This window comes from Scaptodrosophila lebanonensis, unplaced genomic scaffold, assembly GCF_003285725.1.
Source record: "Scaptodrosophila lebanonensis strain 11010-0011.00,11010-0021.00 unplaced genomic scaffold, SlebRS2 tig00000053-arrow-pilon, whole genome shotgun sequence".
NCBI classification, from domain to species: Eukaryota; Metazoa; Arthropoda; class Insecta; order Diptera; family Drosophilidae; genus Scaptodrosophila; species Scaptodrosophila lebanonensis.
The window spans coordinates 4,825,988-4,898,076 of record NW_022060548.1 but is presented as its reverse complement, the minus strand read 5'-3'; the positions used below and the strand labels follow the sequence as shown (position 1 = coordinate 4,898,076).

Here is a 72,089-nt window from a genome sequence, read left to right as displayed (position 1 = left end):
ATCATCATCGTCATCATCGTCATCATCTGTGCATCATGTGGTGTATGGAGCATTATCGTCATTACTGTCGTCGGTGCCGCCGGTGTTGCTATTGTTGTTATTGTAGCGTTGATGACAACTGAGCCAGTATGTCCATGTTGCTGGTTTGCCAACCAGTCCCCACATGTGCTGTTAGTGAGCATCGTCGAGCACTCTGGAAGCTCCAACCAATGGTAGCAATCAACACATCCGTTTCCGCAGTGCACAGACGAGCACACACACTCGCATATGATACCCAAAACTAGGGCATGTTGTTCGCCAATTGCAGCACTTGAATTAACATGTCAGTAGCTAGGGGTTATGGAGCTCCAGTTCCTATTACCGCAGGAATTTCGAGGCTTTAAATCGCAAAGGGACGATAAAAAATAGTGCTAAAATGGTAAGCAAAAAATAATCATATAAATGCAGAGAAATAATGAAGAGAAAACTCATAGTCTTTGTTGAGAGCACTTTGATTTTTTGTTGCTCTGGATACAATTATACATAAAATATGCATATAGCAAATAGGTTGCGAGCAAAGTTCATGGCTGCTTGTATAAAAACCGAGATTAACAAGTCCTTGACCCACATATAAGGCAATGATTGGCTGTTAAAAAACTTAATTTATGTATTCTTGACGCAAATCTAATTAGAAGCTTAGAAATATGTCTTAAAATCGTGTTTTTCATCCTTTGAAAACACTTTCTATTTCAAATGTTTTCTTTTTCTTTCTTTTCAATCATGATAATAGTTTCTTAAAAAAATATATACAAGTATTTTTACAAAACTGTATATTTCACTATTTAAAATGTTTTTAAACTATTCTGAGATCTGGCTTGAAGGCTTGAAGCATTCTTTGTGAGTGTGTATTTTTTTTGTGAAGGTAGGGGTGAATTCTTTAGCAGTGCTTTGTCGTTCTTGGAATCGTGGACAGTCAACTATGTCTATGGCAACGATAAAGCTTAAATAAGAGGCAGGTCTAACAACAGGAGGAACAACGACAAGAAGAACAACAACATGTGCAACAACAAAGTATAGTCAAAAGAACAATCGGCCAACAGCCGCAGCAGCAGCAGCAATAACAACAACAACAACAACGGGAGCTGCCAAACCACAAGAATAACAATGAGCACGAACCTGGCGGTTCACTTCCGCTTCACTAACTATTCGCATTGCGCTTTTGGTAGTTGTTGTTGGCTTTGTTGTTACTGTTGTTTCTGCTGTTATTGGTAGCGTTGTGGCAAAACTTTCAATGCTTTGCAACGCCAACGTTTCCAATTGCTGCCCCGATTGTTGTTGCAGGCCCTCTTCTTGTTGTAATCCTGTTAAAACGCCAGCCAAGTTGGTATTTGTGCTACTGGCTTTGTATGTTTGTGTGCTTGTTTGTTGTTGCATTTCAATTCGTCGAAACAAAGGCTTAAAGTGCGCATTCACCTGATTTTCTGGTTTTAGTTGGCCGCACTATTCAGACGCCTACATGTAGGCAGCACTTTCTGCATTTTCTATGCCATTCGCCATTTGCTGTTTATTTAAAACGCCAAACAACACCGACAACAAAATGCTCCATCACAGCGTGTGAAGTGGCCATGCTGTTGGCAAAGGTGATGTCAGCGCCTGAAATCATTATATCATCATTGTACGAGTATGCCATTGTGCAACTCAAATAGCCGCCATTTGGGTTTTGATTAACGCGAGGGCCATCGAGACTGGCTTGACTTACATATTGGTGACCGACTGATTGACTGATTGATTGATTGATTGACTGAAGGCTGAGTAGAATTAAAGAGTATTTCAAACTGTGGTCAGACAGGCAATAAATTTGAAAGTAAAATAACCAATTAACCGAATAAAATTGAATGCCTCAATGAACCAATTGGAGTTTATTTTTCTTGGCCTACTTGTTAAATTTCTGCACTTCTGCGCATTGCTTTAGATACATTTAAATGTTGCACTAATATAGACCTAGAAATCTAAGAATATCCCCAATGACAAACACCCTGATCTTTTTCCCAATTCATAAATTTATTAAGATTGGAGGAATACCTAAAATTCAATTATGCAATTTATTCAAACAATTTGTCTTCTAAATTTAAGAATGTTTACTATTTTTAAGGTTTAAGGTTTGCTTTTTGATTTAATATATATCAACGTTTTTCTCTGTGTAGAAACAAGTGATTAATACTCACTTGACTCAGATGATCTGAGTCTTATTTTGTCAAGGAATGCTATATACGAAAAAATTAGAACGAGCTTGAGAAATATCTTACTGGAATTTATTTAAGATAATCAAAGCTTAAGAAAAGTAATAAGAAGAATGGATACGACTATTTTGAATTAAAGTACTTGCATTTAAAAAAGCCTTCATTCTTCATCCAACTTAAGGAAAATCTTTCTAATCTTTTCTAATTTTATAATAGTACGATTAATATGCATTTGTATTAGTTTCAACTTTATAAGCTTGGCAGTCTTATTTGAAAAAAAAAACCTACTGCTCCATTCAAAAACATTGATAAACGATATTGAAAAAGTTGCATTTAAGTCAAAGCACACGCTGTTGGCACACCGACATGACCAGCAGGGGTTCATATCCTGCTCATGCACAAACACAGAGACGCACAAACACAACAAGCGGCACATCCTGCGCTGACAGGTTGCACTTACTGCAATAAAGGAGAGAAACGAGGAGCAAAAACTCTTGTATACAAAAGCGAATATTAAGCAAAATGACAATTTCCTGCACACTGCACAAATTTCGGGCACTGCGGCCTATCAAGTGCCTGCCTCAAGGACCTGCCAAAAAAGGGAAAATATAAAATTAAGTGAAGTGAAATGCTATTCGAGCTGCCTTGGCACTCGTCGCTGACTGACAGTTGAAAATCAAATCAAATTGCACACTTAAGTTGCAGTTTTATGGCCTAAACAGGCAAGTATTCGAGTAGTTGTTGCCACCAAAAATCAAAAACATGTCCAAAATGGTAGCGGGCAGGTAAGCGGCAGGACAAGGACACAACACTGCTCAGCTCTGCTCAGCTCAGTGGGAAATAAAATCAAGAAAATTGAATGCGACGAGTTGAACGTGGGAATACGTGCCAGCAGCAGTGGCAACAACAGCAACAATTTAACCACGGGGTGGTGGTTGTGATGGAGGTGGTGGGGTGGTGTTGCGGTAATAAAAAACACTTGAGATCGACGGTAATTGCTGCTGGCGAACTCACAAAATACACGAAAGTGAGTTCATAACAAACGCGAATTCGCAGCTGTTGTTGTCATTGTTGTTGACAACAACAATGTGTGTCACTCCCATGCGAAAATGCCAAGACCCCACCAGCTACACCTACAGCTGCGGCTACTGCCATAGATCCAGCTCCAGATACAGATGCCAATGGAGAGCTATGGGGAAGCACGCGCTGGCATGTCACCGCAATAAACACACTGAGCGCTCAAAGTGGACAAATGGCCGCCAAGCTTTGACGTTTGGCGCGTGCGTTCGTATCGTTGGGCACATCCATACACTAGTCCCTAAAAATATGCTGATATTTATTTCAAGTATATCTGTGAGGTGGGAACAGTCACACAATTTAAGCATTCAGTGCTTTAAAATGCTTTTTGATTTAAAAGGCCTTTCTTGAAATTTTTCAATTGGTGCTCATCCTTGACTTAAGAATTACGTTAAATCTTAGAACGCTTTTAGCAACACTTCTTTCAACTCTTTTTAATGAAAGTTGACTACGCATTGCATATTTCGTAAAGAGAAGTGAAAAGCATTGCAGTATTTCTGTGATGGGGCAAATCAAGTCAAGGTCATGCAGATTTACCGTATAATATATATTAATATCACTTTAAGCTAGCCAAAGACTGATCTAATGTCCATTTATTAAATACATTTTAATAGCAATAGAATTTTAATAGAAGCACTCAACTAACATACTTCAACACTATCGTAAGCCACTTTCCTGGCATACAGAACTGTATTATCACAATATAAGCATATATGTTTAACCAAGTTTGTTGAATAATACTTACTAAGAAAGCAAATAATTAAAATTAATTGAAGGTGCAAATGATAGACTCGCTGGTTAAATATTTTTTATAGTCATCGCATAGGTTGTTTCATTGAATTTATTCTAAAAAAATGTACATTAGGATATTAAAATTGTAATAATTTGATTTATAATACTGTTCATTGTTTCAATTAAAGCAATAAAGATTCTCTCTAACATTTTTGTAACTAATTAATGGATGATTTATAAAATTGTAGTATTTGCGACACATTTTTTGCGCTTATGGCAAGGTAAGTAGTGTGACATGATTGAATGAGTTTTAATTGAACTATTGCTGTTCATAACAATTACAATTTAACATTTGTTGAAACTCGATTCACTCCCTTAAAGGTCGTCCTCAAAGATGTGGAACATTCGCATACTCTTGATTAATCCATTTTTAAATTGTTTTTGTCCAACTACAAAGGCTACCTAATGTGCATTCGCATCACAAATGTTATCACAGCATTTTACGCGCAGCCGTTTGCATTCGCGCTCTTACACCAACAACAAGCATCATAACAACAACCACATCAACAGCATCTGCCCAATTGAAACCGAAATTAGAAATGTTTTGCGCTTACCTTGCAGCTTGCATAGTTTCAGGCGCTCCGCCTACACTCGATAATGCTTTTGCGGCAGCGTGCCGGCCGCACTTTGCCGATTTGTTTGCCGTTTCAATTGAATTCGTAGTAGGACTACCCCGGCCCCCTTCCCCGCCATCACTCTATCGCCAGCACAGCGAGCATTTCAATTATTTGAAACGACCGTAAATACAAAGGGGGGACGTGCGAGAGCTGCACATGTACATTGGCCGAGACTGATAGATAACTTTGGCAAGGCCATTAGCGCAAACTATTTCAAAGAAATTGTAGTGCCTGTTGGCGAAATTCGAGGGAACTGCCAATGTGAGATACAACTTTATGCTGGAGCGCTCTAATATTTGATATTTGGTGTGCTAGCAATTTATATTGAGGGGGTTGCGATGGAGGTTAACTTTAAATGTTCTGGTAGTTCATTAGCATATAACATTCCTAAATTTGAACATATTTGAGAAACATTTTCTTCTGAAATCAGATGGAATCCTGTAGAGTTTAGGTTTAAATAAAACATATTTTACCCCAGAACTAAGTGTTTCCAATGGTAAAATTTCTATCTTTGAAGCCACTAAAACATTGATTGTGAGCCCAACAGCCGTTTAAATAATTTAATATTACAATATCCCGAAGCAGTAAACTTGTAAATTATTTTCAAAATCACATCCACCCTCTTTCTATAGAAAACTGGTTTCTGTATTTCAAATGCAAATCAATTTTCTGCATATACTATATTTAAACTTAAGCTGTCGAATGGAAGCCAAAATTACGATGATTTCTATATTAGGCCAAGCAAAGCAATAATTTAGACAAAGGCAACCTTTTGGACCAAGGACCGCAATGAACGCGCTTTTTAGCTCCGCTTCCATTTTTCTTCTTCTCGCTTTTGCGTGTCTTGTGCGTTTTTATGTGCGTGGGCCTGCCTGGCCAATTGACTGAGATGAAGACTCTGATATGCTGCTGTTATTCACTCCCAAACATTTACGACAAATGTCTGAGTTAGCTGCAGTTCAATGGCTACATTAAATAGGGTCAAGGACATGGCCGTTTGGCCACATGGCTCCATCCAGCATTAAAGCTTAAGCCGTAAAAGTAAGTGGAATTTTGACTTGTGCGCAATTTAAGCGGCTTAAAAAGTTCCTAAACAGCAGCGAAAACTTTAAATAAATAAATTTCAGTTGATGCGTGCAGATTGTAAAGGATATTGGGGGCACCAGCCGTACTGCATGGAACGCAATCGGCCGATCAGCTCGCAATATTGAAACTGTTGCTGGAAACTGTTGCAATAAATAGCGGAAGCAACGACGACGGCAAAAGCCAACAGCAACGCTAACATAGTGTGTGCTCCGCTCAAATTTATTGCTTTTCACATAAAATCCTTGAAATTACTGCGCAGCGAGCAGGTAACGGTGGCATAAGCCGATGTCAGAGCTTGGCCGCATTAGGTGCAACATTGGAAGCTACAGCCATCTAAATGCTCAGGTGAGCATTCAAGAATTTTTACTTAAGGCTTCACGTAATTAGGTTTTGTAGGAAGATGGATGAAACTAAGTGAATTGCATTGGATTTTCAAAAAACCCTACCGATGTTTCAGTTCGAAATCACTGTATGAAGCAGTAGTAACAAATACAATCAATTAATTTTTTTTCAATTTTCCTGAATTATTTATACTTCATTCTTCGGAAAACCTATTATTCTTGTTCTCTTAATTATATGCCAGTTCTGAGCTATTTAAAAAATGTAGTATCAGCATCGTTCTAAGACTTCAATCTCCAGGTCCTTTAGTCAGCAAGGATTTTTCTCTGATAAATGGTGCATTCCTAGCAAAGAAGTTTTCTCCTCTTGAAGCGTGATGGTATTTTGCTTTTTATAACTTTTTTTTTCACCTTTTTACCGCACTTATATTTATTAGCATTCCCACATATTCTGATAATTTGAACCTGTGTGTTTTATTCGATTGCAGATAATATTAAATATATTGATTCTTTTTAAGTCACTTCAAAGAAGTTTCGTTAATTGGTCATTTATAATTTAAAGGAAACATACAAATTCGTTTTTTATAATCAGCAATATTTTGAATACTTATGTAATTCGAATAAATGTATTTTTCTAGCACCGACTTAATAGGTTTTGCTCTTACTGTTTTCATTTAAATTCTTTTTAATTAGACTTTTTATTGTTATATCTAAGAAACTTAATAGTGAAACTTTAATATATTTCATTCATTAATGTTAAAGGAATAACAAAATAAATTGTTTAATCACTTCAACTTGTTTTCTTTTTTTTAATATATCAATGAAATTCTGTTTATTGATAGGTTGTTCGCTAAAGCTAAATGCTGATCGCTGCTTCGAATAAATTATGATATCCTGAGGGCAGCCTTAAGCCATATTCATGCATTGACATATATTCATAGACGCAGCAGGTGTCAGGCGATTTGGTCGGATTGCGTAGCAACCCACATGGCGACTAGTTTAATGAGTCGCACACGCACTTCAGAAGGCACAACCAAATGGCTATGGCTATTTGTTTTGTTTAGTTATCTGCACGTTTATTGCTTACTTTCGCCTTCAGAAGGAGGTAAAGTTCTTGGCTGGTCACGCTTGATTTGGCAAGGTCCTCGAAAGTGACCGACGCTGCCGCCTCTGCTGTTGCCATCATCGAAGTTGTCGGGGCTGCGTTAAGCAGAGAAGCCGACAACAATGTCTAAGGACAATTTGGGCTGTGCGTCGTTGTCCTTGTTGTCGCCGTTGCCTTCACTTTCACTTGTCACCCAACAGTCTGCCGTTGCTCGACTGTTTTATTTGTTATTCATTGTATGGCAAACAGCATAAAAAATGTTGAGATGGGCGTCGCAACTGGCTGCTTAAATATGGCAACTGTGGCCGTTCTGGCGTCTTTGCCGTTTTGGCGGCTGCATTCCATTGTCAGCGTAAAATCCGCAACTATTTCATTTCATTTAATTTGATTTATTTGCTGGCTGCGCTCGCGACTTTTGTGTTTTTGGATTTTACGCAATTTTCGGGCCGCCCTTTGGTGTTGCTGTTCATATTGTTGTTGTTTTTGTGCCGATGTTGCTGCTGCTACTGCTGCCGCTGTTGCTCTGACAGCGCGTTAACGCCTTGATTTTCATCCGAAACACCCACTTGACCCACACAGAAGACGTCGTCGCCGAAGGCCTTCTGACTATGAGAAACAAATCCCGTCCAAATCCAAATACATGGCAAAGTATTCAGGCATAGGCAGTGTATCCTTGAAGTGTGCCACGTCCTTGAGCCATAAAATTGGCGCAGCAATGCTGGACTGCTTTATTTTGGCTCTGGCTTGGACCAGAGCCTCTGTTCGAGGCATTCTTGGCAGCAAAAAAAGTTTGGGCCAAAAGATTAAAACCATAAATTCAGCTGCAAAAGCTGAAGGACGAAATGCAGTGGCAAATGCTGCATACATTTGGCAGGATGTTGTGGGAATTGTGAAGTGGGGAAGTATGGAGAAAGGTGCTGAGCTCCAAGCCAAATTAAATGATAAAATAACCATAATATGAATGGGTTAACTAGAAACATATACCGCTATGTTTGGCTCAAAAGGACGAAATTCAATTAACGTAATGTTGCTTTAACGATTAATGCGTGGCATAAAGCTACAGCTGACTTGTTGAGGCACAAGACCAGTATTTGAACTGGAATCGGTATTTGAACTTGAACATATTTGTCAAAATGACTCACCAATTGTAGAATCTTACCCTTATTTGTTTGATACAATATAGAATTGTCGTCAAATATAAGGACATCATTTTCTGTATAACCATTTAGCTGAAATGAGTGTATTTTAAATATATTTTTAATTTTTCTTTTTAAATTCACCTGCGTTTCCTTGTAATTCATGCAACCATAGGCACTTGAATGCTGCTTTCAAATTTCCAGTTAATAACAGCTTCCCAGCCTACTATATATACATACATATGTATATGTATGCAAAATATGAGCAACTTTTTGTCAACTATCAAACTTTTAAGTTGTTCTTCTTCGGGATACATTTTTATGGCTTCATTGTTGTACCGCAGCATCGAATTACTTTCAAGGAAAAGTCGATGATATTAATGTGCACCCGCAACCACACATCCGTACACGCGCATACTTTACGCTGATACAGAAAATTACGCATACGCCATGTGCACACCCCAGCACAAACGAGCATTGGGCGCCTCTCTGAAATCTTTTGAAAGGTTTTCGGTTAAAATATTTTGCATATTTTTAACGAATATTTTTACTGAGGCCACTTGGCCAGACTGCCTAATGGGGTCGGAAAATTTGTGTGTGTGTGCGTGTGTATGTGTGTGTCTGTGGCAGAATGCGTTCATGTAGGGGGAGTGGGGCTGCCTTAAGTTTATGCGCGTAAGCATGATAGTTGATAATTTCATTATGGTCTACTTTAGTTTATTGATTTTATACACTCACAGGCAAAAAAGACGCGGCAATGCTTTTATTAACATAAAAGAGATTTTATGTGCTTTTGTACGCTGCTGGCTGCTTGAGATTCATAAAATATTTAAAACTTTGCCTGCCATAAAAGACGGTCTCTCTGGAGTGAGCAAACAAACCAAATAAAAGCCATTTAACTATTTCGATTATTAAAATAAGATGCTTTTGTTCAAAACCTAGGCAACCTTTTCCTCACTACGCATCATAATAAAAGTATACTTTCCTTAGTTTCAGTTACACTTTCAAAGTGCTAGGAAGAATTATAAAAACAATAAAAAAAATAACATATAATCGTAATAGTTAAGTAATTGCAATCATGTCCACTTTACTCAGAAATCGCTCTACCAAGCGATCAATCAAATTTATGGATATTCCCAATGAGGAACATGTCACGTACTTTAAGGCCTGGCTACGCCGCAGCCAACTCGATTCATCCTTCATGCGAAACTCTTTCCAGTTCGATAGTATAGTGGACAAAAACTCCGTGTTTAAGCGTTATGAGCCAAAAGGAGATGACTGTGATGTATTGCAGATCGATCCCAGCTACAGCAGATTCAAGATACCATAGTGAGTGTGTGTTAGTTTTTAATAGATATATTGTAGTGTACGTTCTCCGTAGCGAAATGGTTTGCAAGATACGCTATAATGAGGATAAGAAGAGGTATGATGAGCAATTCCACAGCGAAATTCAACAGCTTGTTGACAGCCAAACATCGGCGATTGAGGCTTCCTATATGGTTCGGTTGGTGGCATATTCTCATATAAATTGTTTATTTTTTATAAGCTACTATGACCTTTCTCAGCGTCATGGCATACACGACCTTGTGGCCTCCTTATCACAACCGCCGGGAGCTGCAGCGCACTAGCGAAAAATTTTATCAGTTGAATAAAAAGGAGAGAAAACGCTTAAAGAAAATCATGGCTGAAAACATATAAATTATAAGTGCATTGTAATTAATTTGTAGGAAAATGTTTGAAGTGCATTTCAATAAATGGAAGCATTGCTCTATAATTTGGAATGCTTTTATATGATACGACAGTAATTAATGAAAATCAAAATGAATTTCAAGGATTCTGTTTGTCTGTGTTCCCTTCTCATGGCTGTCACATAGACAAACAAATATAGAAAACAAGTTCTTTCATAAATATGCAGACTGTGGGAATAAAAAGCGAACAAATTCCTTTACCCATGTTGTCCAAGCCAGAATGTCACCAAGGTTCGCTGCATATTTTTACAATTATAATTTATATAGAATACATATCTTCTTGCTAGTAGCTACAACAGCGACCTGACAACCAACAAGCACCCACGAACAGCCCATTTAGTCCTTCATCCTGCACCTCGAGTGCAACTCAAAAGAAACGCAGAGTGGAAGTAAAAGAAAAAGCGGTAACATAAATTCCACAAAGGCTGCCACGACAACGCCAACAGCAGCAGCAGCAGCAGCAGTCGCAACAACAACTGCAACTACAACTACAACTACAAAAATAATAGCAACAACAACAACAATAATAAGAAGAATGAGAAAATGTTCACTGCATATTCGATCTGCATAAACAGTTTCCATTTCCCGTTTGGTGGCCATTGCAAAAGAAAATGGTGAATGCAGCATGAAAATCATTTACATAGCGGTATTTAAACATTTTGTTGTTATTGTTGTTGCTGTTAGTGTTGCTGGGCACTCCCGCATTCCAAAATTTATACGCATTTTCAGCATTGCGAGCATTTCACTTTATGCAAAATACGCACAACTTTAACTTTACTGCTGACTGGACGACGACCAATGAGGACTCGAACCAGGACCAGGACCAGGACCTGAACCCGAACCAGCACCAGGACCAAGACGAGGAAGAGAAGGAAACTGACGGCATTATCAATGCGACCACAGCGACCGCAAAGTGTGCCCAACCACCAACTGCGTGCAGTCCGCCCTGCTGCCATTTACATTAAATATTAACCCAAAATGATGATAACCAGCACGCACACATTAAAAAACGTATCGAGCGGACCCAACGGAAGCTGCTGCAACAACAATAACAAACACAGCAATGGCAACCCCAGCAACAACACGTCACCACACACAACAGCAACAAAATAAAGAAATTCTTTTTATTTTTTGACAAAAATACCCAAAAAAAAAGAACGCAAATTTCTCACTTCACTGAATAATTCATAAATGCAATTTTTACCAACAAATAAAATATAAGCAGACTGCTAGCCATGCTGAAAGGCGACACAGCCCCCTAACGATTTGGTGTGGCGTGAGTGTGGGCGTGGCATTTGATGGTGGAGCGGGGGGCCTTGGGACTGCAGTCGTAGTTGCAACATTTAGCGTAAATTAAAAAGAAAGCAGGAAAACTGTGCACGAACTTTATGAATTATGAAGTCTGATGTCACATTTGTGAATACGCACACCAACACACACTCACATTTATACTGTGCACATGGCGTATACGTAATTTTAGCAACTAGAAAATTTTACATTCGCGCTGTGGTTAATTTTGCGTGAATAATATTTGATCTATTTGATAAGCAGAAATTGTGTTGCTTCTTATTTATAATTCATGACCCCGCAGCAACGTCGCAAATAAAGACAGTTGTTCAGGTTGATTTGAGTTCAAATCATATGCCATTGCATGGTTTTCAACTAAAGCAGAACATAAAGAGCTTATGCATGGATTCTGGAATGTGTGTTCAGCTTAAAGTTTCCGCTTAACATTGCCTTGTTGCTCTATGCTTAAAATAAATTGTTCACAAAGTCAACAGCAACACTTCTATGACATTGAAAAGGAATTATTAAGAAACAGTAATACAATAAGTGTGAAGCCATATACATATTTCAATACAATGTTATTCTGACTGCTTTTATTGGTGCATTACAACATTATATAAAAATAGCAAATAATGGTAAATAATGTAGAAATTTAATCAATTAGGTGTCTAAAGATGATTTTCAAATAAATGAATAAATATTCTTTCTGCTTTGTTTCAGTTTTCAGTCTTCGAAGTGCATAAAATGTTGACAAATTTATTGTTTAAAATCAAGAACTCTGATTATGATAAATATATGAGAGAACAAATCATTACTGTTTCCTAGACTTTCACATTATTTGTTATCTACTATTATCATTATTTTAAGATTTGTAAATTTAAGCACTGCAAAGTTTGTAAATGGTTTGACTCTACAGTAATAAAACAAAAAAAGGTATTTTTAATAAATTAATTTTTGATATCTTTTCTTAAATTAAACATTTCTCTGCATTTACAGCTATTATGTTTCTGCGAGTGCTTAAAGAGTCCTGTGGAAATAAGTAACAGCAAATATTTAATTTATGAACAACAAAAATTAGCCTATGTTAATGTTGAAATACATTACAACAAGGCTTGCGGCTGATTTGCTTATCCCTTAAATCTTCACTTTGCTATTCAAATTGATTTGACATTCGGCTATTTAATTTATCAAAAATGGTATGAAACGGGTGCTTAAGAATTCAACATCTGAACTTTTGCAGCGGTATTGCATTCGCTTGGTTTATAATGAATGGCATTTCAAAAACTTTCACATTAACGAAAACAAAACCTCTTAAATTTGCATAAACACTCCACACCACAGGCACTAAGCAAGAACTGTGTCAATATAATAATAATTTGCTTTGAATCTGCTTTGCTATAAACGCAAGAAACTTTTTGCCCAATCCATTGGAAATAACAAACTCTTCAGGTGCCAAATATGTCTGGCGTGCATCGAAAGGGAATTCGCAAAAACCAATAACCGAAGCAGCCAAAGACAGGCCAAAAGTATGTTAAGTTTAATGTGGCAACAAGAAGAGCCATTAAAATAATCGCTGCAATAACCGCATTTGATACAATTTTCAACTGCGTTCGCCCCGTTTTTTTCCTGGCGTTTTTGTCTTTCACCTTTTATCGAGTCAACAAGCAGGAGCAGCACCAGCACCAACAACAACAACAACAAAAGCACAAAAACAGTACCAAGCAAGGGAAATTTGCATGCATAAGTTATGCAGGTGGAAAAGCTGTGACTGCGACTGCGACCGAGACTGAGACTGGGACTGAGAAGCTGCTCCCGATGCCAACGCAACATATTGACACAGTAAACTGCTTAGATTGTCAAAGTTCGAGAGCAACAGCAAAAGTTAAGCGTTTAATGCCCAGTGCCAGGAGATATGGCAGAGCTGCCAGCAGCGTTTGTTTGCAGAGCTGCGCTAACGTTTAAAATTTGCACGGAGTTTTTATCTTCTTTATTGCTGAGTATTGTGGGCTTTCATTGAACTATTCCAGGAATACGTATATTAATAGTATAGGATGCTTATGTTCTTCCAATACTTAGTGTCTGAAATCTTATGTATAATACAAATTAGAACAAACTTAATAAAATTTTGTAAGTACAAGTATGCGTTTGTATTAATTTCAATTGTCAAAATTTATAGTTTTTTATTGGCTACTCGCATCAGTCTTGGAGTTATATATGGAAATTGTGTGATAATTTAAAATAAATTAAAAAACGTGTCGAGAAGTGTAAATTTGAGACATTTTATTCAATCCACTGCTGCCTTATCAAATGAATATATATATTCTTATTTCAAAGTAATTAGGAATATTATTATTTTGACTGATTGAATTGTGAGTAAAAAATAAATACCAAATACATTTTAAAATTGTTTTACTTCAGAATGTTAACACTTATTAGCAATACGAAATAGAAACTGTCTAAATAATAATAATGAAATTCGTTAATTTGTGCAATAACTTTATCATCCATTCCTTTTGATTTATTTTTAAATATCTTCAGTAATTATAAATCATATTCAAGTTAATGCTAAATGTGTAAAAATTAGTTTCAAAACTCCAATTAATGAGACTTGAAGCTAAAAATGTGTATAAATATTTATTATTTAGTGTGTTATTTAAATAAGTTACTTCTAATTCATTAAAAAAGCCTTGTGTTATCAAATTTAAAGCCGCTTCTACTCGATTATGAATTTATACTTAAATAAATCATACACTATGCATAAACAATGTAAAATAAAGCCCCCAATTTTCAGCCTATTAATAATTTGCATCTCTAAACACATAATAAAGTTGCTGAATTCAAACAAAAGTCAGGTGGAGTTATATTTCTGAATGTCTGGTGGGTGGTCCCGCTTTTCCAAAGAAAGAACATTTCCAAAAACAAATATGAATTACTTAGCATACTTTTCGGCGTGCCCGCGCCCAGCACACACATACACTCACACATACTTTATCGCACACACATACAAAGTATGTAAAGATAATGCAAATGTGCGGAAGCATATGTGGGATAGTCGAGCAGAAAGTCAGCGCTTGTGGCCGTTATAGTTGTTGTTCGGGCTGACTGGCTAGTTTGTATTATATTTACCAACTACTTGCTTCTTTAAACTTCGCGCGCACACACGCACACACGCACGCATACACACATGCACATATACTTAGGCACACATGGTGCAATGTATCATTGAAAAAATCCATGGCACTCGGCTTGTCTTACATTTGGGCTATTTTGCTCGGTGGCCGTTTGTTTTTACTTTCGTGAATGGGCGCCACGCCATTGCCCGAGTCTTCCCAGCATGTCTCGCCGTCTTCTGGCTCTCTCTCTCCCTCTCTTTCTCTCTCACTCTCTCGCTCTCTATCTTGAATGTGGCTCTCCTCTTTACGAATGAGAGCAATCGGCTGATTGCAGCGCCAATTTTTCCAGTGGTTCGTTTTTGCTCGTCGCTTACTGCGCTCTCATCACAGGTTTTGCCCTGACAGGACTTGGACTTCCACACTCGAAGTGTTGAGAATACGCAGACATGCGCACGAAGAACTGAGAGAGAGGCAGGTGGAAGTAATAAAATATTGGGTTATTTTGCCAGCCACTGAAGCTTGGTGATACCGGTTTTATGTTAGGGGAAGTATTTACCAGGACTTTCCTCAGGAACATTGAGATTCATTTGACGTTTTCCATAAATCAGCTGTTCATTATGCAATCCATTAGAAATGGAAGAGGCACACAAGTTTTACTATAGAAGTAGCTTCTGTCAATATTCCTTGTGGCAAACAATGGTTTCAATGTAATCTAAATAAAAACTATTTAAATTAATAAACTTTTTATAGTGTATTGAAAGAGGGTCAAGGATTATAATACAATTTTATTTTGATATGTTTTATAATATCTAGAATCACAAGAGTAGGCAGGGAAATTCATTACGAGCCAATACTTTTGTCTACAGCACATAACGAATTTGTTACAAATAATACAAACTACTTTATACATTCTCTACTTGTTGTTTATTTATGACTATAGTATTACCCAGAATTCAATGCATCCAATGCACAATTTTATAAGAAAACAAACATCTGCCTATGTTATACAAATTTAAAAAAATAATACTAATACCTACATATACATATATTATTAGCTATTTGGTATTATTTGAATATTTTTTATATGTGCATGAGTTTTATTTGAAGAGACTAAAGGCTATTATTTTCCAAAAAATAATAACTCGATGCTCCTTAACTTCAAACATAGATTTCTGATTTTTATTTTTATTTTATTGCCGGTTGAAGCAGCTGTGGATGTAACCTAGACTATCCATCTACCCACATTTATATTTATATTTATATACAAGATAGCTTGTCTGCCTATCTATATAGTATTTACTTCCCAATTGGGATAAAAGTTGTTGTGGACATTTCAGCTTAAATTCCATAAATTTTTTTTTAAGAATTCAATTAAACTGAATTGATAATGAATGGAGTATTATTTATTGAATATAAAATATTAAAATAAAATGGCAAAAACGTGTTATTTGGTTTTACTTTCCCCACAAATAAGACTCCTCCTTTTCGATTTTCGAAAATTATTTCCTCGTATTAACCCACATTATCAAAACGACATGAAATAGCCATAAAAACGGTACATTTTACTCAATCCTTTCGACGAGTCCTGACTGACGATGTGGCTTTGAAACAGCATAAAGTTCATCTCTCTTGGTGTAGGTCATAAACAGTATGGGCAGCTGATGTGGTCGCTGGTCGGCGGTCGCTTGCCAGCTTCTTGTTGGGGTCGGCCAGCAACAGTCAGCCAGAGCAACAACTTTAGTGTCCCGACTAGCTATGGTTGAACATTTTAACGAGCACACCAGAACAGCTGCAGCTTTATGTTACTTTATTGCACCTGCCTGCACACACACACACACACACAAACACACACACTCACTTACGTATTGACAGACAGATTTATATTTTGTCACACTTACTTGAAATGGCCTTTGCTAAGACTATCCGCCGACTATGATAGTCGCTACCGCAGCATGTTTCCCTTCATTGGTTCCATCGACATCATCGTCAATGTTCTTTCCCTCCCCCCTCCACTACCCTCCCCTATTCTGCTTCATTTTACGTTTGTGCTCGTCGCCAACAGCATCCTTCGTTCTTCATCCTCATCTTGGACTAGTCAGCAGAATTTACTTGCTCGCATTAATTTTGCTGCCATTACGTCCGATGTGGATGGCCAGGGTTGCCATCGTTCTCATCGTCGTAGTCGTTCTGGTGATGATGCTGCTGCTGTTGTTTTTATTGATGTGTTTGTTGTTTTTGTTTTTGTTGCCATTATATCGTGCATTTCAGTGCATTTTGCAGACTGCAACGTGCCGTTTTGCAGTTCGTCTCCGCTTCTTCTTCACTCACACACTCACCCAAACACACTCACACACATACACACACACACACATACTCATGTATAAAGATATACCTGAGTGACTTTAAGCTTCAGTTGGCGCGACGTATGGCGTTGGTAATGGCGATTTTCCTCAGTTTCAATGACGTTGACTTTAGCTTATTTACCGTCTATATGTCGCTTTTGGCAATATATACTCGTACCAGAGGGTGGGGGCTGAATGCGTATGGGGTTTGGGCTTCACTTTATATGTATCTTGAACATACATTTGCGGATGCGTGTGTTTATTTGTGGGTGTTGCCGCCATCATTTTATTTTTCGGTGTGTCTCATTCGATGCATGACTCAATTATGTTCGATTGACATTTTCCAAAGGTTTTTCATCAATCAAGAGTTGTTTTTCCTTTCTCTCTTCTCTTTTGATGCTGCAATTGCCTTTTGCTCGCATTCAGTGCAATCCGGCGCATACGTAATGGCTGCAAGTGCTGCAATATCAATGTTCAATGTGTTGCTTTTATAAATTTATCGCCTTTTGGGCAGATTCGTAATTTGTGTTGTACGTGTGTGTGTGTGTGTGTGTGTGTGTGTAATATACCAATGTGTGTGTGTTTGGATACCGAGCGCTTAAATAGCTTGAGGATATAATTCTGCAATGCCAATTCGAGGCACACAGTGACGTACTGATATATAGGTATGGGGAATATATTTGCTTAAAATTTTTGCCGGTGCACTGCCGCTCTGAATTCTGTTATTTGTGCGGTAAATAGCTGCGAAGCTGGAAAGGAATTTTTGAGAAATTCTCAAGAGAAAGTTTACCACTCCTTGCATTTTTTAGCAGCATTATTTTTTCAATTTAAATTGGCTGCTAAATAAATCATACGCTCTTAAAAATTGCACTCAAATTGAATTGAATTATTAATTTACATTTAAATATTCATATTAAATGTATATTTCTTTGGCTTAATGTTAAAACTATTTTGAAAACAATGAGTTTAAGGCGGACTAATTAATAATACAATAGATTATATTAGGTTTTTCATATATTTAAAAAGAAAAATCCTTTTACATTTATTTAACAAATAGTATTTTTCTTACTAATATATAGTATATGTAGTATGTTCGATTTATTTATACGATGTTCAATTGTTTTTAAGTCATTCTCATTTCCTTTTACATGGAAGCTGTATTTCTTCTTCATTCTGTTATTTCTTAGAGTCTTTTTTCTTATTTATTAAAAGAATATTTCCCAAAGGATTCGTTGGAGTAAGCAGCCAAGAGAGCTGCTATTCTTGAGACAGTTGTTATTGTTTCTATGCAGCAGCCTAAATATCTGCCTGGAAGTATACATATACTTGTATATGTACGAGTATATGTGAATGATGTCTGAATGTGAACGGGTGTGGCTCTACCTGGGCCCCAGTGTAACGTGATCCTGGGCCGCAATTTGGCAAACGTACAAAAGATGTTTCCAAATAAAAGTACGAAATAAATAACAATTTCTAAAGTAGAAATTTTAAATTTCTTTAAAATGTATTTAATTCATTTCATTTCATGGCATTATAAATAATAATAAAAATTAAACTATTTGCTACTATTTTTTATTTATTTTCAATTCATGGTATTCGTTTTATTATAATAAAAATGAAATTATTTACTATTATTTTTTATTTGTACACTATATTTCACAAATTGTTTTTATATTTTCTTATATTAGAACAAATAGTTCACATAAATTGAGTTCATGTTTTTAGTTTTGTCTGCATTTAATTTTATTTTCTGTATATGCTTTACTTAATATGAAAGAATATTTTTACATTAGAGTATTATTATCAGAGTTCACTTTTTATAGCCTGTACCCAAAGGGTGAAAGGCTATACTAGTTTTGTGCGCATGTATGTAACACACAGAAGGAGGCGTGGTAGACCCCACAAAGTATATATATTATTGATCAGGATGAGAAGCCGAGTCGATATAGCCTTGTCCGTCCGTCCGTCTGTCCGTCTGTCCGTCTGTCTGTCCGTCTGTCCGTCTGTCCGTATGAACGCAAGGATCTCAGAAAGTATAAGAGCTAGAATAACCAAACTTGGTTTCCATATTCTCCTAAGACCGAGAAAGTACGAGTTTGAGTTTTTTTTCGATGCACCCCCCCACTCCCCCGCAATTCGTGTTTTTTCTTATAACTTCCGTAATTCTCGGAATTTTGAAATCAATTTTGGTAGGTACATCCAGTTAGTACTAATGTGTCCGTGTGCCAAATTTCATCATGATAGGTAAATTCTGAAGAAAGTTATAGCCATAAGTAAAATCGCTGCTCATGCGCTGCCTCTGTCGGCAGCGTTGCCCGCAGCTGTTGTTGTTGTTGATGCTTTGGTTCAACTTTGTGCTGCATACATACACGCATATAAACACGCATAGGTACGTGATGTAAATGTATGCTGTTAAAACTAAACATAAACATATATTCTAATTTAATTTAATTAATTAATTCATTAATTTTTTTTAATAATTTAATTTTTTAAAAAATTTTTTTTTTTAATTTTTCTTTTTTTGTGGAGAGTACAGGCTATTTTACTGTCGGGCTTGCTCGACTGTAGCGTTCTATCTTGTTTTAATGTAATTCAGTTATATATTCAAGTATACATATATTTTCATACCGATTTACTTACATTAAAACACATTAAATTCACTTTATTACCATTTTTCATATAAATATTTGCATAAATCTACGTGCATCCAAAAACCATTTCCATTTCCAGCTAATCACCAAAGCCGAGCCCCGCATCCGGTCTATGCTTTACCCTTTCCCTTGCGCTTCACCCTTTTCCACATGCGCTTAGTTTGTGGCAAAACAAGAATGTTTTTGCCTAAACAAATAGCAAAACCAAAGAATGGAGAGGGGGGTGGGGGATGCAATCACCTGTAACCTGAAACTGAGTACACAAACAAAAATGAAATGAAACGAAAAGGCGCCAAAATGAAATGCAAAGAAAAGGAGGCCAAATATTTATGCCAGACTTTGATGTTGCCAATAAGCGTGCAATGCCAAGCAATAGAGACACAACCACAACAGCAACAATAACAGAGTAGAAAGGGCTGGAATAGAAAAAAATTAAAATAGCAATGGGGGTCGAGTTTTGTGGGAAAGGGCCGTGATTGTGCAGCGAGCCAGAAAGGGAAGGGGTGGAAGTTAAAGACAAATAAATGGGTGTAAGCGGTTATTTTAATGCCTCTATTATGCAACAACAACTGCAAAGCGACTTAACTTAAACAATAACTTAACCCATTGACCTCAAAAGGTATTCTGTTTTTCCTTTTCCCAAAGTCACTGTTTTATTGAAAAGGAAACAAAAGAAGAATGATCCCTTCAAAACTTTCAGGAAGAAAACAATGTAGGCATTAAATAAAATAATGTTTTTAATAAGTTTAAGTTCATTGTTATGGAAAAAATATAAGGTTAGACTTCTGAAGAATGGTGAAAATTCGTTAAAATACACTGTCCCACAGTTGCATACACTTTCCTAATAATATTTTATAATTTTATATAATTATTATTCCCAAGAAAAAAGGTGAGCAATTCTTATGGCATTGAATTCGATGGCTAGATGTTCTGATAACTAGAGCTGTGGATATTCAGATATATACATATATATCTAGGTATATAGAACACTAAACGGTGATTACCTGAATACAAATACCGTTCGCTATTCCTTCTTTGAATGCGTAATGCCACATGGGCCAAGTAACTAAAGATATTCCAATTTTGTGAGCATATACGAGTACATATATAAAGTCGTATGGTGTGGGGCATTAAGGGGTTAAGAAATTTCCATGTGCATTGGCTTGCTATCCTTTTTTCTTAACTTTATTGGCCGCAATCGTTCCTTTTTTAGACTCGCTTCAACTTTGTCTTATTGGCAAATTTTACCCTTTTTCCGAGCTTGTTGCTATTTATGCACATTTGGCTGTTTTGGCGTTTTTCTGTTTGACTAAACTTTAAAGGAAATCGCAGGACAAAGTTTATTGTAGGCGCCTTGCAATGTGAGTTGAAATACAAGCAAAGTGCACAAGGAATCGACCCCTACACACAGCCATACACCCCTACACACACACACACACACACACACCTACACACTCACATATATAGTCGCCTACACCCAGTCTCAGACGAATACAATAAAAGGAAATTTGTTTGCCAGTGAATATGCGATTCAGGATTTCGTCATAGCAGCCATTTCTTGTGTTTTTTTTTTCGTATTTCCATTTGCTTTTCAATTCCTTCTGCGCTTTCTTGCTGCTTTCTTCTATGACGGCTTTGCGCATTTTTTGGCTTGCAATGAATGAATGAAAGAAAGGAAGTAAATTTTACACAGAAAATGCAAATAATGCTGACAACAATGACTGCGGCGGCAGTTAAGCAGGATGATGGGGAGAAAGAGGATGAGCACGCAGGCAGGGGGTGGTTTTGAGGAGGAGGAAGGACGGCCGTGGGCGTAACAATTGCCAGTTGTTGCTGGGGGCCATTAGCATGAAGGCAGCGGCAAAATGTTGGCAAAATATTGGCCATTGTATTGGTGTGGGTGGTGTAGTTGGTGTGCCCAAAGGCTCGTGATGTCTAATGGAATGAGTGTGTGGGCTGCTTTTGGGAAATCAGATATGTGCACGAAAATAATGCAAATGTGTACAAATAAAGCAGTTAGCTTAAATGGCTACAATTATGTTATTGAATTCCATGAAAGGGAGTGGAATTTATTTTATTCTATATGACATACCTATGCAGTAACAAAATATATAGTTTGTAGCTAACTACAAATATCAGAGTAAAAAATATGCAACAACTTACATAAAATTTGATCTAAATTTACATAAAAGGAGAGGTTTGTCCCTTTAATGAAATATTTGTACATTTTTTAGTGAACAAATTCAATTAAGTTCCTGTTTATTTAAAGAAAATAAAATCAAATATTTGTTCATTGAAAGCTGAATTTTTTGGCAATTAAAATCAAAATAGATTTTGAAATAAAAAGCTGCCAACCCTACATATACAATCCTATCTATATACAAGTCTAAGCGTGATAATATGCATGTATGTGTGCAGTACAGGCAGAGTTTAGATTATTGTCTATAACTCTCTTCATAATTGATTATCATGATGAACGGGTTATAATTACCAATTTCCAAAATTTCAAGAAATACATGCTGATCAAAATGTATATACTTTGTTTGTTCTGCCACTCCTCCTTCAGTGTGCTACATACATTCGCACAAAACTAGTATAGCCATTTACCCTTTTGGTGCAGACTATAAAAAAGAACATGAACAATTTGCCAGTTTGCAGAAATATATAAAGTAATTGTTTCGAAACAGCAACTTGATTTATAAATTAACTTAGTTTTGTAGAGAATCTCAGAAAGGCAATTTGATTTTAATTCGCAGATGCGTTTCTTATAATACACGAATCCTACAAATTGGTTACTGAAGCTAATCCGTTTTCCTGCCAGTTGGCCCCCCACTAAGCTGTGCCCCGGTCCTAGCCAGCTCCCTGCTTTTTACACCTGTAATAACAGTCACTTAATCGCTTTTCAATTTACTTTAAGCACTTAATTTATTCATTGTATTACAAGTTTCCAAAACCCGGCAGCAACGAAAATCTTTGCCGTCCCCCAGCCCCCAGCCCCAGCCCCAGCCTCAGCCCGCAACAACCGCAACAACAAAGTAGTTGAGGAGTGCGACCCAAACTCAAATTGAAGCTTAAATTGAAGCTGTCCAAGTCGAGCGTGAGAGGTGGTGGCCATAAAAAGCGCTTTGACTGAATGCGCCACATGCGATGTGAGAGTCCTACCAGCTTCCCTGCCCCTCCCACCGCCCAACCGACTCACTCGCACTCGCACATCAACTTATACTGTCGCAGCGTCTCACATTCTTCTACATTAATCCGCATGAAATGAAAGGTGAACGATGTGTTTTTTCTCGCAAAACCAATTTGCTGTTACACCCCATAGCATCCAGCCATCCAGGTATCCAGCACCCTTCCCCGAATATTTTTTGTGTGTGCAGCGGGATGGCAAACATTTTAAAAGTTTATGTGTGACGTGGCTTTAATACTTTTAAGCAGCTTTCTCGCCATCAGCGGGCAGCGGGCAGCAGAAACAGAAGAGCAACATCGGCAGGATAACAAGGCTCTTAGTGCTACGACTGTGGAGGCTGTTGCCTGTCAAAGTTGTCGACAGTATGGTTGTTGTTGCTGTTGCTGTTGCTGTTGTTGTATTTGTAGTTGCCGTTAAGTGCAGCGCATCAGCCTCAACTTCATTGCATCGATTTGCGATGTTCGTTTTGCTTTAACGCCCATTATCTTGGCTAGAGCCTTTTGCGTTCGTGTTATCGCTTGTCAGCGTCAAATAATAATGCCCCTAATGTGCCACTCTATCAGTCTGTCAGTCCAACAGTCTGGCAGTGTGGCAGTCTGGCATTATGCTAGTCTTGGCATTAAGCGACCCATTAGTCGCTGCTGCCAATGCGCTCGCGATTTAAGCCACAGGCGTCTATCAACCCCAGGTCCTTAGTTGATACTTATCGATTTTGCATGTCAGTGTAGCTCCAAAAAGATGCGGCAATTATGCAAAACCTTTATTGGAAAATCAATAGACGGCAGCCGCCCATCAACAACGCTCGTTAGGTTTACAAACCATTACTGAAATGCAGAATAAACGAAGCACAGTGGTATGTGGGTGCATAAATATAATATAGTACACACCTATAGGTACTATCCATTTTTGAAGCTTTTGAGTTGTAAGCGAGTCGATTGGATACCTGTGGATATCCACATAGTAAGTAAGTAATTATTAAATGCAATTCCATTGATACTATAAGAATTCACTCCAAATATTTAATACATTCTATGACTATTTCTTAAGTTCTGGTATCTATTTTAATAAAGAGCTGCCCTGTGATTTTAATTTAATTTAACAAATATGCTCAGATTAAGAAAATCAAAAGACTGTCGATTTTAAAATAAAAATTTCCTCAAATAAAGATGTTGAACATAATATACTGATGCTCCACATATCCTTTCAAATTATTTTTAAATTCTTTTTGAATTCTTTTTAAGCACATGCATTGAAGCTAAACTTAAGAAGTTTATACTCCTTACACATGTTAACCGATGTTAGTTTTGCCGAAGCTGAACAAATTCTGTTACTTCATCATACCCACTGTGTGGCAGAAACCACACCATGGACTCGACTGTAAAGAAAGTTGCAAAAGTGTCTCGAGTGCTTTAAACTTCTCAAAAGTTGCTGACGCTGCCGCTGAAGTGTACGCCGTTCCCTCGTTCCCCTTTTTTTGGATCCCAGCACTACCCTAAGCTGGCCGGCTCACGCAGTCTGGCTTGATTTGAGAGCCACGCGACGCGCGGCGCCATTTCCGCGTTTCTTGGTCGGCTGACTCTCAAGTGGCGCAGTCGCCGACACCAAAGGGCTGCAAAGTCAGCAAGTGCCCAGCCACGGCCAACCGCCCCATTAGGTGCAGGTGCAAGTTATTTCAAGTGCCTGCCTACCTTGACGACCGTCCACCGTCCCCCGTACCCCGCCCCCTGCTGCCCTCTTGGCTGGTATCCCGACTTCGAGTGCGGTTTGTGCCTGCCCAAGAGCCAAAGTTGTTGGCCAACGTTGGCTGTGGATGGGGAAGGGTGTGATGGGTGTGGAGCGAGCGGGGAAGCGTGGGCGAGGTGTGTTTCGAGTGCGTCCTGATTCCCTCTTCGAACGTTCTTCGATGAACTTAATGGCTATTGAGAGTATGCCGAGCGAGGCGCGGTCTGCAGTTTGCGGTCTGTTCGCGGGCAATCGTTAAATGATTATGAAAATAGTTGGCATGACCTTAAGGAGTACCTTGGCATATGGCTGACCTGGCTGTGTGTTTTGTTGCGACTTGCCAGCAGCTGCCCGGCATCGTCTTTACTTCAACTTACTTTCCAGGCACGCCCAAGTCATTTTCTAAGTGCTGCTCTTACAGTGCACTTTTTGGCCAGTTGTTTTATGGCTGAAAATTAAATGACCAGACCCAAAGTGTTTGCTGAGTTCAGGGCATGTAACTTTCTAGAGAGCTTCTTGAAATATTACAACTGAAACATGAGAAGTGGGAAGAAGTCGAGAGTGTCTAACCGAGTTGGACTTTTTGTGGGGCCCTAAGGCAGCTTATTATGTAAGCTAGCATTTATATTTGCAATAAGTGGACATTTCGGGTTTTTATAAAATAAAATAATGAATATTCTAATTGCAAATATTTAGCTATAATTTAACTCAAAGTTCTAATTAATATTTTACTATGATTGATTTATAATTAGGTTTCAAAAGGCTTTCGGTCCTTTAGACTTATTAGTAATTATTCAGTCCACTTGTTTTAGCGATTTCATTCGCTGTCCTGACTTAACTTGAACAGCCCCTTTTTCGACATACAAAAAATATAATTTAACTCTTTAATGAGGTTAATATTCAGGCACGTTTTATTTAAATATAAATATTCTTCTTGTAAATATAAATATTCTTTCGCGTAATTTTCAGATTGACTGCAATCGCACATAAAAATGAGCGTCTTAAAGTTAAAAATTAATTTGTCGATTTTTTAGATTCCAGAAGTCTGTTGTCCGCTCGTCAAGAGACCTTGCAACTCAAAAATGTCATTTATATTGATTTTTAATTGCTCAGTCACTTTTCTATTGAAATGTTTGGTATGCAGTGCTTTAAGATGCTTTAAAGCAAAAGGAAACTGTGTTTTTCAGTCAATTTTAATTATAAAACGTTTAAATATAAAACGTCCTGTGCGCTTGAGAAACTCATTCAGCAAATACTTCATCACATACTCACATACATGCACTATTCAATGGCCCCATCAATTGTTCCAATTCCATGTCTTTGCAATTAAAGTCAGCTACTGATCCATTCAAGCAATTAAAAAACTTCAGCATCTTGCAACGCAGAGGAGGACGACCATTCCGATGCCATAACCTCCTGTTCATAGCATAACGGAGCTTAATTTAAAATTTAACCCTTGCCCGGGGCTGCCACCGCAATGCTTCCTGGCCCTGACCAACCGACCAGCCAACGAGCGCTGCTTTTATAGTACCATGATGATGATGATGACGATGATCATAATGATGGGGATGGGGATGATGAAAAAAACATTTTGTTTCCGGCTACCAAGGCAAATAATTTTTACAAATTATATTCGCTCACATGCTACCCAACTGCGATGGCTGGGATGACTGGGATGGAGGGGCGACGACGGTGACGATGGAAAGACAAACATAAAAGCGCAAAATTATATTGAGAAAAACAGAAGAAATCAAGCGATATCCTATGAGGAAAGGCAATAACAAGGCCAACGCAGTCGATGATTGTATTTGTGAGCAAATGGCCAGTTGACTGACTGACTGGCTAACTGACTGACTGACTGACTGACTGACTGACTGACTGACTGACTGACTGACTGACTGACTGAGGGACTGAGCGAGTGAGTGGCTCGTCCAATAATAACTTCAAACAATGGGCAGTCACGGCGTAGTCCTGCCATAGCCGGTTTGTTTAATTTTTGCCAGCGCCTGTGCCTTGATTTTCTGTCTTATTATTGTTGTTGTTGCTGTAATTGTTGCTGCTGCTTCATTGCCTCTGCTGCTGCAATTGTTCCTTTCGGCCACCAACTGCTCGTTTCCGCTTTTGTTTTTTGCCAGCTTTTCTTCTACTTCGGCAACAAACAAGCTTCAAATTGAACGGAAGCGCGGCGCACGAGTTATGCGCAATGCCTGCACCTGCCACGCCCCACATCCCACGCTCCATGCCCCAATGCCAGCCTCTATCGTCACCTCTCTGCACTGTCCGCCACTTTCAATCTCCGGCGCGTCCATTGTTCCATATCATGGGTCTTGCCGTGCCTTTGGCCTCGACCATTCGAGCATCTTTTGTTGCCGTTGCGTCTGCTCGCAACATGATGGAGGGTGTGAGGCTCTGTATTCAGGGCTGGTCCTTTTGTCGCTGCGTTTCCGCTTTACTTTTGCCTGGCCGCCAACTACCGGCAACGGACCACCGGTTCGGCGCCCCTCCGCCACATACTCGTACACTGTGAGAGTAAGTTCAGTTCAAGGTAGTATCGAATAATTTAAAATTGTGGTAAAAGATTATTTTATTCTTTTAAGTGTTGCCATTACCTGTTGTTTTCTTATTAGCATAAGGAATCCACGACGAAGAGACTTTTCGTTCTTGGTACGAGGAATAGGTATAGTTTTGCTGAGCCAGGACACGCCTTACAAATCAGAATATATGATTTTTTAAAATGAAATTTAAATCGTATTTTAAAAGATGCTTCCATAATTGAAGTAACTGTTCCCTCATTTCTTACATCAGAAACAAAAAAACTAATTTAAGATTCAATTTTGAAAAGTTCACATCTCTTAATCGACTCCAAAAATTTGGCGTGAAAGATATTGCGATTGAATAATAATATTCTGATTAATAATATTTATTTTGAGTGTAGTTGCGTCCAATTTTTGCTGCTGTTTGATATGCCTTGATTTTGCTACATTTTTTCTTACATGTATCTTTTTGTTGTTCTATATGTGTGTCCTTTAAAGGTTTCTGTTTTTTGCTTTCTTCTATCAATTTTATTTGTTAGTTTCCATTTCATTGAATTCTCACATATCCTTGTGGCACACATCCTTTGCCAGCGCCGATCAGCTAGCTAGTCCGTTAAATTGTGCCATTAGCTGCCGCTGTCCTTTTTATATTTTGCACTGCCGTTGTGTTTTCCTTGTTTAACAACAACCAGCCAGCTACCCGGCCAGCTAGCCAGACAACAAAAGGGTTTCGCTTCCGAGTGCGCCCATAAAATAACCAATTTGCATAGTTTAGTTAGTTGGAAGCTTCCGACTGTGCCACGACACTTGCCTCTATGCATTGAAGTGTGTGTGTGTGTGTGTGTGTGTGTGTGTGGGTGTGGGTGTGTGAGTGGCTGGACATTGATATTGGTAAAAAATGATGACGAAACGTTGCCTAGCTGGATGGTTGTTAGTGTTGTCCTAAGCCTATATATGCCCATAATTGATGGCTGACAGCGGCCGCAGCAACACCACCACTAACAACAACAACAATGGCAATAGAAATGGCAGCAACAACAGTAAACTTCGATTCCGTATTTAAATTATTTTTCGAATTTTCCTATCGTATCGTTTTATGTGTGTATAAGTATTTTCTGCATATCGCTAGTCCTTTCTGGGGGCAATTGATTTGAATTTGTATAGTTAAGGATTTGGGTTTTATGCTGTTGAAGCCGGTTTTGCATTTTCCAAAAATCCTGTCAAAGGATTTAATTGATTGGCTCGAGCAATTTTAGAACTTCCAGTTAAGCCGGCGAAACGATATCATTTGATTTGTTCGTTTCGTTCTATCGATAAATTATGAAGCTTGCAGATGTCGATCTAGATTTCTGCAATCTGTTCTATAACAGCAGCAGCCCACCACTGGTCCATAATCAATTAAGCAGCCATCGCTGCGACATTATTTAAATTTTGTTTATTTAAGTGAGGTTGTAATGTACAACAAATATCATAAAACAAATGGCAAATATTTAAATTAACCTCAAGAGATTAATACATATATGTATTTTCAGCTTGAAATAAAACATGTCAGATGCAGGAAAACGAATATTTTAAGTGTTTTTATGCGCAACTATTGTTCGTAAAATCACTTTTAACCTCATAGTCCGATTTACCTCATAGTCAATTAAATTTGAATGAAATGTTAACTATGCGTAACCCATTTATAGTTTTCTAGTAATGCAAATTATTATTAGTTAATTATTTCATTAAAATAATATCAATTACGTAGTAGTAAAGAAAACGAATAAATAGGTTAAGTTTTGGAGCATAAATACAGGGTGCGCCATCAATTAAAACAACATTTATATAAATCAAGCCGAAATGGCATAAAAACGGGGATTGAAAAAACAGAAATTTAAAGACAACTACCGTCTTTTGGGGCGCTGCGATGTCTCATAATTAGTGGGAACTTAGGGAGCTTGTATTTCTGCAAGAGCATTGCTAAACTATTGAGTAGAACTATTCATACCAAAGAGTAGACACTTTATCGAAATCTTTTCATCTGAAGCTCTTGTAATAAAGCAAAATCATCCAAAATTGTATTAATTGAGCACCACATTTTAAGCTGTTCAAGTCTTTTGAAATTGTCTGCTTGCTACTGCCAATTCATTATCGGCAGCCAAATTGTGGTAAAGGCCAGTGACAACATGCCTCACGCCATTACCTAAAACTTAATTTAACTGCAAACAACATCTACAACCATGAAGAAAATCAGGCGACGCGATTCTATTTTGTTATGGGCGGAAAGAAGATTTTAGATTTTAATGCAACCCCAAGAAGGACAGCCAAGCAAATGACATTTGGCTGCCTCAGTTCCAGTCTCAACCTCTTTTTCCGCGCCAGCAGCTATTTGCGGCAAAACGAGGGCAGCAACAACAACTATGTATATCATTGAGCAGCAGTTAAATGGCGAGCGACATGACGGGACACGCAACTTGACATTTTAGTTGGCAACGAGGTTGACCAAAAAACATTATTGAAAAAATTGTCCTCACGCTGACAACAGCAGGATGATGATAATGCTGGCGAATGTGTCCTCTAATTTAAAATGATGCTCCAGTCTCAAGTTGCGTGAAGCATGATGACTCGGACGGAGTGATGCCGAGTGCTCCTCGATTGTAGGAGCGCCGTGTGCGAGCTAGGGATGTAAATTATCATAAATTATAAATCCTGTACCCCGGAGTCGATGCTGACAGCTTGGACAGTGAACTGAGCACCTATCCAAAATTCACCATCCACCCAAAGCGCCGAGATCCAAACTCCTGGCACAAGCTTCTGCCACATGGCACGGATGTCGTCAGGGGAGAGAATGTGAACTCGGAATTATCATCTTATGTTTATAGATTTAAAATTCGATTACAAGATTTTAATATAGGCACTCCCTTCACTGCGCACCCTTCCAATCGTTCCAATGAACATCACTTTACATTTTTGCACATTAACACAGCATATGCGTGACAGAATGTGAAATGTTTTTAAGAAAATTTCAAATACAGAGTTCTGTTTTGAAGATCTGAACTATAGAACTTCAGACTTGAAAACAAAATTCCATCAATTTTGAAATAAATATTTAAAATATATTGAAATATATATAAAATAAAAATATATACAGTTTAAATGCATAAGTTATTCTATAATATATATTCTTAAAAGTTTTATTTAGCAAACATTAGCTTTGTGGTTTAATAAAGAAAAATAATAACACGAATAATACCAAATAATTCAAGTGTCAATTTAAGGTTTTTAGTTTTCATTTTAAGAGACGGTTTTACACTAAGCAGCTATCGATATTAACAATACGAACATTAAAAGATGCTATTAATGTACGAAAAGATGAAAATATAAAACTGCTTGACTTTACTATTTTATCAATATTTTAGACTATATTTTGAAAATAAAAAATGTAATTATATTTTTCAAAATAATTAAATATATATTTTTCAAAATATATAAATATATTAATGCACGAAAAGATGAAAATGAAAAACTGTCTCTTGTCTCTACTCTTTTTTTTGCGGCTTTTGCATATTTTATACTATTTTCAAAATATGTAAATCTATTTTCAAAATATGTAAATACCTTTCTCAAAATGTATGTGAATATATTTTTGACTTTTCCCTCCACTTTGATCAACTTAAGTGAAGGTGTTGGAGTATTGGACGTATTGTTCGCGAAGAATAGAAATGTTTCTATCTTGCATTTTCGTGTCCGATAATTATTTCATTGTTTACACGAACATCATTTGTAAAGAATATTTGTGGAAGATAAATATTGAAGATTATAAAAAGAAACACGTGTGCAATAAAGCATGGGAAAATTTTGTAATTTATTGCTCTACGCATATTTTTAGTGCCATCAAGGCCATGACAGCGGTTTGCTGCCAAACAAATTCGACGAACAAATTAGCGTGTGGGTTTAAATGAATCAAAATATCTACATTTTTAGAGGAATAAATGCATCGATGTTTCAACACAATAAACGAAATTGTGCCCACCTCTAGGCCAGCGTGACAGCTCGCAGTCTGCCGACACTGATGATGCGAGGCTGGACTCTGTGATAACGTTTGGCCTCTAAATGAATTGAATCTGATGCCTTTTAGTCTAGATTAAGTAGCACCAGAAACAGAGAGAGAGAGGTAGATAGAGAGAGAGAGAGAGGTAGAGAGAGAGAGGCGACAACGTTGGCATCTCATTACGCTTCGAAATGTGGCTGAGGGACAACTTTTGCATTATCGGTGCGCATCTGGATGCCAAGGGCTTTCGGCCAATGCAGTGTCGAGTTTTGACATTTGCAATACGATAGGGAGAATGATGAGCAGCCAAGGCAGCAGAGTACGGGTGCCCTTTCCCTCTCTCTCTCTCTCTCTCTGTGTGTGTGTGTGTGTGTGTGTAGCAACGTCTACGATTTAAGCCCTGACATGCCATTTCATCTTTTTAATTGAATTTTAATTTGTTTAGAATGCGCTTAGACCGACGGGCCAAGTGGCCGCTGCTTGCTACGTTGTGTTGTCATTGTAGTTGTAGTTGTTGTAGTTGTTGGCTGGCTTCGAAGCACTTCACTTAATTTACCAAGCCCAGCTGAGTTCTAGTTTCCTGCCACCACTGGCATTGTTGTTGGTGTTGTCGCTGTCTGGCAGTTCGTGCTGTGTTGGCAGCTTTTCACAAATCGATTAAATTTAATTTGTTTTCTTTTGCTAACTTCCGTGCCAGTCCATTCTCATCCTTCTCTTCTCCTCTCTTCCCGCTCCATCTTAGGCATTACACTATGCGCGTTTTTTTCCATTCTTTCCCCGCACCTTTTTTTCAGTTGCTGTTTTCCGTTTGGCACTAAGTTTTCACCAGTAATTTCATAATGAGTTGACTTTATGCTAGCATCCAACAACTGAGGAATGGAAGAATTTGTTTTCGTTCTTGACTTAAATAGTGAAGACGAAAAGAAACGCTAAAAATATGTAATGAAATGCCGGAAATAATCAAAGATGACGGCCTCCGGGGGCAGCGAAAAACAAAATATGTAAAGTAGTTTAGTCGTTTAACATTATAAATTATTTTGACTAAATAAGTAATTTTGGCTCACAAGCATAAAGATAATCAATGTATACCAATTGGAATATTCTTCAATGCAATTCAGTAATTTGATGCTAAATACTTAAGTCGAATTCGAGCTCGTGATTTCAAACTCAATTGCATATTTGTTTGTCTTCTTGTTATTTTAAATTTATTAAAAAATATATGTACAAAAAACGCTGAATTTAACACAACATGGAAAACTGCTTATAACTTCCTTGATAATTGAAGTATTGCATAGAATTGCAAATGTTAAATCGATGTTTGAAAAATTATTCATGGAATATGTCAATTGACTTTTCATAGTAATACTTGTAGATTGCATATTTGTTTGTCTTCTTGTTATTTTAAATTTATTAAAAAAATACATATATGTACAAAAAACGCTGAATTAAACCTTTAACACAACATGGAAAAATGCTTATAACTTCCTTGATAATTGAAGTATTGGAATAACATGGATAGAAATGCAAATGTTAAAGGAAAAAGTCAAACTAAAGCATATTCCACTTCTTCTTGCATCTATTAAATGAATAACATTATGAATTTTCTGTGTATTTCTAGCAGCTTTATTACATTTGCTGCGATGCTTTTCCATTTAGTTTTGGTTTTCAACATGGCAACACATTTGATGTTTCTTTTGTTTGCTCATTTAATAGAGAATTTTTAATGCTTCTGGTCTTTTTGTTTTATTCCGCTGAAGCGGCGGACGAAAAAAGCGAAAGTCGCACACGGAGCGTCGTTCAACGTCGCCGACTCTTGAAATCGTTTTGAGGGATTTGTTTCATACTCGTAGCACGACCATAGCTTTCGGCTATTTTTTCTGTTGTTTTGGGAACGCCATTTTTATTCTTCCGTAAGCTGTTGGGCACTTCTTGCGATGTTTTGTCGCTTGCTGGCATTTCTACCTACAATTAAAATGCTAGCCGTTGAAGTATACAAAAATAATTGTCGCAGGGAACACGACAAGAAATAAAAACAATAATAACGATCATTCAACAACATTCAACATAATCATTATTATAATGATTTCCGTTCCTGGGCGAAAATAAATTACAATTTTGTCATGACTCAAATGTGACCTCTGATTTGATGAAGGCGATGACAGCAAAAAAGGAACTGAAACACAATAACCATTTCAAAAATAATAAAAAAATATAATACTGGTTTTGTTGTTGTTAAAATATTGTTATTCATTAGAAAAGCTATTTGTTAAAAGGTTGCTTAAGTGCACTTTGTTTCAATATTAAGAACTTGAATATAGCGCAACTGAACTTAGAGGCGAGATCTCCTCTGAACTGCAGTCTAATAACTCAAAACAATTCAAAATGTTTTCATGTCAATATTTTACGCGTTCCAAATTAATAATTTTATCTCCTTCATAGCCGTCTATGTAAGAGTTAGCCCGCCATGTACAATATTCGAGCGGGTGTTCCAGAAGGTACTGTAGAAATGTAAATTATTAGTCATATAGTCCTGATGGTGGCCTCAAACGAGCATGAGCTGTGGCTGAGGCTCTGGGACATAGGCGTCAGCAGAGACAACACGTGCGATTCGGGTCGACCAATCACTATAACTTGGGGGTTATCCAGCGCTTTCTATGATAGTTCCGGCTGTGAAATGGCTCGATTTGTCTTCTTTTCTCTACGTAAAATTATTATCGTCCAACCTTGGCATAAGTGAGCCATAGATTCCTGAAGGTATTTTGAAACACAACACGAAAAAAATTCATATTTTGTATTCTATTCGTATTAACATGTAATGTTAAAAGAATATAAATTATTTCAATACATTACTGCCGTCCCTAATTTCGTTGACATTTTCAATTGAATTTACCGTTCAATTAAGTTAGTTTCTATGGCAATCCTATTTTTCTATTAATAACGATAGCTATTCGTGATGTATATTATATTTTGTCTACAATTCAGTACCAAGAAGCATATAGCATCAGATTATTGTAAATTTATAAACTGCCAACACATGCAGGACTCACAAAGTATTAACAAGACGGAGATCAAGTCACTCATTAGCTTTCAGGCGCCTCGTAGCTTAAACAGAAGGAGCAAAGAAAATGTCGCCAGCAGGAGTTTCGTGAAAATAGGGGTGGGCGGTTATTTTTTGCACAGCAAATTAAACGAAACTTTACTTTATATATGTACTTGTATATAGCTTTCCTTTTTTGTGTCACGATGTTTTTGCACGCCACACACGCGACACGCAAGAACGGTGTCTGACATGTGTGACAAAATGTCAAAAAAAGAATGCAAAAAAGTGGAAAACAAATGAAAATAAAATTCAAAAAGGTGGCGCAAAATTTTAACAGAAATATTTAAACGTTGCCTGCGCTTTCGGCGCGTGTGCGTTTATTTTGGCCGATATGTGTGCTGTCGTTTTAATGGCAAACATTCCAGCCCCGATGTGCAAAAACTGTGGCAAAAAGACGATGCACCTGCAACGTGTGGCAAGAGCATGGATCTCTGGTAAAGTGGCTGCTCGCTTTATATGCAACGCGCAGCTTCGATGGCGAAATCTGCGATAAAATGCTGAAATTTCCCTATTTTTGTCATTACAGCCAGCTACGACTACATTTAAAGCGAGTATCTGTAGTCTTTGTTGCAGTGCTTAGCGTTGTTGTTGTTTTGTTGCTGCTGCTGTGTTTTTGCTGCACTTTTGGATGTGGCCTTGCAGAAAATGTTGCCTTGTCGTGCCATTAACGCCAACAGCATAACAAACTTAATACGATCTTTAAAACAGGAAGAGAGATACGGTCGAAGAAATGAAGCGAAAGCGCTCTTATGTTCAAATAGATAGATAGATAGAAAGACCTATCTCATTGTTTTTCAACTACTTAGCATTAAATATATTTGACTCTACAGTCTCAACTGAAGGATCTACATTGCCAAAAAGTCAAAGGTATTTCGGCTTATTTGAAGATGTTTGAAGGCAATTAATGACTTCAGAAGACTAGCCACTACTCTAAGCTAAACCAAAATAATTGCGCTCGTTTCGAATAAATACAACATCAATATAAAAAATATATATAATATTATTCAAAAACAAATTATATGAAATCAAAAGTTATCATATCTGACAATTTATTTATAAAAAAATATTATAAAATATAAAGTAAAATTTAAATTATTTCTTTTTAACAATTTAATGAAAATATTTTATTTTTGGAAATTTAATGCTATGTTTTTATTAAAAAAAAAAATAGATTTCCCTCAACTTTGTTTGCATTCTCATATATTTTAAATTTGAAGCTCAAATACGCTTTCTTATAAACGCCAGGGATTATTTATTATGCGTGCGATGCGGGCATAACGCGGAAAGACAAAAGCTTTGCAGCAAATTGAATGGAAGTCCTTTTTAATTTCGACACGCTCTTAAAGTTCTGGTCCTGCACGTGAAGCCGCGCAGCAAATTGCCCGAAATGAAGTTGCCTTCAGGCGATGCCAACAACAAGAACGACGACGACGACGCCAATGTCGCGTGCTATGAAATTAAGTTGCAAGCTGCAGGATTTGCTTTCAAGTTGCCCCAAACACACAGGCGCGCACACACGCTCACACTCACACACACATACAAACATAGACAGACACACTGGAGAGGCGTGTGAGGGGGGGTGGTAGCTGGAAGGGGAAAAGCACGATGAGTCCGCTGTTTACACGCGTTGCTGTCGTTACTCGCAGCTCGACGCTTCCGTCCGCTGCACTTTTGGCCGGATAATGTCAACCTAATGCAGGCAGCTTTGCTTCTCTGTTCTCGGTCCTAATGTTTTGTCTCGCTATACGTATTGGATCTGTGTCATGTGTTTTTAAACCTGCCCACTGCAACTCCTTGAAACTCTTTAAGTAAAATGGCCAGTAAAGTGTATAGAAATATCCTGTACTTTAAGGTTTTTGCAAAATGTGCTGATTTTTCATTTCGGTAATAACTTAGGCATATATTAATTCATTTAATAGAACCGAGCAAGTATACCTATTATACATTATTTTATACAATTCTTAGGCCAGCTGGCTTATTACTATTATATAAATTCCAATTCTCTAATATAGATTTTTTACAGTACATGGATAAATTATTGGAATCGTTTGTAAGTCGTTGTCTCAGCTTAACAGTCTGATGTCTGATTGCTGTCTCTCAGTTATCTGTTATTTTGTATTGGGCTTAGAATTTTTGAAGAACCGTTAAACAACACATCATTCCCACTTACAAGTTCCCAGATCGCATTAGAAAACTTTGTTATTTAAAAAGATTATTCGCAAATAATTAGAAAAAACGGGTGTTTATAAACTGAATATTAGTCCGCCTCTAATCACCGTTTTTAACAAGCAGCTAGGCTGTTTTAAAAATAATTTTAACTTAAAAGGAACTCCATAAACTTAAAGTAATTTCATACAACCCGTTCATATATAACTTCAACTATTTTAATTCTTCATCATAAATTTTATAATTCAAGTTTTAAATCTAAAGCAAATCCATTCAGATATTGCACACATTTGTTATTCTAATAAAACAGCAATATAATTATTATTAGCTCATTAGCATTGGCATAAATTATGGCCCACAATTTTCTTCAATTTTCTTGTCACGATGATTCATGATTATAATGTTATAGTATCCATGAGTACGCTTATAAAAGCATTGCATGACTCGGAAAGCAAACAAACGGATTTGGACAGCAGCAATAATACATACAAGAAATAATATCGCGGAACAATAACAACAAGGAGGTCGTATAAAATGATTAGATTGCAAGTGAAAATTATTTTATGGCCTCTTATAATTTTGTGTGTGTTTTCATTTGGCGTGCAAATTGAAAACATAAATTCCAATGAGACTGCAGCTTTTGTGGATTTTTTGCGCTCGCAGCAACTGCGGCATGCGCTGGTGGTGCGCTCCGGTGGCGGCAACAGCGCTACTCTAGTTCGGAGCTATAGCGAATTATTGGCCAATTATCACGTGCAATTCTTCAATTTAAATGGCAGTGTGAAATTTGAGGAACTCTTCTACTATGGGGCGCCACGAACGGGTATATTTATGGGATACTTTCCAAGTGACGAGCATAAAAAGCGTGTTTACAATGCTGCCTCAACTGGTGGATTTTTTAACGACACGCAGGCTTGGTTTATTCTCAAGACAGGAATCGAAAGCTCAATTACAGACGACCAATTAATTGAGCAGGAATTGGGCGACTATAATATTAACATCAATGCAGATATTACAGTGGCTATGCAACGACAGGGCAAGTGAGTGGAAGAACATCATTAAAAGTTTACAACAAAATTCAATTGGTATATGATAGGTGTTGTTAGGTACAAATATTTAGATTCTTTAAATCATTTATTTATTATTTATATGTGAACTTTTAGCACCAGCTGGCTGCTCTATGATGTATACAAGATAAATCACAGACAGCAGACTCCACTGCGCGTCAACTACAAAGGAGAGTGGTCCTTGAAACACGGCTACAAGTTGCTGGACACTTTCAAGAGCAGCTGGATCCGGAGGCGTAGGAATATGGAAAATATAACACTACGCACCAGTACAGCGGTATATATTTGAATTCAGTTTAATCAATCTATTCAGTGGCTATCATTTATAGTTACTGGAGAAGCCAGTGGAATTAGAGAATATGGCATATCTGGCCAATGATAAGGACCTCATGCAACTGGATCCTATGCAACGGAAAACTTATCAGCTGCTGCGGAACATGGAGCGGCTCTACAATGTTAGGCATGTTTTTGATCTAATTTTATTTTTAACAAAATTACTAAAAACAAAATCGGGCAAAAAAATATAAGTTAGTTAAGGGTCTAAAGTAGAAATATTTATTTTCTTAAAAGTATAATTTCATGACAAAGATTTTTATTTAGCGCGCTTTTTTAAGGATTGTAAATTTCTCTTGAACTTACAGCTTGTTCATACGCTTCACCGATAATTGGGGGGAATTGCTTCCCAATGGCAGCTGGTATGGAGTTATGCACGATCTGATAGTCCATAAAGCCGACTTTGCTTTATGTCCTATGCGCTTTGTGCCAAATCGGCAGCGCTATATACAATACTCACCCGAGTTGCACACGCAGTTGTAAGTATTGAAGTAAATAAGATTTAAAATATTTAATGCAAAAGTTATAGTAGCAGAAGCTAACCAAATGCCTTTCTCATCCGCAATTAAGTACAATCTATAAAGAAAGCGCACCTATTCTATCCATTGAGAGCTCACAAAAAGCAGGATTCTAAAGTGTGGAGTTCAAGCAAATAATCTTTCATTAGTTATTAATATATTTTAATTATTTGACTAAGGCTACCTTAGCATGCACATACAATGAATACAATGCGAATGACGAACTATTAATTTTATTTTCCATCAGCATTCACTTTCTGTTTCGTCATCCACGCCGCAACAATATTCGCAACATCTTCTTCGAGCCACTGAGTGTGACGGTCTGGTATTGTGTGCTCGGCCTTATCCTTTGTAGCATGTTGTTGCTGCTCCTTCATGTGCATCAGGAGCGACGACTGCAGCCCGCAAAGTCGTCACAGAACCACCTCGAAGTGCGCATCGCTTTCGCCTGGTTCACAATTCTGGAGACCTATCTGCAGCAAGGACCAGCCACGGAGCTCTTTCAGCTGATATCCACTCGGCTGCTCATTTGTGCCAGCTGCATTTTTAGCTTCATGATCATGCAGTTCTATGGAGCCTTTATTGTAGGATCCATGCTCTCTGATAGTCCGCGTAGCATTGTTTCGCTGCAAACTCTTTACGCGAGTAGCTTGGACATTGGCATGGAGAATGTTTCGTACAATTTCGTGCTCTTCACTAATACCTCAAATCGGTTGGTGAGGGATGTCTATACTAAGAAAATTTGTCATGCGCCTGCCAAGAATATTCTGAACATAAGTGAGGGAGCGGATAGAATACATGCCGGTGGTTTCGCCTTTCATGCCTCCATAGATCGCATGTATCGATTGCTCATTGGATTGCTGGACGAACAGGAGTTTTGTCAGCTACAGGAGATCATGTTCAATGCGCCATATACCTCTGCCTCTGCACTGCAGAAGAGTTCGCCGTGGAGGGAACATTTGGCCCATGCTGTGCTGCTCTTGCGGGAGACAGGACTGATGCAATACAACGACAAGTTGTGGACTGTGCCCAAGCCCGACTGCTCTCTAATCAAAGCGACACAAGTTGAGGTGGATCTGGAGCACTTCGCGCCGGCACTTTTTGCCCTTTTGCTGGCCATGATGGGCAGTGGACTCGTATTTCTTGTAGAGCTGCTGTTCTCATGGGCGACATCATACCAGCGCCAGAGGCACGGACATTAGAGATGCGCGTGAAAGTTGTCGGCATCAGAGAGTTATATATTTCAATTCGTAGCTTCTAAATTCACGAGACTCAAATTAATTAGTAACTATTTAGTACAGAATTGTCTAGTCGTGGCACACATAACACTTGAGTAAACAATAATAATAATAAAAACAAGTTAAAATATATTATATAAATAAATACCTTGTGAGCTACTCTATTCTTGGTTTCAAATAATAAACTCTTCAACCCATTCGACCCCAACTTCTTCCCTGTAGAATTAAAATTTTTTGTATCATTCTATTCTTTTTGTATTGGTCTAAGAAATTTCAAATTAATTGTTTATTCAGTGTATTAATAGTTGTTTAATTTATGTTAGGAGTGTATCTTAAGAAACTATCTTAAGAATGAAAATAATTCAAACACCTTTGAGTTATTAGCGTGACTTGCTTAACCGAGAAAATTATCACGCACTCAGCACTACTACAAGTATAGTGGCCACTTAGTTCCCATACTTACAAAGCTGGGACAGATTGGTGGCCCATGTTTTAATAATCAGTTGGCGCATGTCGCTAATTTGCTTTGTCCTGCCAAGTTGGCGAAACTTGGACTTCCAGCTTGCATTTCCATCTCCCATAGCGTGTGCGAAAATGTGTCGCTTCAAATGTTGCTGCATATTTTATAAGAGTCAAACATTTTTAATAATCTCGAGTGTTGTAGGTTGGATGGACATGAAATGCTGCTGGCCATTGCAAAAATTAAAAATTCCATTAAACTGCAAACACTTGCATGTCCTTTTTGCTCCCCATTCCCCTAGTCGGAGTCCTGGGCAGCTGAACAGCTAAACAGCTGTTTGGATATCATCATAGTGTACAGAACTTTTAATTCACACTTAATTATGAAGTAACCATGATATGTGCTTATACTTTTTTCTTAAAAGTAAAGAAAAGCAATGAAGCAAAGGTAGAAAGTGACAATATAAATATTTTAAGATTTTAAATGAAATATAGTATATTCTAAATCTAAATCAAATGGCTGTATTTTTGCGATAGGAGATCATGAAAGGTCTTTACACAAAATACATAAATAAATTCAAATATTTAAATAATCCAAATTGAATATTTCACTTAAATAATAGAAAAAATGTGAACATCTTTCTATATACTATTCATTTTTCAAAGAACTATAAGCTTCAATTTGTATATCTGCTTATATTACAAGTATATACTATTCCTCTTCATGTAAAACTTGACTCATTTCTACTCATGGGGTAATGCTTATTTATTCCATATGCATATCGTCATTGTCTCCCATCTTCAGTGCATTGTCAATCAGCTGCATTGCCTTGAAACGTATACTCTCTTCTACTTAAGCATTACTGCACATTACTGCACAACTGTTGGCAATCACATGGCTGGAAATAATAAAAAACTGCAAATTGTTGCAATAATCAAGAATTTAATTGCAAAATAATCACATTAAAATGCAATTGAGCGCACAGCGTTCTGCGTACTCCGTGCACGCATAAAACTTTATGATTATGCCCAGTCCATGCATGCAATACCAGATGCACTCACACACACACACTCACACACACTCAATTGCACACACACACACACTTCGAGGAGACGTTTGTAATGTGCATGGCATAACCTTCAATTAAGTTGTCATAATATGTGCAGACATTTTGACATAGAGAACGAGCTGACAGGCAAACGTTGTGGCAATGCGTGGGATTGCGTTGGTTTCTCGAATCAGCTAAGCCAGAAGCGGCTGGAAGCAATTTGAACTCATTATAGGGAAAAAGTTGCAGCTTGAGACGCAACCAATTCCATTGCAATTAGATAGGAAACGAATGCACGTTCTCAACGACACACAATCAAATTAATTGAACATTTCTAGTCAAAGCTGAATACTAGAGTTTTGCAAAGCTCATAAAAGTCATCATTATTTCCAGCGTGTTTATCAAAGTCAATTTCTATTGAAGTATCATTCATATGCACCATTTATCCCAAATGGAATGATTGCATATTTAGGTTTCCACACAGAGCGAGCGAATACGAGTACCAGGGCGTATACTTAATAAGCGAGACATCAAAGCTGATATCTAATAGAACAATAATGTAAAGAATTATGAATGGTTTATATACACTTGTTTATACACCAACTATTTTACTAACAAATGTTGTAATTTTAGTTTCAATTTGTAGACAATTTCTGTAATAAATTTATATAAATATTAGTAGTAATGGGACATATACTTGTAGTAGTAGTACGCAGGCCCCTTTAATGTGACAAGAAAACTCGATCTTTCTGCACAAAATAACAAAGTTTCTATATTTTGATAAAGTTAACTGCCTCTTAGTAATAAGTAATGAAATCTAATCACAGAATCAGAAATATTTCAACAAGTAATGTGAGTCTATTGGTAATGTTTTTTAAATGTATATTAAACATGTTTTTTTGTTTTTTCATTTTTATTTAAAATTTGTTATTTATAATATCTCCTTCAGATCTTTTTCACTCTAATCGGGATCTTGAAAGACATTTGACTACGAGTTATAGAATAGATTGCACCAATTCAGATCATCTTGGAAATGTTATGTTACCTTTAATGCAATTAAATTATTTTGTAGCTTTAAATGGCTTATTATTATATTTTATTTATTTCAACAATTATATTTCAATTACCAACCTATAAATTTGCAAGAAAAAAGTATGTTCAAAGTGTATATTCTAACAAGATCCAAGGTATACCAATTACATGTGTACATTATTTATTTATTATTTATTTAGTGTCGTTAAAATGTACACTACAAACAAATATTTAAGTGAATAAACATATCTTGAAATAAGTGTACTAGTAATATTTTTTATCCGCTAAAAACAGTTATTTAATTTGACATTTCACCTCGAGCCGATTAGAACTAATTAACGAATAGTTAGGCATCTCCTAATTTTATAATTCTTTCTGGAAATAATGTGTTAATTATAATTCAATGTCAATTTATCTACGAAATAAAAACTAAACCAATTGTTCGTGCTATTCTATTTATGCTGCGAGCTATTTCTGCATTTATGCAATGTCGAGGACAAGCGAATCATTTTCAGTGCTGTTGCTCATTTTCCTTATTATTTTGGCAATTGCAAACACACACACACACACACACTCATATACAGCTAGAGCGAGAGAGAGACATTGTATATAAATATATATATATATTTACCATATTTAGTGGCGAGCAGGCTTGTTTCTGGACTTGAACCTCGCTTCCATGCTCATGTCAAATTATGCAAATTTACAACATGATTAGGCTCGTTTAGTTGAGCGGCGTGCTCGGACGGTTTTGTGTTTGTTTTGCAATTCAAATGAATCTGCTTCGGCTCTGCAATCGGGAGCTACGCACCAATTTCTCTACGCCCCGATCCGTCCACCCCTGTGTTGCATACGACGCCACTTGTTTCGGCATGTTTGTTGTGAAAAGTCGATGTGTGTGTATATATATACTTGTATATATATATTTATCTGTGTCCAACTCACTTTGCTTGTATAAGTTCGTGCAATTTGTTCGATGGCCTCTCTGGCTGTCGTTGCTTTAGCTATGGCTATGGCTATAACCAGAGTATCAATTGTTGGCCTTTATTTATGCGCTTCTCTTGACTTCGTTGTTCTTGTTGTTGGCTGTATTTGTATCTGTATCTGGGCTGCGTATTTTATTGCTTATGGTTATAGTTTGGCCACCGTTGTGCTGCTCAGAATGAATTTATATTGTTTTTGAAGTGTTTAAATGCCTGTCCCACGTCTGCAAACAGAAGTTGCTGAGACATTCCAATATGCCTCCAGCTGGCTTAAGGCACTTTATGGAAAAATGATTGTTTTGTGGTGAGAGAAAATGAACTAGCCGTAATGTAGTGGCATTTCAATTATTATAAACAATAGTACTAGTATTATGATAATTTATAGACACTTGAAAGCATTTCCAACCCTTTTTATGTTAATTTGATTTAACTATTTTCCTTTTTAATAGTCCACCTAACTTTAAATGTTCTTCGTATAATTCAATGCAGCTTCAATCTGCGCTCTTAACACTCTATATTTCTTAAACACTCTATATTTTAATGAAGCATGATACTTTGGTAGTTCTCTGAATAATTTCGATGGCTTGGTACATGGATTCCGCATCGCTGCTCAAACAATTTACAATATCTTGTAACATTTAAGGTAGATGCTAACATTTTGTATCGAATGTGTAGATCTTCAAAGTATGCCGTTCAAGTTCTAAAATACTTGTTCAAGAACTGCCTGTTAAAATAAAAGTTTGCCCAAAAATGTTAATTTAAAAGCATGCTTGGCGAATTTTTTAGTTTAATTATTGTTGAAGCATTTCTCCTGGCTCGCTCCCCTCGCTTCTGCACCTTTCCGAGCGCCTTTCTCTTCTATTTAAGCAAACAAGATATTAAATGCCTTTGCCTGTCGCTTAAGTAAAGAGTGGAATGGCAACACAGCAAAAGCACAGAAATCACAGTGCAAAGCGAAAGCGAAACATGACGCAAGTTACGGTAAAAACCGAAGAAAAAAAAAGTACAGCAAAGCAGAAAGTAACAGAATAGTAGAGGAAATAAAATAGCGCACAGATTGCGAACGAGGAAAGCAAAGTTGTGCAAGGGCGAAAAAAACTATAATTTCCTAAAGGACTTAATTATTTTATAATAAGTACATAACATAAACGGAGCACAAGCGCGAAGCCGTGCACAGCACTGGGCAATAGAAGAAGGGGAGGGAGGAGAAAGGACTAGCCCGTCAGCGATGTCGGCGCAGGAAGCCGCGTGAATGCAGTTCGCAAAAGTTGCAAAAGTTTTTAAGCAGCAAGCGAAATCGGACAGGCAGCCGGCATAAATTGTGAAAATATTACAGATTGTTGTTGTTGTTATTGTTGTTGCTTGTGCCCTGCATGCTGCCCATTTCCTCGTGCCACTTCCACAACTTACATGCGTCCTTGAGGGAGGCGCCTATAAGTTTAGCTGCGTGTTTCTCGCTTAAATGAATTTATGGTTGAATGAGTTTCTGCAATTAATATTGATTTGCAAATGATGGTGTTGTTGTTACTCCTATTGTTAACGAAACTTCCGTTTGATGGTAATTAGCAAAGACCACATACTATAAGCTGCCCTGATCGCATTACTTATTGAAAAATATGTGCAGTTCCGGTTTCGAAACAATTCTGCAAACTCAAGCGTTCACTGGAAACGAAACACATCAAGTTGATGGCTTGAAGAGAATTAAAGAGTTGTTATACATTTATTTCGGAAGAATAGTTACATTCTAAGTTTTTAAAATGAGAAGCAAGAAAAGCGCTTTTGAGCATGCATTTCGAATAGAAACAGGTCAGCTGCATAAACTTTTAGTGGTCAACAGTTGATCGGTGTTCTGGCCAAAGCTAGATAAATGAACATTTCGTTAGTAGTTGAGATTTTCTCCATCTAATCAATACAAACTATGTTCAGTCACGCTCCTTAAGTGACAGCATTTTCCGCAGTTTTTTATCGACATCATCCAGTTTTCCAATTAAATATGAGGGCACAAGTTTCCAAAAAAGACCTGTGAATGGCTTTAATTTTATATCAATTCTTAGGCCAATTGAGTAATCAGCTATCTATATATTTGAATAGAAACAAACCTCTTCTTTTTAAATCCTGTATCAAATTTTATTTAAAAGTCATAATATCAGGGATTTATTTTGTTTTAGTGAATGAATAAATAACTCGTGTTCAGTTCAACGATTTTTAAGTAATATTACTAAACAAAATGAAATTTGTAGAGCACAGAAATGTCCTCACTAGCATTTAACACACAAAGTTTGTAAGTAAGTTTGTAGCCTCGGGCGCTACACTTACAAGCACCGTTGCCACATAAATTTAAATAATTTTCGAGAAAATAAAGAAACATTGCGCATTCATCATGGCTGTGTCTGTTGCCGGGGCGCCAACTGATTTAGATTCGCATTCGCCTCTTAATAGAGCCATGACTGCTGTGGTTCAGCAATTAAGTCAATGCTCACTCACACACACAGACGCAGACGCAGACACTGATACAGGCAAATACACACACAATTTTTGTAGACAGCAATAATTAATTAGATACACAATAAATTACTCATGTGCCAACGGCACAACACACACACACACACAAACAAATATACGAACACACTCACACATAGAGTGCCAAAAAGTTGTTGAGTTTTGTGGTAAACTTTTATGGGGCACATGTGTGTGACGCTGACGACGAGTAAACAACAAAAGCAACAACAACAACTTTAGTAAGTTGAACGCTCCTGTGTGTTACTAATGGGATTCAGCCAGATTCCGGTTGACAAATTGCAATTCAAATGCATTGACCAATATTTGCAAATTAGTGCCGCCAGAAATTAGGGAAGCAACACATTGACATTAGTTTTAAAATTTGTAATTATAAATAAGCATATTTAACTGTATACATACATTCTACTTTCATGTCAGTATGTAGTTTTATTGTTATTTAATTAAGAATGAAAACACATAACTCTACAATTCGAGAAAATAACTTTAATTCGAATTCATAGTAATATATGGCCTTTTTTTAAGAAATCTCTGCCCTGCCAAGAGAACGCCATAAAGATGTTTCCTCAATTAACTTTTAACAATTTGTTTTTAGTAATCGAATAAAACAAAGTCCTCTAAAGTTTCTCTGCACTTGGAGAGAAATGTTTTGTGCTAAAAATAAATCAACAGAGAGAAAAATTGTATTTTAAAAAACTTTCAAAATTCTGCTCTGACCAAAACATAAAAGGATTAAAATATATACATCAAAAACTAAATTACATGAAATAAAACTAAAAATTACAAAATAAAGTGAAAATAATCGAACAAATATATTAAGTAGTGCCAAATTTTAACGAACGTTTATTAACGAGTAGTTTTTCAATGGTCCTAAAAAAAAGGGTAAATGAAGAAAACTATAAACCAACATAAGGAATTAGAAACCACTGCTTTGACAAAAATATACTAGTATTAAGAGTAAACAATAAATGGCTTGAAGTGGCAGATCGACAAGCAAACTAATTTAATTGTATCTATTCCTTACGCACTGGCTCTTCAATTACTTAACAGCACTGCAAGCTCCATTTCTTGATGGGCATTGTGTGTTTGTGTTTGCAATTACCTGCGAGCAGTTGCAATGGCACTCAAGAATATTGTTGCTAGCCTGCAACAACATGAACAAGAGCATTAAGCTCGTACTACGCACACACGCACGCACGCACGCACACACACACACACACACGCACACAGAAAGACAGCGAGTAAACAAAGGCCCTAACACTATTGCACGCTCCTGACGAGGATAATAAACGTTAATAAGGCACCGCGCACGTAATTTGATAGTTTTGTGTCCACTGCTGCGATTGGAAGTAAACATTCAATCTACTGCATAAATCTGCAAGTAAATAGACAGCTGGCTCCCCTTCCCCTCTGCCCAAGCAGGCAGCGAGCAAACAAATTAATGAAGCGCAACAAAACCCAATGTCGGCAAACGCATGAGATGAAAATTAATTGCCGACAAGTGAAAAACTTGCAACGTGCATTGGCGAAGGACGTGAAATGCAAACCAAACCAATCAATTTAGAGATGCGACAAATGGACGCCAAAAATGGCAAATCGTTAATCAAATTTAAATTTATTTGCTATCTGGCCAAGTGCAGCGCAGCCAACGAATTTATCATAGATGGAAGCCATGGGAGCGGGCACTGTAAAATGGACGCCAATGTTGCTTTGCTTATCCTGTCCAAACGACATGTTGAATCAACACTCGGTGGCGGAAGTATTTTGACAGATTTAATGAGACACTTATGCCACAAATGCAAGAAATCAAGCAATATAGTATAAATGTGTTGAAATGGCGCCGATTATTCTTTATTGTTGTTTTCTTTTTTTTTAAATCCTTGTTTTGAAGAAAATAATAATAATAATAATTAATAATATTGCGTTATTATATTTCCTAGTGGGATGTTTGTCAGTCATCCCATTGGAACACAAAATTATCTTTCACTTTAATTTGTTAACGTCTTAAATTTGTATTAAATGCGATGTATAAAATTGGTACTATGGAACAAACAATTTGTCGAATATTTAAAATTATCTTATTATTATATAAATTATCTTTTTTTTTTCAATCCTTGTTTTGAAGAAAATAAAAATAATAATATTGCCTTATTATATTTCCTAGTTGGATGTTTGTCAGTCATCCCATTGGAACATAAAAACGAAATTATTTGTGACTTTAATTTGTTAAATTCTTAAATTTGCACATATTAATTAAAAAGCGATGTATAAGATACATCGGTACTATCGAACAAACAATCGAATATGTCGGATTATCCTTTCGTCATCCGAGTATCTAAACGAGAGGTATTTTGGTTTGTCAGAACGCCTTTGGTAGCCATTGTGTAGTGCGTGTGTGCGTGTGCAAGCTTTGTATGCATGTTTGTTTGTATGTGTGTGCATGTGTGTACATGTGTGTGCATGGGCGTGTGTGCGTGAGGGGGTGTAAGCTGCTGCGTGTCTGCATGTGTTCTGCATAATTTTGACGCTTAGTTTTTGGTCTGCCCGCTGAATTCTTTGGGTATTTTTCGTTTGTTTTTGCCAGCGACGCATAAATTTGCATTTCAATCGCATGTTGTTTGACCGCTGTTGTCGTTGTTTTTGTTTTAGCTCTTCCCGCTGTTGTTGTTCTTGTTGTTGTCAGAACGTTGCTGGTGATTTGCTATTTTAATTAGGCAATGGCAATGACCACGTCCCGTCCGTATCGAGGAGTGTGTGTCATGTTTGGTTTGATTATGAGCATGTGGTTGGCATTTGGAGTGGCATCTGCATGGAAAGTGCAGCCGAATAACCTTTTCAAATGGCACATCAATGGTCCCCCAGATTTGTTACGTTACTGTGGTTACAATGTTTTGTGATTACAGCTGGAGAGTAGTTGATGCCAGGACCGGTTCTAGCTTAAATGTGCACGCCTTTACAGTTCACAGACGACAGATGTGGGAATACAGGAAGGATTTACTGGGTATGGATAAATACAAAGTAAAATAAACAAAGCTTACCCATGGCCCTGTTAGCAATGTGTTGAGTTAAAAAGGTGATGGACACCTTCTAATAGAAATTCACTATTGACTTGTATTTAAGTTTCAAGTATCTCTATAATACTTGTATGGATATATTGTAATTAGTGTCAGAGTAAAAATATTATAAATAATAATTATTGTATCTCGTAGTACACAGCCACAGTTGACTACCAATCGTAAGCTTTATGATGACCATAAGGGATATGAATAATCACTTTAATGATTACAATAAAATAATTTTTATTTATTATTTGAATGTGGATCTTAAACAGCATTGTTAATAATATTCAAATATAAAAATATTAAGTAGAGAACAATGGCAATTATTTTTCCTTAATTACTTAATATCTTTAATTTTGTGAGTTTATAACTTAATTTCTTTGCTGCTGCAACTATTTTATATGAATGGAAAATTCTGAACAAAAAACCAGCCTAAATAGTCTAACAAGAACCAGTAGGTATAAAAAGAGAAATACTGACCACCTAGGTAATGAAAGTCTGTCAATCGGTTTATCAATTATCATAGAAAATATGTAAATATTTTGGTAAAACAATCCAACACAGTTAATATAACTTGAGCCCCTTTTTAAATACCAGGTGCCGTTTTCGATTATAAGCTGGAAGTGCTGACCAGCATTATCGTTTTGATTAAGATCGTGTGCATTAGTACAAAAGTGTTTTGGGATTACGAACCTAACAAATACTGACAACTAATAACAAACTTAATAACAACAATACAAAATGCAATAAAATAAAACCAACACTCGTGCAAAGTATTTTATTTGTGACCTCAATGACCTTTTAATCTAACCCACAATAAGTAAACCACACTTTTGCTTAATTTAAATTTTATTCAAGTGCTGAGAGTTCGAAAAAGCTACAAAGCGGTCGGTCTCTGGGAAAACATTTTAATGCATGTTACATTAATTTGTTAGTTTAGTGTTGTTTGTGATGTTTCTGCTGTCAATAAAACCGCATAAATTAAAAATGATTCACACCGCAAGAGTCCGTTTCCGTTAATGTTGTGCATACGTGCATCCGCTTAAGCATACGTACACACATACACATACACACACACACACACGCTTGCATAAGTTGGCACACACACACTCACACTTGCCTATACTTGTATATACGTGCATATGGCTTATGTGCGTTTCTACACAAAATATTCAGCTTTTATTTCATTTTTGGAGTACAAACAAACTTTCATATCCGTTTGTATAAAATGAACACACTCACACATATATACACATACACATTCGCACATATATACATATGCAAACAAAATGTAACAAAATAATTGTCAAAGCTTGTAGAATTCACACAAACACACACACATGCACAGGGAGACAGCCAACCGCGCTGCCGTTTCCGCTTCCGTTTTTTGCAGTGCACGTGCGTGTCTGCGGTTCTTGGTTGTTGCTCTTGTTATTGTTATTTTTGTTGCTGCTGTTGTTGTTGTTGCTGCTGCTGCACATGCCACGCAGGGCAAGCTTGTTGACAATTTTGTGGCAGAGCGCAGTCACGGCTAGCGAGCCACCTCTCCAACACTAACAACAACAAAATTAACGTAAAACTAGCAAAATAGACGTTGCAACAGTTTTACTTGAGACTAAAATATGGACCTTAATAGGTGTTTTAGTTGGGCCGCAGTTGCAGTTTTGGTTCTTGGTTTTGGTCAGCGTAAATTTTATTTAAAGTACACGTATAAGCTGATATTAAGATGATTTTTCTCAGCAATGAAGAGCTAACAAAGATACGATAAATACAAGTATATTCAAAATACTTTATTATTGTGTTTACTTCACTTTATTTGTTGACTCAATTAATTAAAGTGTGTAAAATTAAGTATTGAATTACTACTCGTATTTTATAAATATTTATAACAAAATTAAAATGTGAGAAAACTATTTAATTTAATAAAATGGATTAAATATTGTGTGTGTATGGTGGTATCCTAATCATTCATATATTTATTATTGGCTTTGGAATATCTTCGACAGCATTGCACCAAACCACCACCTTCAATAAATCTGTGCATATCTCTTTCCGTGAATAGTTCTAGTTTTATTTCGGTTGACTTTAGCATAGCGTCCCAAGATAACTCCGGCTTTGTATAATAGTGCGCTAGGCCTAATGAATAAGTTTTCATGCATACAAGTATCGCACGAAAATATTTGAAGACGTCTGTCAACAATAACACCTTAGTCTTTGAATACAACGCAATATAATCACCCAGATTTTGCTCCACACATTCTGTGCATGCGAAAAATCTTCAATAGAGAACTCTCTGTCCGTAAGATGATTGAAAAAATGTTCCCTCACTGGTAGAGAAGTTTCTTGTAAACATTCAAGCGAACTTATGTAATCATAGGGAAAAACACCCTTTCTGTGTAAGAAATTAAGCTGCTTTTCATTGGGGAAAGAACGTTGAACACTTCGAAAATTTGCTGCTCCTAAATTTGCAGCCATAAAACAAAAAGAGTCTAGAAAACGATTCTCTAAATTTTTGTCGTGACTTGAAATATAAGTATAGTATATTTAGAAATAGATCTTTATTTAGCGGAAGAACTTTAATCACACTGTTGACTTTGTTTAGTTCCCTCACAAGCAAATGCGCATCAAACGCGAAAAATTATGAAAAGCACTGGAATGAAATAAGCAATTTTGTAATTAATATTACACTTCTAACAAGTATGTGGTGCACCCCTAAATTTCCCAGTTAAGTGACAATGATCTCTCACTCTATCTACGCCTAAAACTTTATGACAAATATGGCAATTAATTGCATTGTTGAATTGCCTTTCATCTTCAAAACTCTTGTTCAATGGAAGTATATAGCTCAAATAGGTTGCGTAAATTTCATTTGAACATCTGTGGGGGTTGTGAGCGGCCATCTTCAGCGCCGATATCACTGCTGACTTAAAACAAACCTCATCGTTGTTCTTCACATTGATGATTGCTCTCTTGGCCAGGAGTTCTCTAGGCAAAGATGTACCTGGAACCTCTGAGTGGAACGTATTTGTTTATATTCATGTCAAGACGAATAATTTTTGCGAGTGTCCATCCACTATCTCTATCCTGAAACTCATTCATCATTGAAATTATTATTGATGAATGGATTTTAAATTCCGCTGCAATATGAGAGGCAACTGTAACCACACACATTTCAGTTTAGTGAGACTTAATTCTTAGCCGCTGCTCCAGCTGCACTCAAAAACTCCTCACAAAACCACAATTTTTAAATAACATTCCACAATCTTCTTGTTGCCTTATCTCCGGTTTTATTTTATCTTTGGTTTGGTTTTAGTATTTTACAATCATGGAGCGCACGCATATATATTTATATATATACACAGATATTCTATGATATTTATTTATTTATATACATCTGTATGTAAGCAAATATAATATTCTAATGACGTCACTAACTCTGTCAAAATGTAAACAAATATTCTTCGAATGGAGTCAGTTCCTCTTGCTGTTCCACAACCTACATTACTACTGCTCTCTATATATAAATTGCTTAAACACATCTAGCTAAAAATATTTTACCTGAATGCCATGAAATATATTTTAATTCCAGTTGCGTAACTTTTATTAACTCAGCCAACGAAGCACTGCAATCATGCACGACTGATACTATATTCTCATACATACGAGTATATATAGGAGTGTGTGTCTGTGCAATTTGATTAGCACATTGCTCGCAGTATGCATGTCTCCCCCGCAATATCTCTGACCCTTCTATCTGTGGCTACCACTCTAGGTTGACAATTTCAGGCCCTCCTCTGCCCGTGTCCTCATTTCCGTCCTCGTCCATGTCCAACTAGCACATTCGCTTATTACACTGTTTTTGAAATTCCTAATTACTTAAGTGTAATTCTGTTAATTTTTGCTAAAAGTCCACATCCACACGTTTCTCCCACTGCCTCAGCATGTGCGCACGTTCTCTGCTATTGCCATTTCACACACACATACACACATTCTATACATGTGTATATATTTGCGAGCAGTTTTATCTTGGCCACGTGCTCCTGGACCTGCAGTTCTGTCTCTAATTTGGCATACGTTAATTTCATTTCTGGTACTCATTTTTTTTAGAGCTCTGCAAGAATTTTCCGTAATAGTGCCCTAGCATTGCAGCTGGAAACTTTCCTTTAATTCACTTTACGTAATTTTATTTGAGAGTTGGTTAGTTGCAGCCTTCTAGGAGGTAGTGGAAGATGGTGAAGCAATTTATAAATTACTAGTTGACTGTATTTCAATTTAGATATGCCTTATGATAGTAGTTTACGAAATAATATTATCCTACAATTTCTAGTATATAAATTATTCTTTTACACTTTCTATTAAGCCCATGAGTGGTATCTTTACCTTCACATGGATTGAAGAACTGCGAATATTTTTCTTTCTTCAATTTTATGCTGCTATCCAGCCTTAAGCTTTAAGCCACAGTCTTTAATGAAGTAACCCGCACATAGAGAGTGAAACCCACATTTTAATTAATCAGCAAACATCTTAATATGAAAGCGAGCTTCGTTTTTGCACTTTAAGACCACAGAAGCTTGACAAAGTATTACAATTTAGCCGCAACATACACGTAATTAAAAAATGTTGCCTACATTCAGGGTGCCTGGCAATTGCGTGGTTGTGTGTGTGTGTGCAAATGTGTGGGTATGCGCTACAAAAGCAGCAGTTCATGCTTGCGTGAGCCGCAAAAGAAGCTGCACAGACAATTCTGGGAAGCGCATGCAACAGTCTACAAGTAGAGACGGAAGTGGGAGACGAGGGGCAGAAATGTCGACTCCCGACTGTCGACTCAAAGAAGCAGAAACTAAGTCAACAAGTTTCTATTTTGTCAATGAGTTGGCAGACCCGCCTGCAAATGACAAACACTCTGCATATGAAACTAAAAATAATTTTTCAATTCACAAATGAAACTTTTTCGCACGCACATACTCACACACACACACACACACACACACACACACACACACACTGATACACATACACTTATGCACACTGACAGAGGGCGCAAACTTTAAACTTTGGAACTGTAAGAGCGACTCCCCAATGCGAAGAAGTGGTAAGCCAAAATAAAATCGGCAGCAGAGAGACGAAGAGTTGAGGACCCTGTCCCCAGAAAATGCAACTGCAATCGTAATTTGCTGGCTGCTGTGTATTTCTTGAGGTTTTCTTTTTTCATCCATCCATGCACGTTTTCCTCTTCTTGGTTTGTGTTTTTCTTCTGGCACAGCAAACTCAAGAAGGAAATTACAAACCAAAGTAAACGCCAAGAGCGACTGCCACCAAGGAAGTTGTTGACGCTGGCAGATAGGGGTTTTGGGGCTGAAGCTGGGGAGGGCCAGTAGAGGGCGAACACGCCGAGTGTCAGTGTCATATCCTGTACCGAAAGTGGTGCACCCCGAGCGGCCAAAGGACCGCCCAAAAGGACCAAGCGGACCAAGCCCAGCTACCAGCTGAGAGAGCAATGCTCGCACCAGACACGACCACTGTGCTCCACATTACAAATGAATAATTTATGCACGCTCTCAACTGCAGATGGATAGCAACTACCTAGTCCGCTGCCCCCTGACCTCGACACACTCCTGCTCCTTCTGCTGCTGCTGCCTTCTGGTCACGAAGGACTGCGGCCAAAACAAAGCCAAGCGTAACGGAGTCGGAACGAACCGCACTGCATCGCATCGAGTTGGTCCAACACTTGGCCCGGTCACAGCAAAACGAGTTGTGGCAGTGACATCGTTAGGGATGGGTGCGTGATACTCATTATGAAACTCCATTCCATTTAATATTATTATTGTTTGGATCAAGAGAGAACATTGTGCAAAACCTACTATGTTTAGGCTTTACTTTAAATCAATAAAATTACTTAAGAACGACAACCTTTTCACTTGATGATTCCGTTATGCTACCCTCAAGTGGCTCCCAAAAAAAAAAAAGAAACCAGTCTATTAAGATCAAAAGCATGCTTCCATCAAATCTTGTTTAAAGCAACGGCCGATTTCAGTTGTTGATTAAATAAATTCAATTTCCAAGCACTACAACCTAAATCTATTCACTAGTTGAATTACCAGCTGCTGTCGTTTTGAAAATATCAAGCCATTCATTCGATGTCTTAGCAGAAAATTAGCAGCATTTTTAAAATGAATTTTTTGTATATACAAATAATTAGTTTAGATTTTACGTAACAATATTAAGTAAAAACTGACAAAAATAGTAAAAACTGCATATTTAAACACCCCTAACTAAATATTTATTTATTTATTCTGTTGCAAAGTTTTAAAGAATCCGAACTAAGAAAGTTGAGTACATCGTTGACATCAGCACAAGTTTCCAGAACAACAGCAGAATCCACATCGTCATTTCCATGATATCACTATCTTCATTACCGAAAACAATTCCACAGTCACCCGCAATTTCGTCATCGGCGAATAAAATAATAACAAATAATAACATTCATCGAGAACAACACTAACAAGAACAACAATTAACATTAACCAATCGGTGTTTTAAGCACTTTATTGATAATATATTTTAGCTGTGGAGTGCACTCACGACTTCAGGTCCATCGCTAACTCTAACTACCATAAAGCGGAAGCTGTTGCTCGACACATAAACTAAAATTTCAGCAAAGACGGCGACGACTTTGGACCATGGACGTCTTCTTCTTATCCTTTGGCGCCTTCACTTGAGAATTTGCCTGCAAATTACATGGCTTCGCCGAATCGGAGGAGGGCCGTCAGTTTGGTGTGAAAATTATCTGTTTAGCCGCAGAGAAAACAGCAATGGAAGGGGAGTCGAGTTGGGCTGAGTAAAGAACTGGGCTGGACACAAAAAGCGAACTCAAAAGTTATTAGAGCAGGCTTCTGCCCAACCACTCGCCCTGCTTGGTCCTTTCCACTGCTCTTTCCCGGTCCAAGTAATGACCAAGTGCATCATATTTCTCAGCACATATTGAGTTATGACTTAATTGGATAAAAGCCAGCTTTGCAGCACTATCCAGGAGTGGTGGTCGTTGACGCCTTGCAGTGCAAAAAGTTTCCTAAAAGTTTGCATTTTTCGGTTTTTCCGTTTTATGTATTTCTTCTGGTTTTTCTGTATTTTGTTTTCTGTTTGGTGCGGCCACAAGATCATCTTGTTGGTCATTGTGGCTCTTCGGGCGCGCGAGTGTGTCGTCCGCGACAGTACGAGTAAAAATAAATAAAACCCTCTTACTTGTGATTATACAGAAGAATAAATCGTTCAAAACAAAAGTACCAGCACAAACCGACGACACAAAGGCCCTGTACTGCCTAAAGCGAATGCAAAAACAAAAAATAATCACAAAATCGAATTGTAATCAGCAACTACTTGTAGCTCGAGGGTCAGGTATATCGCCACTGCCTGAGAGCACGACGCAATCGCTTGGGTCTATCGTTAAAATAAACCCGTCGTGCAACAACTGGGAATTTTTCCCCAGCTTGCTTAGTCAGAAGACAGTCAAGCTTTTGTTGGGACTTCGGTGTGAGTATAATGTGCTCTAAAGAATTATAACAGCAGTTTGTGGCACAGCGTGAGAGCGTGTGGTTTGTTTTCGCGGTCGAGCGACATTAAAAATATTAATCAATAACAATGCGTAGTATTTCAAAGAATATACTGCTAACTGTGTGTTTAATACTATATTCCTGGTCTGGTGAGTTTTTATGAAATGATAACAAAATATAATATGCATAGGGCTGCTTTAGAAGGCTCTATAAACGAATGGAACAAATGCTCAAAAGAAATTCCCCATTGAGTACAAAATAGTCGAACATTAAAGTTGACTTTTTGGATTTTGAAATAATATTATATTTAATTAGATGTTAATTTATGAACGCTTAAGTGCTGGCCAACCGGAGAGCGCGTCCGTAGCCGCTCTTCAGTGATCTTTTGTTCGCATTTGCATTAATCAAGCTGTCCAAAAATAAATAATGCCAATGGGATTCCCCTGCTCTTTTCCCCAATATTGATTGCTATATTTATTTATTGTTATAATAATGTTCATAGTATTAGTTAGTGTGTTCCTTTTTATGCTTTAAATAACGAAAATATAAAATTCTACTTAAAAGACACATTATCATGGTAGAAAATTAATTAACAAATAATTCTTCTATTCGACTATTTGTCACGCTTTGCAGTGCGAACTTGAATCTTGAATTACATACCTGCATCTTTAATTATAGCCGATGCGGATACACAGCCACAGTGCGTATTGGGACAGTTTCAATGCAGCAGTGGAGCCTGCATAGCAGCAGAACAGAAGTGTGACGGCTTCAGGAATTGCGAGGATGGCAGTGATGAGACCTTTTTGCAGTGCTACAAACAACCGTGCAACAGATTCCGCTGCTCCTATGGCGGTTGCATCGACAAAAGCGCCAAATGTAACGGCATACAGAACTGCTGGGACAATTCGGATGAGACTAAGCTCGAGTGTGGCAACGAGACCCAACATGCGGAATATGTTAGGGAATTAAGGGGCAGTTGCGACAGGTATGGGTATACTTGTAGAACCAACAGTTTGTTCATGGGATATTTATATCTAAGCCATTATTATTAGATTAACTAATGACCATGCTATTTGTAATGAACGTTTTTTAAGCCAAAAGCTTTTTTTGAGAAGCCTAATAGTTGGGTAAGATTTATAGAAATCTATAAATAAGCTCTCCATCGCGCCTAATGCAGATTTGATTCGATTTTATAAAGTGATTAATTAGTTTTGTTTGCTTTTAGTAACCAATACTACCAATGTCGTCACTCTACCAAGTGTCTGTCGATGAATGAAATCTGCGATGGAACGGCCCATTGTGAGGATGGTAGCGACGAGTCCCTGGAGCTGTGTGCCGGCTCTATTTGTCCAGAGTACGCCTTTCGATGTGCCTATGGCGGCTGTGTGGGTGGCCAGAGTCTCTGCGACCATGTGATAGACTGTGCCGATGGTAGCGATGAAATGGAACAGATTTGTCTTCAATTGCACAAAGAACAGTGGCCGAAGAATACGCCTTGGACCGCAGCCTGGAAGTATTCAAAGAAGCCACAAACAGCAACTGTTCCTCCTTTCCACCAGAACAGAGAACATGCTTGGCCCGATTGTGGACAGAGGTGTAGTCGTCAGTTCATCGCACGCGATGTTTCACGCACGACAAGCTGCAGCCACAATGGACGCGAATTCGATTGTCTGATTGACATGATTCCTTTGTTGCCCGGCACCAAATTGAAGCTAAGATGTGCGGAGGGTTACGTATCGGAAACGAATCCGGCAACTGGACTCCTAGTTTGCGACAGCAACGGTAATTGGCAGTGGGAAGACGAAACCACTCTGCAGTGCTCGCCCGATTGTGGACGCATTGCACGCACTCAAGAGGACAGTGGCCAGCAGCCCTGGATGGTTAGCATATTCCACGAAACAAGCACCCAGAACTTCAACTTTCGTTGTCTGGGCGTCATTGTTGCTCCTCGTATTGTGCTCACCACAGAGCGCTGCTTTTCGACTGGGGTGCATGGATTAGCTGCCAATGACCATACGAGCTATACCATCGCCCAGGGGCACCATGAAATTGAATTTGTCCGCGAACAACCCCATGGATATATACTGCACAACATCTCGCAGATTCAATATCTGACGTAAGTAAAGTGGAGTATTTATAGCTCGGTAGGATAGCCGTAAAGATAGAGCTGAAGAATTTTTCCCTTTGAAAAATCATCAAACGAGTTCCAACTAAGCAATGGATTTAGAATAGCTGTATTATATCAGATAACTTATTTGAAGTCACTCTCTGCAAGTATTTCTCACATATAGGAGATAATTATTAAAAAAGAATTAAATGAATTAACAAATTATGAGTTTAAGGCAGCTTGAATAAAAAATTCCCTCTCAATTATTTTAATTTAAATGCAAAACCTATCAACAGTGAGACAACATTCAAATAATATCAAATTTCCTTTTCAGATCCAAATTACACAGCACTACGGACCAAGCGCTGGTCCTGCTTATACTTGTGCGTCCTTTAAGGTTTTCGGCAACAGTTCGACCTATTTGCTTAAAGGATCTGAGTGCAGGTGTTCCAGGCGTAAGTCCTGTGGAACGCGGTGCATTTAGACAAGGACAACCAGTGATCTCATGGCATGGAAAAAGAGCTCACCTGACACATATCGTAGGTTCCACGGCTGATGGAAATAAGAATAAGTTATATTTACAGCCCTTCCTAAGTGACATACGGAAACGAATCAGAGAAGAGGAAGAGAGATCGCAACGACTGAATTAATATTCTAGTGTAAATATTTATATTTTTATGATAACGTCTATATAATCATTAAATATATGTCTTAAAAAGATTGAGGTTTAGCTGTGAAGTTTTAAATTAAACCATAAAGTAAAGGTTCACATTGTCTCTTTTCCCATTTAGTGGTCGAATTGAACAGCTTTAGTAAGCTTTTAGCAATTATTTATTGAAAAATAATACCAGAAAAGCTTAAAATTGCTTTCTGGCCTGTTATAATGTTCTTTTTATAGCTTGCGATTTATTATAAATTGCAAAAATTAGTGTTGGAATTACTGAAAATATTTATATATATTTGCTTTTTATGATTTTAGCGACTAACATACAAAACTATTTTAAATAATTGTCATATGGAAGTAAGCTTTTGGTTCAATAGAAGCTTAAGCATCGACAAGAAAGACTATTATGAAGTTTAGGGTACCTCTTAGGGTACCTCTTAGTATATTTATTCTCAAATCATTTGCCTGCCTGACTGTACTTTCTGTTCTGGCAAGGTATTATATAAACGGTTGCGAAAAACTTCAAATCTTAAAAACCTAAAGCTATTGCAATTAATTATTACTGATTTCGGTTTAGCACCAAAAAGCTTTTAATTATTGATTGATATATTGTTTATCAAAATGTAAAATTTGTTTTTTTTTTTCTTTTAAACGAGAAGTGAACTATTTATCCATGTGTGCCCCCACATCACCAAACTCAAATAATGCCGACCTGGAACTTTCATTGCCAACTTTTGTCCGGCCAGTGCCGTACTGGCAACAAAGTCACTTGTCTGCTGCTCCCAAAATTGCCCGCGCAATGGTTCTAAAAATGCAACAACAACAACAAAAGCGGCAGCCATGTTCATGTCCAGGGCCCTGAACATGACGTTTTCTGCGGTTTGATTGCGTTCGCCTTCGCTGCGGGATATGTTGCGCTGTAATGAGTTTTTGGCAGTGCTGCAGACATTGCAACAACAACACAGCAGACGAAAAATTCCAACAACAACAACAGCTAAACTATACTCCAAATTTAAAACTGATGAGCTGTGCATTTCAATGGGTGTTTGGTGAAGCGACAGGCTGGATTGCTGGAGTGCCGGCAGGAAACTGAAGCGACTCGACTTTAATGCAAATACGGCTTTGCCGCTGACTTCCGTTGACACAGTTGTAGCAACAAAAAAAGAGCGCAATGTACAACAACATCAACAACAACACAAAAATATCACTGCTGGCAACGACAAACTGCTACGGCAATTTGTGCTCATTTGTCAGTGTTGCAGTTGTTGCTGCTTTGTGTATGGGTATGTGTGTGTGTGCATGTCGATACATACACGTATAACGCATACGCCCCCTTGGCCATGTCGTTTGTCGTGTGCCGTTCGCCTTTCGTCGCTAGACGAATCACAAACGCGCATTTGTTTGTCAATTTACAAACAATTCCACTGGCACTTGGCTGTCTATATTTTACCGATTAGGATGACCATAGTTTTCAAATGCGAAAAAATATAATAAAATTGTATCACACTATGCCGATATTAATTGCCAGCGGATATATTTTTAGATGCATTTTACAAATCTCCGTTTCTGGAAAATTAAAATTTTAAAAATAAATGAAGAACTTTATGATAAAATCAAAATCATATCAATATGCCAAAAAAAGTATAAATATTTTAATAAATATGTATAAGGTAAACTATAGAGAGTGAGTCAAGCCCAACTAAGTTTGTTATCAGTCTTTCGTTTTGGTTGGAAGGCAGATGGATAGGTTTGAAAAGTGGACACTATTTAAGAAATATATGTAAAGAATGAAGTGAAATAATAATATTGATTAAAAAAGCGAACTTTGTGCATAGTCAGTAGCATATGGTTATTTTTTAAAGATTAATTTTTAAAGTTATAAAATTTAATAAATAGTTCATATTCTCTGCAACACATTGATTTATTAATATAGAGTCAGCCTGAAGGTCTTCGTTGCTCTGACTATACATATACTTTTTATATGTATCAAATTTTGTGATCTAGGATTAATTCTAAGTTACAAATGTTAAAATAAATAAATAAATAATAACTAATATAGAGTTATTTGCAAATGTTTCTGGTTTCACTGACAAATGTAGGCTACAGATGCGAGACTATGACGAATAATTCTTCCTGCAAGAGGGGAAAAAATCATTACCAATGCACATGCGATATTTCTGATACACACTTGAATAGAGATTTTATACATTTTATTTAAGTTTATAAATTCTAGAAAAAGCCTTGAACTCACCAAGATGATTCAAAGAGTGTTACCTTTTAATCTGTTTAAGGGTGTACAGAATTCGAATCAATGCACGACTTACTGTCAGACTTCTTGAGCATATTGACAAAGATGAAATATATGTATATGTGTTAAAAGAACAAAACAGAGTCACCCTACTCCACATCCCCTTTTATTTAATGCATTTGCTTCTACAGCGTTGCAATTCATTTTACAACACTACTATTGCACTATTCTCCTTTGCAACATCAAACGCTACTTGGCTTTTGTGCCCCGTGTTTTAATTTATAATTCAACACTTCAACATGCCGTCGTCTGCTGCTTCATCAATATGCACTCTGGAGTGCGAAGAGTGCTAAACAACAAGAAGGAAATCAGCAGAGGAGTAACAAAGTGGCGCTCATGTGAGTGGTTCGTTGGTTGCATGCCAGGACGGATTCTAATGCAAGTAAAAAAAATATATATATATAATAATAAAAACAACAACACATAGAGAAGAGACAAATTGTGTTGAAAGTGAAAAGCTCAAATGCGCAGCTGATTCTTTTTTCCCACTGCGCCTTTCATTTGGCTTTCATGTACATACATGTATATGTATGTAGTGGGAGTGTCTGTGTGGTTGTGTTTGTGTGGCATTGCAAATTGGAAAGCGTGAAGTTGTTCAAACGATACACCCGTTCACACACTCACACCCACTTATCCACATACTCGTCCAGCCATTGCAAATTCATAGTTTTTCAATTTTAAAACTAGCGGTACAGACTTTTCGCTCCATTTTCATGCCGATTTGAACGCTTTGTTACAAATTGTTCAAAGCGATGCTTTTTCGCACTTCAATTCACGCGTTTCGGTGCTTCGCCATTCATTAAAAACTCGTGTTCGGCGTTTGAATGGGAAATTAAAAGCGACCATTGTGTAAGTGGTTTTAAATGAATCGATTATGACTGCATTGCATTGAATTTCAAATAGTATCTGTAGGAGGTCATACATTGTGAAGTGCCTATATAAATACACACATACTCGTGTTATAGCTCTACAAATAGAAAGGCTTCAATATTTGCAAAAACCAGCTTAAATTTCTGTCACAGCAAACATAAATATAGTACAAGTACTCATTCAGATATCGCATTGTTAAATGCATATTGAATTGTTTATCAAATTGAACCTTTATGTTAAAAAAATGCGCCTGTTTTCAAAATTCGTTACTTATTGAACGTCTAGGCTCTTTAGGAGATTGGCTATTTATTGTTCAATTCGAATATAGTAGGTTTCATAATTAAGGCCGAAAAGCGTTATTTATATCATTTATATAAGGTTTATTAAAATTTTCAATGTACAATGTTGAATGATGAGCACAATTTTAAAAACGAAATCTCACACATATTAGTATTAGTACCTTTTAACCTGTTATGGTTCAAAAGTTCTCAGTTCTCATACGGACGAACAGAGCATGTCTAAGTAAATCAATCAATTCGTTTCGTCATGCTGATCATAAGTATGTAGTACTTACATAATATAGCCTTCCCTCTTTGGGCAAGTACTCAAAAGAACGGAAAAAACCAAACCAACAATTCCCTTACATCGTTCGATTTTTCCCTTCTCATTTAACCTGGTAGCTGTTTTTTCCTTTAAGCTAGATATTAGTACAAGTTGTATTAAAAGATGTCCCATTGATTCATTAATTTTGACTAAATATTTATACGACTCATTTAATTACTTTTATTTACATAACACCATCACCTTATTTTTATTAAGTATAAAGTGTGTATATCTACTAGGGAATAGTAATCGCCTCTAGGTGGGCCACAGAGCGAATCATTCCATATTAATTCAATCTACTGACTCGACCGACAAAGTAAACTCTTTGCTGATCTTTTATTACGAAAATGAATGGACGATTAACAATAAATGATGGTCGCCAAGCCGACAATGCAGCAATCTCGACAACTGAAATAGAAATTAATTTATATGTTTTTCGAAGACATATAAATATAATTCTTACCAGTAACTGCCGCTGCTTTAGATCCCTCTTCATTCACTTCAATTACTGCTTTTTGAATCACTTTAGAAACAAGCAAATTTTCCTCAGAATTTGTCAAATCACTAAAATCGGGATCTCGAAATATTTCCCGGATTCCCATATCTTTTAAAGGTTGATTCAGATTTAGCTCAAATTCAAACTTGAATTTTGGCAAAGCCAAATCTATATTCCATTTCCTAAATCCATATGTAAGCGTTATTAGGTTAACTTCATGCAGAAGCTTCTCCACTTCTGGTAGGCCATTGAGTCTATTGGGTAATATTACCATCATGGAGATATTAGAGTTAATGTAGGGGAGCTCCACAGCATTAGCATCTAAAGCATCTATTCGTCCATGGAGCAAATTTAAATGGCTATGCATCATATCCACTTTAACAGCACCTTCTCCTGGTATGAAAAAATTATTTTTTCGAGTGTTTTCAGGATTGAATGGTGTTTTCCATTTCCCATGAAAATAAATGGCATTAATAACCATTAATTTTAAATCATCGTCCAAACTCTCAGCTTGGACAATATCCTTGATGAAGTTTTCAGTTCGTCTTGATATCCATTTATTTATTCTTGATGCGGCCAGCTCCTTTTTCTCAAAATTAATATTTTCGGTTCTTGTTCGAAATGATTTCCTCACAAGATCCTTGTATTTTGGCAACAAGGGAAACCTGTGTGCCACAAATATACGGTTCGCTATTTTCAAAGTGGCTCCACCGCCTGGTGACGATATTTCGTGAAATCTACGAAATTCTTCGACTGCTTCGCGCTTTGAATGTCCAGTCAAGTGTAGCTCACGATGAAGTTCATCAGCGGCGTTGCCTTTCACTCCGACATAGACCTGAGCTAAGGCTTCTCGAACAGAAAATGGAGATACGATGACGTTATCTTGCCTAGAGAACTGCAAAGCTTTCTGTAGAAATCTACCGGCGAACTCCTCGGCGTGAATTCCGGCTAAGAAACTTAGAAGAACTATTAACCGGACTTGAAGAAATGTACGGTGGTTTGCCATTTTGGCCCGACTGAAGGTTCAGCCACGTACACCGGCTTTTATAAGCAACGAAGACATACATAATAGCATTACAATTGTATTTAGATATACCTTGGAAATATAAAGCGTTTAACTACATTAAATGATTAGTAGCAGGTATTTGTAAAGTTACTGTGCTTGGTATTTCTGTTTTTTTCTGAACTTAATGTAAAAATGGCAAAATATGCGTTTCAATTGATAACATTTTTTTATCGATATGTTTTTAAATGTATAATTAAAAAGATATTTTCCACTTGAAATGGATCTTGGCTTTAAGTTTGAAATTAAAAACATATTTATTCTGAATACATGCTTAATATAGTTAATCCAACGTCGATATCTGTAATTTTGTATTAAAACAAGTTGACAAGTATATAGTATATACGAGAATAAATATTTGTTAACATAAAATCATTCACGCGTTTTATATATATATACATATTTGAATGTCTGTATACAATATTCAGAGCAAGACACTTTTAAAATTAAAATCCAATTGTTTGTCTATCTATGACACTGCAAACATACATATACTTGTATAAGTGGGCATACATATGTAGATACATATGTACATTTATATGTATGTGTGTTTGTACACATTTGCACATTATTATATTTATTTCTTCTATGCTTCAATGAAGATTTCAAAAAACGTACCTAGCGGCTTATCATGTATTCTTTTTTTATACCCTGTACCCAAAAGGGTACAAGGGTATATTAGTTTTGTGCGAGTGCACATGGAACACACAGAAGGAGGCTTGGTAGACCCCACAAAGTATATATATTCTTGATCAGCATGACAAGCCGAGTCGATATAGCCATGTCCGTCTGTCCGTCTGTCCGTCTGTCCGTCTGTCCGTCTGTCTGTCCGTCTGTCTGTCCGTCTGTCCGTCTGTCTGTCTGTATGAACGCAAGGATCTCCGAAAGTATAAGAGCTAGAATAACCAAACTTGGTATACAGATTCTCCTGAGACCGAGAAAGGACGAGTTTGTTCATTTTTTCTGATCCACCCCCCCACTCCCCCCCTATTAACGATTTTCTATAACTTCCGTAATTCTTGGAATTTTGAACTAAAATTTGGTAGTCACATTAGGTTAGTTATTATATAACCGTATACCAAGTCTCATTATGATAGAATGATCGGAAAGAAAGTTATAGCCATATAACCAGGCCCAATGCACACATACATACATATGTACAAGTACACAAACACGCATAAGGCACGATTCTGATGTAAATGTAAATGTATGTATGCATGCATGGAATATTTTATATTTAATTTAGTTAATTAATTAAATTAATTTAGTTAATTAATTAAATTTAATTAATTAATTAATTTAATTACTTTTTGTGGGGTGGTACAGGGTATTTAAGAGTTGAGCCTGCTCGACTTTAGCATTCCTTTCTTGTTTTATTATATAAACCAAGTTTGAAGTAAATCGGAATATATTTCTCCAAGCCCACTTCTTAGTGCTGACCTACACTATAAGAGAAAACTTGGTTCTATATGTCAGCTGCTTTACTCTTACCATTGATTGCACAAAGCCTTTCGTGTCCTATATTTTTTCATGGCGAACCTCAATAATTCGCGTACCAATGAAAACCTGTAATTAATTCTTTCGTACAGGTTCCATTTGTTTAATTTTGTTATCCAAATCAATTTTATGTTTTCAATTCAAGCTATGATCGATGTGAATATTAAACGGAATATTAGGAGGAATCTCTGTGTTTGCAGTTAACGCTAAATGACTCTCAGAAATCTTATGAATTAGATGTGTAGCTCGGTTACCTCAGGAAGCCGTTTAAGGTAAAACATTAAATCATTGCATTACTAGAGATTGGCAAACGCCTGTTTTTTCGGTTCGACACAGCACAATCATTGAACATGAAAATGTGTGAACGCTGAAAATACTCCAGAACTTGGTACAGAATGGCTGAACCCGAAATTTATTGATATGTGTAAATTATACTTTCTAAATAAAATCGTTAGCAAAATGTTGAATTGTTACCTATATTTGTATACATGTATACTTATATGGTAGTCCGATTCAAAGGACCGATCGGACAAATAAAATCTAGTTATGTTAAAGAAGTAGCCTTAATCAAAAAGTGATCGGACGAAATTTATAACACAAGCTTTTTATTTGAAAAAATCGAAAAAATCTTGAAGAAAAATTGCAAAAAACCAACTATGCAATTTATTTTGTATTCTTTGGAGAGTAAGCAAACAATATTTGAAGTAGGAAAATTCAGATTTCAATAAACCAATATATATTAATGCGATTTTGATATACTATATCTCTATACTAGAGAAAATCACATTAAATCACATTTAAAATTACACCTCTTTAATCTTGTAAGAATTTGTCACTTTCACAAAATGCAACTCTTTCGTAATTAATTTATTAGTCGAAATAAAAGAATCTTATATCATTCCATATAAAGACTGTGCCAATAGATATTATTGTCATAATTAATTTGTTAATCGAAATAAAAGAGTCTTCCCATATATAGGCTGTGCGTTGATCGTCAATAAACCAATATCACTTTTAAAATTATATCTCTTTAGTCTTGAAAGAAAGTGTCACTTTCAAAAAATGCAACTCTTTTGTACTTAATTTATTAATTGAAATAAAAGAATCTTATATCATTCCTCTAAAAATTCAAAAGTATATTAAAAAGGATCTTCAATTTATTTTAATTTCGTTCATTAAGTATGAAGATCATTTCTACTGAGCTACTTTTTGAACAATTGATGATCAGTCTTGGAAAGCCTGGAGTGCTTCAAAATTGCTTTGTTTTGAAGAAAAGTGCTTAATGCGTGTGTAATAGCTCACAAAGTGTGTCACACCTAAACAAAGATTCAAAAAGTAATCTACTGCATATAATAGAAATATACACGCTGCTTTCAATTACAATTTCTGAGAAAGTGGGCTAAGAAGCCACGCCTGGCCGTTCATTGTTTTCTTTGTCTCGGCTGTGGCACAAAGCGACAGTTTTGCGCAAAATTGCGCCAAAGACAAAAAGCAAATGCTTGAGCTTTTGTTCAAACGTTGCTGAAAGACGTTTTGTTTTTGCCAAAGCTTGGAAAATGTCCAGCAGTCGAGACAAGGATAGAAGATACAGATGGAAGAAAAATGCAAAACAAAAGAAAATGCTTTCGCACGAAATAAAAATTTCTAACTATTTGCATGTGAACCATTTGGTGTATTTATAATGTTACATAAAACTCATCGTTTTCACATTTCTGCTTCTTCACAGCGGAAACCTCTGTCAGAGCAAAACGAGTTGTCACAAGCAAGGAATTCTTTTTATATGAATTTATATACATATAGTATGTGTGTACGTATTTTTATAACCAAACTCACTAATTTTCTTTTTCGCTGCCACAACACGAGCGCAACAAAACAAGCCGGCAAAACAAAATGTATATGAAACAAAAAACAAAACGCCAAAAGCCGAGCGCCAGAAGGCACAAAACAAAAAGACATGCGATGTCTGCGGGTGTGTGTGTGTGTGTGTGTGCGTGTTTGTGTGTGTGGCTGTGTGTTCTCTAGTGGAAAAGAAAAAGATGGTTGCACTGACACAAAATCAGTGAAAAACAACAATGGCAACAGCAACAACAACAGCAGCAACAACAACAATACAAGCAAGACGGCAATGACAACGACAGCAAACGGGAAACACAAACAAATGTCACTCAACAATTTTTATGAGTCTGACAAAAGTGAATTATACGAATGGACCCGCACAGGCCAGACTGCCAACGGGTACCGCCTCTTTTTCTAACACAATTTATCTACGTTAAGCGGCAACGACAACCCACCAAAAAAAGCAAAAAAAAAAAAAAAAAAAAAAAAAAAATATAGTACAAACCATGCTTGCAGCACTCCTTTTCAAACGAGCGCAAAAGTTTTTCACAAACGGAAAAGTGTTGAAATTTTTTTGCTGCACTTTGTCGCCGTTGTTTGGCATTGCTGTTATATTTGTTGTTATTGTTGTTGTTGCTGCTGCTACTGTTCTTTCTTTGTGTTTGTGCATTTAATCCCTTTTTGTTTAAAATGTCGCCTTTTGCTGTCATGCGTTTTGTTAAGAAGCGTGTTGAGAATGCTCGAGCGTGCCTCCAAATGCTCCTCTTCTGCTCCTGGTTAGATGAATAATACGTCTCCTCCTCAAAAAGCATTTGCTCATAATTTTCACTCAGATGGGTGTTGTTGCTATTGTTGCTGTTGTTGTCTTTGCTGCAGCACATAATAAAAATGGCCACTTTTCCGTGCTGTGTGTGTGTCTGTGTGTGGGTTGAGTTTTTATTTATGTTTTTAATTTCCTTTGTTTTGATTGCGTTACATTTTTGTTAGAGTGTTTGGCCAAGTTCTGCAGTCATCGGAATCGTCGCAGACGTTGTTGGCAGCACCAATATTTGAGAGCTTTGTCAATGTCTGTGCAGGGTTTTTATTTCATTTATTGAGTTTTTATAGCATGGGCTATAACGGAAACGAAAGACAATGGACAAAATATTATTCTCAAGGTCCATTTTTCTTGCCTTTTTGCAAAAATAATATTCGGATTTTGTGAGAGTGTGCTTCTTCTACTACTTCTAGTCTCTTTATTATTGACACTCAAATATAAATACGATGATGAATGAAATGCGTCTATTAAATTAAAAGCTAAACAAAATATTTACTTTGCTCTTAATATGGAAGATGGCGGCAGAATGTTTAGAAATGTCCTTATATAAATCTTAAAGTATGACCTAAATAAATAGCATTTGAAAGCCCTTAAATGTGAAGCCAACTATCATTATTATGAAATCAAAGATTTTTAATTATTACAATATAAAACGACCGGACTCAACTCTTAAATATCCTGTATCCAGTCCCACAAACAAGATTTGTAATTTGTAATAGAAATAAACACAAATTGAATATTTTGCAATACCTGATGACAAACGCAGCCATAGATAATATATAGCGGATATGATCAATAAAATGAAGACCCTCTTTTATTGTTATGTTAGTGTATATTTAATGTTCACGCATTATATTCATAATTGTTATAATTAATCCTAATTATATTTAATATAATTAGTAATAAAACCAAAGCAATTAAAATGAGGTAAGTTTCTTGTCAATTGAAGTTATAAATAGATGGACTTAATGTTTAAATGTCTTTACAGGTTCTTAATTAGAAACTTTAAGCAAAGAGTTTTCGCTTTCCTTTTACAATAAAAAAACTCTATTCGCCCAATAAAAGGATTTTTTAATAAAATCAAAAATAAAAATTGAAATTGTTGTTTTAAATTTTTGTTATTAAAGTAATATTTCCATTAAAGAATTGATTTATATCGATTTATTAGCATTTTTGAACTCCATATTATGTTATGGGTCAACATTTTAGTTAGTTAAGAATGAACTCCAAAAAACAAAAATTTGAAATCTGAATGTTTCCAAAACCAATGTTCCTAAAGTAATTTCAGACTATTATTAATTGCTAGGGAAAGGTATAAAATAAATCGACTTGCTCATATACTCGAAAAGCTATTGAGAACCATTTCGTTTGTGTTTCGTTTATAAAACTTTTCCATCAAACGAGATATTGAAACTGCTTTAAAAACGTTAGCATTAGATACATTTGTCTGCGAGTGTATGTGTGTCTGTGTACATGTTGTTATATTAATAAAATCGACACTGACATATGGCCGCAACGTGTTACCATAAATTTCTCGATGTACACAATTTTTTTAATGCGCTCTCGCGTTGCTGTTATCACTAATGTGGCGCTTCGCTCACTTGTTTTTTAGAGTAAACCTTTTAAGAGCGCACATTAAACTTGCCTTGGCTATGAAAATCTACGCGAGTGAGGAAAGTGGCACACACACACACACACACGCACACTCACGCACAGACACTCCCCAACATTCATTGAAACCTTCGCTGGGCATGGGGTTATTGCTAATCAACTCACGTTTTCGCTGCTCGTTTCAAAATGTATTTTGTGACGCCATTTTGAACTTGGCTTAACTGCCATGGCGCTATAGGTGATGGCGACGGGCTGTCGGTGTGTTGGTGTATTGGAGTGTTGGTGTGGAGAGAGGACGGGCTGATGCTGCTGTCTTTATCACAGCGCTTATCAAATTCTGAACGCTCGCTCGTTCGCTCAGCTGCTGCTGTTGGTGCCAGCATCCATTTATTTCTTCGGGCCAAGGCAGAGCGTTTTTATGAGTGCCACTAGATATTACGTATACGTTTCTTTTTAATAGTTTTCGCCTTTTGACGCCGACAGCTTGTCTGAGAATGTATCTGCCGGCTTGTCTATCAGTCAATGCTGATTAAAATGAAGTTGATTTCAAGTACACGACACCCAATTGGTTAGTCTGGTCACGCATTGAATTGCCTTCAGTTTTCAAATGTAGGCCCAAGCTTTATAGTATATATTCGATATATATGTACATACATATATAAGAGTCTACTCATACCTTTCCTAGGAGCCTGCCCCAATGCATTTCGTTTGCTGTCTGTCAGTAGCATACAAGCTCATTTGATTTACTTTTGCTCTTAGAGAGCTCAGCTTCGGTTTGGTGAGCGAGCTCGGAAGATATGGTATATAGTAAATATATAGACTTATTATTGCTGCTGCACTCAGCGGCTGAGCTTTTGTCTTGTTGCACAAAACAACGCAGCTGGAGCTCAACTTGCGACAATGGGCATTCATCGAGAACTTAAGCACAATGTCAACAAAACATTTCAACAAACAAGTGACGAACTATATGCAGCGCTCAGATTTCAATAAATATAACATTAGCTCAATTAGGACTGAAATAAATAATAATAATAAGCCTAGAAATTATTTAAGGTTTCTTAAGGACATCATTATCACTTGAGATGTACAACTAAGATACTTAGTGAGCGATCGATATACCTGTATTATAATATTGTTGCACTATGAGTGTTTCTCATGCTGTCCACTGTACATTTGTGGACATATCCAGCAAGTGGCTTTGTCAGCTCATGTACTTTTGTTGTGCATATTATAAGAAAGATTCAAATATGACAACTTATCCGCCATGTCCTTCCATACTCATCGTTATCAGCATCAACGCCGTCGTTGCCACAAAGCCAAACAACCGAGACCACCGCTGCCCTTCCGCTGTCAGTTGCAGCTTCGCTTGATGTGGCCTCATCATAATCAAAAGGCATTCATGCCAACTTTCATTCTCTCCCCGTCCTTTTTTCCTTTATTTTCCTTTTTTGTCCCGAGCATATGTTGTAAGTTGGAATGCGCTTAAGTTTGCCTACGACAAACGATTGCAGTTACAGTCCTTGCTCCTTGCTCCTTGCTCCATGTTTCCTATGTGTGTGTCTGTCCACCTTTTTCATGTTGCATGTGGAAAATATGCAAGCACATGACACACGCCCTCAATTTATGGGGCATTAAAGAAATGCCACAATTACAATACGAACAAAGTCGGGAAACGTGTCATAAATTGGTTACTCGGCCTGACAGACTTCGCCTTTAGATGTGTATACTCTTTCGAAAAGAAAGTGTTTTGGGAAAGACGTATGATTCCATTACTGCTGATGAAACTTTAGAATGTATAAAATGAGCTTTAAAAAAAATAAATTCCTTCGACGAATATGAAAAATACTCTGCTTTGGACAGCAAAGATGCATTTCAGCCGCGCTTATGCATTTTAAATAATTTAAATATCTTAAAAATGTAGTGGGTTTTGATTTCTAAATGAAAAGTATAATGACCCCAGAATATGTGTAGAGTGTGTATGCATGCGACGCTTAATCATAGTTACCGCTTTTTGTGGCTGTGAATTACTATTTTTTTTCTTTAGTACTTTTCATGCATACCATACTACAATATATATCTTGGCCCACGCTCTCGTGCACGCTTGCATTGAATCTAATTTTCCGCAGATTTTGCCATATGCAGTGGCGATATTTTCGTGC

The 72,089-nt window shown here is 37.0% G+C and overlaps 4 protein-coding genes across 5 annotated transcripts; 3 read left to right on the top strand and 1 right to left on the bottom strand.

The window, feature by feature from the left end:
• Positions 1-9,408: 9,408 nt before the first annotated feature.
• On the top strand, positions 9,409-10,144 carry LOC115624247. Of its 2 annotated transcripts, none has more exons than XM_030518869.1 (3): positions 9,409-9,699; positions 9,752-9,869; positions 9,936-10,054. In XM_030518869.1, exons 1-3 carry the CDS (start codon positions 9,449-9,451, stop codon positions 9,996-9,998), a joined length of 432 nt encoding a protein of 143 aa, XP_030374729.1. In that variant the 5' UTR covers positions 9,409-9,448; the 3' UTR covers positions 9,999-10,054. The 2 variants fall into 2 exon arrangements, with proteins under 2 accessions (XP_030374729.1, XP_030374728.1); XM_030518868.1 differs by having other exon boundaries at positions 9,412-9,699; positions 9,752-9,874; positions 9,936-10,144.
• Positions 10,145-36,787: 26,643 nt separating this feature from the next.
• LOC115623838 (ionotropic receptor 75a) lies at positions 36,788-43,390 on the top strand. The gene is made up of 7 exons (XM_030518379.1): positions 36,788-37,293; positions 37,417-37,597; positions 37,650-37,780; positions 37,962-38,132; positions 38,419-39,337; positions 42,300-42,389; positions 43,382-43,390. Exons 1-7 carry the CDS (start codon positions 36,788-36,790, stop codon positions 43,388-43,390), a joined length of 2,007 nt encoding a protein of 668 aa, XP_030374239.1.
• A 12,702-nt stretch (positions 43,391-56,092) lies between these two features.
• LOC115624105 (modular serine protease-like) lies at positions 56,093-58,885 on the top strand. The gene is made up of 4 exons (XM_030518697.1): positions 56,093-56,207; positions 56,737-57,043; positions 57,284-58,174; positions 58,500-58,885. Exons 1-4 carry the CDS (start codon positions 56,147-56,149, stop codon positions 58,813-58,815), a joined length of 1,575 nt encoding a protein of 524 aa, XP_030374557.1. The 5' UTR covers positions 56,093-56,146; the 3' UTR covers positions 58,816-58,885.
• Positions 58,886-62,749: 3,864 nt separating this feature from the next.
• On the bottom strand, positions 62,750-64,115 carry LOC115623705 (serine protease inhibitor 42Dd-like). Its single transcript, XM_030518183.1, has 2 exons — positions 63,074-64,115; positions 62,750-63,018 (listed from the first exon to the last, which is right to left on the bottom strand). Exons 1-2 carry the CDS (start codon positions 64,110-64,112, stop codon positions 62,897-62,899), a joined length of 1,161 nt encoding a protein of 386 aa, XP_030374043.1. The 5' UTR covers positions 64,113-64,115; the 3' UTR covers positions 62,750-62,896.
• Positions 64,116-72,089: the final 7,974 nt, after the last annotated feature.

Excerpts from the sequence above, each read along its gene's own strand:
- LOC115623705 (XM_030518183.1), bottom strand. The coding sequence starts at position 64,112 with ATGGCAAACCACCGTACATTTCTTCAAGTCCGGTTAATAGTTCTTCTA. Across the intron at positions 63,019-63,073 it reads TAAAGCAGCGGCAGTTACTG|TTGTCGAGATTGCTGCATTG; the intron begins GTAAGAATTATA and ends TTTCTATTTCAG.
- LOC115624247 (XM_030518868.1), top strand. The coding sequence starts at position 9,449 with ATGTCCACTTTACTCAGAAATCGCTCTACCAAGCGATCAATCAAATTT. Across the intron at positions 9,700-9,751 it reads AGCAGATTCAAGATACCATA|CGAAATGGTTTGCAAGATAC; the intron begins GTGAGTGTGTGT and ends CGTTCTCCGTAG. Across the intron at positions 9,875-9,935 it reads GAGGCTTCCTATATGGTTCG|CGTCATGGCATACACGACCT; the intron begins GTTGGTGGCATA and ends GACCTTTCTCAG.
- LOC115623838 (XM_030518379.1), top strand. The coding sequence starts at position 36,788 with ATGATTAGATTGCAAGTGAAAATTATTTTATGGCCTCTTATAATTTTG. Across the intron at positions 37,598-37,649 it reads CACTACGCACCAGTACAGCG|TTACTGGAGAAGCCAGTGGA; the intron begins GTATATATTTGA and ends TATCATTTATAG. Across the intron at positions 37,781-37,961 it reads GAGCGGCTCTACAATGTTAG|CTTGTTCATACGCTTCACCG; the intron begins GCATGTTTTTGA and ends TTGAACTTACAG.
- LOC115624105 (XM_030518697.1), top strand. The coding sequence starts at position 56,147 with ATGCGTAGTATTTCAAAGAATATACTGCTAACTGTGTGTTTAATACTA. Across the intron at positions 57,044-57,283 it reads TTAAGGGGCAGTTGCGACAG|TAACCAATACTACCAATGTC; the intron begins GTATGGGTATAC and ends GTTTGCTTTTAG. Across the intron at positions 58,175-58,499 it reads TCGCAGATTCAATATCTGAC|ATCCAAATTACACAGCACTA; the intron begins GTAAGTAAAGTG and ends TTTCCTTTTCAG.